We start from the raw sequence: 72,089 nt of genomic DNA on the forward strand, positions 1-72,089 counted from the left end.
CCGATATTTAAAACAGCGCTTAGCCGGATAAGTACTACTTAACCTGCTAAGTGAAGCTGCTGAATATCTGGCTATAGTTAGTGGGTTCCAGTTAGCCAAATAAGTGACTTATCAAGTTAAGATTTTAGCCAGCTAAGTCAGGGGCAGGAAATGGGCAGATCAGAGAGGAAGCAAATTAGTTGGATAAGTTAAGCAGCTAATGATATTTATTGTTAGCCGACATATATGGCTAACTCTGGTCAGGCCACTGGGCTGTCTTAAAGTTAGCCGGATATAGTTATCTAGCTAATTTTAAGATAATTGGATATATTCAGCAACAGCACTAGTTAACCAGATAAGTATATGCAGCTAACTAGCAGAGCTGCATAGCAACTGAATATGGCCCTCCTAATATATGCCTTGTGATATTTTTACCTCAGAAGACTGTATTTTGAATCTATTATAACTGCATAATTTTAAATTGTGTGTAGGGAGGGGGTCGCACAAGGCTGAAAGCTTTGCCTAGTGAACTTCATACCCCTGTAGCAGCCCTGGGATAGCAGTGGCGGGTATAGAAGTGTAATATCAAGTAAAAAAGATGAGCTAGCAAAGATAGCAGGGAGAGGGGGGAGGGCAGAGTTAGTGCTGGGCTGCATGTTTAATAAATAGTTATATGGAAGGACATAGGCAAAAACTTGACCCCACGGGTCCAAATGTTCAGAATTTTCACAGTTGAAAGTTGGCAACACTATCTGAAGGTAGGGATGTCTGTCTCTCCTGAAGGGAATATCCAAATTCTGGCTAAAAGGACAAGCAGCTAAGATGGACTCTCTAACATCAGTAAAAATGACGTTGGCCTCTTTGGCTATCGGTAGCCAAATGCAGAGATGGAGGTGAGAGAGACTTGCATGTACATGAGCAGCTTGTCAGATTTGCAGGCCCTTCTAGCCTAAATGGTGCCAAAAGAGGCCAAAAGAAACAGAAGGACAATTGGTGCCATGTGAATCTGGGTAGTTAGAACACCAGGGGCCTCTTTTTATGGCTCTGAGGCCAATCCGAGAGCAGGGTCAGTACACTGTCACATATGAACAACTGGCAGTCAACAGGCTGACTCTTTGTTGAACCTGGACAAAGAAACAAAAGACCTGGAAAATGGCACAAAAATCAGCCTATCAAAGCCTTAATTATATATTCACTTAACTATGCATGAAGCTGCTGAATTATGCATGGATAAGTTCTTAAAAGCAGCAGGGTGCATGCACTCGGGGTTGTTGTCAGTTGATCTTTACCCACCCAAAAGAAGAAGACAACCCAATCAAGTGCTGCTTCCCCCCTACCTGGTCTTCCTGCATCCTGGACAGAAGCAACTTGCAGAGACTAAGGGCACAGCTGAGCAGGTCCTGCCTGCTACCAGTATCAGAGACTGGAGAGCTGAACAACCCCTGTTATTTCAATGACAGTGACTGTCCTATCAACCTCCGTGTCGAAGACCTGAAAAGGGAGAGACCACCAGATTGAGAACCTTGAGAACGTGTGCACTGCAAGTTCTGAGGTACACTAAAGGTAGGGAAGGAGATCCTAACTCTTCTCCCTACACTCCCACATTGGTGACAAAGCCCTCCAATTGGCTGATGGTGTCATTATGATCTGGAGACAAAAGCAGCACTAGAAGGTATGATTTTGTAGAAGAGCTTGCACTGTGATATGAGCAGAACCTGCGGATATGATGGCCTGATATGTGTGTTGTGTGCTTAAACAGGCAATTACTGTAGATTTGGAAATATAACTGTTGAGCATCTCATACTTATTATAGTCGCTTTTGATATTCTAGTCTCTTGCTTTTCCATGGTTTCAAGGGGGACTCCCTCTACTGCTTAAAGAGCTCCAAGGGGGATCACTCATGATTCCTGGCCCTTGCTGTAGGCAAGAACTTGGAATGTGGCCCCTGCATAAAAAAGATTGCCTACTCCTGCTCTCAAACACAGTTCTATAAGGCTATTCTTTTCCCAGCCCAACTGCTTCTCCAAAGACAGTTCAATCAGGCTGTGCTTCTCTCAGCACAGCAGTTTGTAACAGTAAGGCTTTAAAACTCCGTTCATTAGGGCCTTGCTTTTCCCAGTACAACTGCTCCCCCAAACACAGAACTGTATTTGAAGTATACTGCCACCTACCTCTTGTAGGGAAAAGCACTGGATTTCACACCTGGTTTAACTATCCCAGCCTCATCCTACAGCCCCCCAACAGCAGTCCCTCTTCTCTAACAGTTATACATTCTCAAGCAAAGCATTTTTACCTGCTGGCTGTTTACTTGCTCATCCACAGTTCATCACCCCTTATTCCTTGCTATCTGATTCCAACTGATTTTCTCCCTGTAGCTCTGCCCCTCTCCTGATTTCCTACCTACTTATGGACTTAGGACATCACTACCCTCCCCATTCTCAGGGGCTTCCCTTTCCAGAACCCTTTGCATTTCTGGCAGCTATAGTTTTCTCCTTTCTGCATTCCATAATCTTGCTCTAGACATGTCCCTCACTGGTTTCAGAAAGATATTGCTGCCCTCAACGCAGGAAAATGAGATATATTGTCCATTAAAATATTTAAAATTTAAAGTGAATTGAACTGGGGAAAAGACCTGTATCTCAGTTTTCCATTTTGCATTGCAGATGATAATGTCATTCTGCAAGGAAGTAGAGATAACTGTGACTGAGTGACCCTATTTCCCCCTTTAAACCTGTACAGGACCAGGCATGGGCCTGGTCCACCTTAAATCCCACAGAGAGAGAGAGAGATCTCTGTGGGTGGATCCTTGCTGGTGCAGGAAGAATCCTGAGGCAGGACCAGCTGGGGCCAGAATAAGAGTGTAAGCCCAGCTGAATTCAGGAAGCCCCTGCATCTCCAGGAGAGGCAGTTCCTGTAAATCTATGCTGACCCAAACCCCAGGGACTGGGAAGGTGATTCGCTTGGTCACTCTCACAATAACACACATTAATGTTAGGCATAGGCAGCTATAAAAAGTTAACAAGAGGAGCTCCATCCCAATGTGCTAAGTGTATGAATGAGGGGAGCTCTGGAAATCTACTCACAGATAATGTTCATACAATCAGCTACTTGATAGCCACAATTTCATTTCCATTACATTTTGAGATCTGTGATCTCAGCTCATCCTGCTGCTGCCTCCAAGCTGGTGTCTCATCTCATCTCAGCTCATCCTGCTGCTGCCTCCATACTGGTGTCTTATCTCATCCTGCTGCTGCCCCCAAATTGATGCCCTAGACATAGACTGGGCAAACTGGTGGACTAATACGTCAAACTGGTTGTTTCCTTCACATGCACATGTTCTAAAATGTTCTCACTTGCGCATATAAAAACCAGCAAGTCCTAAGGAAAGATATGCTAATAAGGTTTCCTCATGTAACCACTTAAAATTAGGGGCATAGATATACCTAGGCTTATTTTAAATACTTGTGCGTACTATTTAAAATTCCAGTGAATGTGAGCTTGGACCCACTATGTGCTTATGTGGGCACACGCATGCTTGTTTTTTTTTTTTTTTTTTTTAATCAATCTTTATTAAATTTCTTTGTAATAAAACACAAGAATTTAAACCAAATATAGAAATGTACATGGTACTCACAGAGAATCCATCATTCAAATACAAACTAGTAACAACAAGTCCACAGTCATACGAGGGAGAAATACCAAAGAAATTAAAATAAAAATAAGTAAGACCTGAGAGATAGAGAGGAGTTGATAGTTTTAATTCTAACATCCGACAACTCCCAAGTTAATAAGCCTTCTTTATTCTGCGATTAACCCTTATCTGAAATAAATGTTTCTAAATGAAGTGGGTCATAAAACACAAATTTGTTACTCTAAAAAGAAATTAAACATTTACAAGGGAATTTAAGAAAAAAGATGGCCCCCAACAGCGACCACTTTCTGTTTCAGGGAAGGAACTGTTTTTATCTCATTTGTGTTTCACGACAAACATCAGGAGAGACTTGTATTTTATTCCCACAAAAAAGAAAATCCTTATTCAGACAATACTTCTAGAATACAGCTTCTCTAACTTTTTCTAAGCTGAACGTAGCAATTAGGCTTCCAAAAAAAGAGGAGATATTAGGACTTCTTTGCTCTGGAGCAGCTGATCTTTTTTTGCCTAGACAAATAGAATATTATTGAAACAACAGGGATTTGATCTTCTGAATATTCTACAATATCTATAAAATATTTTTTCAGCATTTTAACAGGGACAATAATCTAGTTATTGGAAAATTTAAAAAATGAAGACTCTTTACACACAAAGAATTTTCTAATGCATCCAGTCTATTATTTATAATCGAACTATCTTTTACAGAAGAGACCCCAGCATTCTGCACTGATGTTATAGTACTGGTAAGGGTCGAGATGGTATTCTCAGTCTCCATAGAATTTAAACTTGCTCCTCAAATTTTACTCTTGTTTCAGCAGAGAATTTAGTAAGTTGAGATACAGCCTGAATCCAAGTTTGATCCAACTTGGCAGCCATTTTTCATATATCTTTCAAAGTTACTACAGATAGCTACTCTATTTCCCTGGCATTCTCCATGGTAAAGGAGAATGTGAAGCTACACCAGAAGAGATAGAGTCCAAGCATTCACAAGCACCTCCAGATTAGTAGAAGCAGCATGCAGTAAGTCAGATAATAAGGAATCAGATTTTAGCAAGGAATAAGTAAATTGTGTTGAGTCTGATGGCAAAGATGATTTTATTGGCTAGAGAGGCGGAGAACAATGCCAGGACAAAGAAACCTCTGAACCAGAGGTTTCAATACCATAGTCCAAACATGGCACTTCACCTATGCACTGAATACGGACATCCATTAGTCCTCGGATGGTCACTGGATCAGGAGAAGATACCAGGATCTTATTCTTGCTCTTTTTCCCCATCGGACATAAGGGATGTGCTTGTGATTGCTCGGGGCTACAGCTGCACCATACCTAGGCCAGCAAAAGATAAACATCATGAGGAGCAGGGGAGGGGGTCCCAGAGCAACATGCTGTCTCCACAACAAATTTCCCAGATCTCTCTCGTCTCCAGTTGAGGACACAACGCTCCCTCCTCTCTCTCCTCATATCTAGCTCTCTCCTCACACATACTTGTTTTAAATTTACAATCCCTGCATGTAAATCATATAAACATAGAAACATAGAAATGACGGCAGAAGAAGACCAACCGGTCCATCCAGTCTGCCCAGCAAGCTTCACACATTTGTTCTCATACTTAACTGTTTCTCTTGGCTCTTAGTAACCTTATGTTCTAATTCCCTTTTCACCCCCACCATTAATGTAGAGAGCAGTGCTGGAGCTGCTTCCAAGTGAAATATTAAGTTTGATTAGTTGGGTAAGCGGCAGCATAGCTCTCTGCCATGAAGCAGAGGGCAATGCTGGAAATGTGTGAAGTATCAGTTTTTCTTTTCCCCTGTCATTGAAGCAAGGAGTCATGCCGGACATGCACCGAAAGTGAAGAATGCCTTGAAAGTCACATTAACTATCATCAAATATTGAAAAGCCTAATAATTGGTAATACCTATAAGCCCATGAACCCATCCCTGTTTTTTTTCTTTTTTTCTTTTCTTTTTTAATTGGGAGATGGATGCCCTTCATCCTTCTACTCTGTGAAGGTGGACACCTACCACCGGCCACTGGCATCCCGCTCCGTTAATGCCTCTGTGGCTACTGCCGCTCCATGCAGTGTTTTACTACCTGCTCTTTATATGCGTCCTCTAGAACTGATGGATCCCATCCCTGGGTTTTTTTATTATTGATTTAATTGGGAGATGACAGCCCTCCATCCTTCCGCTCCGTGAAGGTGGACACCTACCACTGGCCACTGGCATCCCGCTCCGTGAATGCCTCTGTGGCTACTGCCGCTCTGTGCAGTATTTTACTACCTGCTCTTTATATGGACACCTACCACTGGCCACTGGCATCCCGCTCCGTGAATGCCTCTGTGGCTACTGCCGCTCCGTGCAGTATTTTACTACCTGCTCTTTATATGTGTCCTCTAGACCTGATGGATCCCATCCCTGTTTTGTTTTTTGTTTTTGTTTTTTATTTAATTGGGAGATGACAGCCCTACATCCTTCCGCTCCATGAAGGTGGACACCTACCACTGGCCACTGGCATCCTTTTGAAAATTACTCCCAAATTGGGCAGGAGGCAATAGAAGTAAACCTGGTGTACCAGGTTTTCTGGAGGCTTAGCCTCCTCTAGCTTTCTCCTATACTAGGCATCTATGATCACCACTGCAGCTCCAACCTCCAAATGAACAGTCCAGTGAGTGAAGCTGGTAAAGCCTGATGTGGGTCCTCATCTCATGGCACTCCAGGTGACCGCTCAGCTCACCTTACCAAAAGGCTGACCCTGCTGCAGTCAAGCAGTTTAACTGCAGAGAGATCAATATTCATTCAAAGCCTTTGTGCAGATAACTAACACATACAAAAATAAACTTTGAATATTTTCCCCACTTAGAAGAAGATTTTAAAAGCATTGCTTGTGCAAAAATAGCTACAAATACATACTTGTGCGTGCATCAAGAATAAGGAGGCAGAAAAATGGTGGGGCCAATCACATGTAACCCCTGAATTTTCTAAGGTTGATCATGGCAGTACATGCTATGTTACCTGCTTTCTGCTGGTCCTGATGAGGTAGACAGAGACAGAGACTCTTTTAAAGAGCTAGTCTGAAACTCTGTATATCTCCCTCAGTAAGAGGGACACTTTCAACTCAGGGTATTTTTTTCGGGGGGGGGGGGGCAGTATTACATTGGTCTGCCTAGGATGCAAGAGTCTGTAGACCCTTGTAAATACTGCCCCCCCCAACCCACCCTGAGTTGAAAGTGCCCCTCTTTGAGAAGGAGATATATATAGAATGTCAGATTGACTGTTTAGAAAAGTCTCTCTCTCTCTCTCTCTCTCACTCACACATAAGCATGGTAGGATTATTTTAAATGATACACACAACATAAAATTGAGCGTGTTTATGGGCGCACACTCCCTCCTTTTAAAATGTATTTGTTAATGCATAAATTACTAGGGTATGAGGCTTAACTTTTACTGGTGAGCACACACATTTAACGCTGTCCAGGTAAATTTACTTAAACAAATTTTACTTACTGAGAGAAATGTTAGTCTATGAAACAGAACTCAAAATATTTTTTGGCTGCTTTTCTCCTCTTGGGAACAATTAAAATACTTTCCCTATGAAGATGAATCATAAGCAATTGGATGGAGCAGCAGTTAATAAATAGAAGTAAATAAATATATAAGATACATCTTTAGAAAGAGAAAAGGTGAAATGTTGTCCTTCTATAGTTGATTCCATTTGTACTACGCAAATCTATTCCCCAAGGATATTTTAAAATGCTTCTTCGAAGGCTATTGTGTCCATACATCAGCATTCCAAAACCTCTTCAGCCCTAACATTTCATGCATTAGTAATTTCTTGTGAACAAAAGGATTTCTCTGGATCACTTTCTGTGGTGATGATTCTTCTGCTTTCACTATATACTCGGTATCTTTTCTGTCTCTATTGGTGTCAGTGTTAGACAAATTTTATCTTGAATTATTATCATCTGCAGCCAATATAATTATCCACAATGCATATTCATCTGAGAAATTTGCATACATTTGGTCTATAGATCTGGCTAATATATGGTACATATTTTGGTTACCTTGAAAAAACCAGCTTGGATGCAGTTGTCAAAGGACTAAAGTGAATACTACTGCTCTAAATCATTTATTTTAAATAGTTTAGGTAAATCTGCTCTTAACCATATATTTTTATGTTAATGTTAATTATTTTAGACTTTTATATTATCTTTATTGATCAATTGATTATTCTGAGCCATAATGCTAGAACTCAGCTTCAATGTCCAATTATCCAACACAGCTTCTCAAAAATGATAAAATTTGTTTTACTGTAAAGAAAACACAATATTAATACAATTTGACCAAATATTAATGAAGTAGAAGATGATTCTTTAATCTGATAAGAATTGCACATAAGACACACAAGAGCCGATGTAATTAAATCCATGCTAAAATAGGCTTTGATTTGTAGCGTGGGTTTTTCTTAGCGCAGGTAGTAAAACACATTGGTCCCTGCAAATGGGCCTTCATTTTCCTTTTTATTTTTGTTTTTCCTGGGAATTTATCAGGGTTTATTATGACAAGAACAAAAACAGGAGAAAATGTTGTAGCTCTGTTGCTGCAGGAGCATGGGAGACACCACCTTCGGAGTGGCACAGGATGGTTAGAGCTAGACTTGGGTGGTCCAGTGAGGCTGGAGCAAGGCAGGCTGTGCAGATTAGACTAGAAGTCAGCAACAGTGTGCAGGCTGGACTGTAGCTCAGGAATGGACTGGAGCTGCTTGGAGGTAAAAGTTAATTGGAACACCTGGAACAGACTGGAGCTGCGTTGAGGTAAGGGTGAACTGGAACACAGGAACAGAGTGTGGATAAGCTTGGAACTCGAATTCAGACAGGGACTGGAACTAAGACAGGACAAGACAAGGACAACACAGAACATGAAACATAAAGTCCAAAGGCAGCATAGGCAAGAAAGGCCCCTATCTCTTCCCCTCCCTGTTGCAACAGCATTTATCTTTATTAGTGGTGGCTCCAGGCTTCTCCTCTTTTTTTAGGCAGCATGCTTAATGAGGTTCTTGTGCTCTGCACTTCTGCTTTTGTGAAGGGGCCAGGGAGATTGCTGGGAAATGCCTCTGGTGAGCATGGTCCTCTTCAAATGCTGCATTAGCGGCACCAAGTTGCAGGTACTTTGGCTGCCTGGAGGCGAGGGGGAGATGGATCTTGAAATGCCACATCTGCAGCACTGGAGGGCAAGCAGTTTCGCTGGTGGAGGGTGTGGCTTGAAACACTGATGATGCTTTGGCCTGCACTGGCTTCCAGCTGTTGCTGGAGACCTTGAGACATTGTGAGCTGCTCTTTAATTATCCTAAAATTAGGGTGAAAATCAGTTTTAAACTGATAGTGACTTTTAACAAAATCTGGGAATTAATGAGTGAAAATCATTTTTTAAACTGAAACAAAAGACCTTATCCCCGCAGTATGCAGTAAACAACTGGCATGCAAATAACCCAAGTGTAAAAAAAGCAGGTTAGAAGTAAAAAAGTGTGTTTTCTTTTACTCAGAGGCTATTTGTGTGCCAAGTCGTGTTAAAAAAACAAAACAAAAAGTACTCTTCCCTCCCAAGGTTGCAAATCTGTCCCTGAGGTCTTGGCCCAGCAGGCAAAAATTTCCGGTCTGAGAATCCTTCATTTTTCAACCCTTAAAATAATTGTTGTCCAGGGGGTCCTGTGTTCTTCCCTGAGGCCCAGAAAAGAAAAGGGAGAGGTTTTGCCAGCAACCTGGGGAGGGAGGAAGACTTATCAGGCTAGCTACAGGAATTTTAGCCCTTACTTTGATCAGATGCTAAAATCCCCATGGTAGCAGGAGACACGATAGGCAGCTTTCCCACTATTCTGCCTCCTTGCATTACAGGGTAATAGTTAATTAGGCTATTACCCTGCAATTTGCATGTACCTGTGCTAAGCTTGCTGCAGGTTTTTTAGTGCTTTTTTTTGGCGCTAAAGCCCTTTTTACATACCAGGATAATATTAGCACCAAAAAACCTGTGCTAAAACGGGAGTAAAAACCTGCGGTAGGCTTAGCGCTGCTTATCACATTGGCCCCATAAAATTAATGCCTCTACTTCTGAAAATCCTCACAGTAGAAACAGAGAGTAGTGCCAGTTTAGAAAGTTACTGATATTGGCACATTACTTTTAACTATCTTATTTATCAAATGGTTATATATGTGTTTATTGGTTTCCCTGGATTATATGGGAATCTCTGGCCTACAGAGGCACAGCCTTTGATGCCCTTGGCAGGATATCAATCATTGATCCAGAGTTTCTCAGGCTTGTGTGTGAGTCTCTGTCCCTTGGAGGCACTGACTGTGACATCACTTCCAGGCCCTGCATCATTGGCCCAGAGATTTCCAAGAACAGCTCTAAATGTGGAAATATCTGGACCATGGATGCATGGCCTATGATGCCCATTACCCATTTGCCCACCCACCACAAAAAAAATACCCGGCACAAGTAACATTTTAAGATTGTTTATTTCACTTCAAAAGTAATTGCATAGGTAAAAATGTAAGACTGATTTCAAAGTAATTGCATAAAATTCGATGTTGCATATTCAGCAAGAGTCCAGTAACATTTCAAGAGCCACTCTGACAGCCTGGGAAACAGAGCATATTCAAGGTAGCATTTGCAGCGAAAGTCCTTTAAATGCAATCAACAAATACATAAACTGGAGAGAGCCTGGCAAAGTAGACAAAGCATCCAAGGATTGTCGATGACATGTAAACAAACAGCAGCAATGAGTGAACAGGAATGGAACCACTATTTCTGCAGACGGCAGTGATGAGCACTGATGAAGAAGATGCACCCACCTGCAAAAAGAAGGGAAAAGAAAAACAAAGTGAGAAATGCAAATTAGAAGCCTAGAGAGCCTGGGGAACCAGCAAGGACAGTGCACAGGAATATAGTTGTGTAAATACTCATGAGAGGAGAAGAGACAAATATCTTTGGCAGACCCAGAAATGGCACAGATGAGGTATCCAAGTGGGAGAGGCATCCACGTAGCAGCAAGGCATCTGAGTGGGGGAAGCATTTGCATGGAAGGAAGTGCAGGAAAGTTACCACCATTTCTGCATACTTATAGCGATGAGCAAAAATGATACACTCATATGCAAAAGAAAAGAGGAAAAAAAGTGAGAAAAGCAAGTCTGAAGTCATCCAGCACCAACTGGGGAACCAGAAAGACTAGTGCTGTGGACTGTTAGAGTATAAGTACTCATGGGAAGAGAAGAAATGAGTGTCAGTGGTGGGCCCAGTGATGGCAGAGACATTATGGGAAAAGCATTTGCATAAAGATGAGGCTTCCATGTGTAAGAAATGTCTAAACCAAAGGGAAGAGCAGGAGCATAGCCACCAAAAATGATGTACCATAGGAAAATAAAGTCTCTCCCATAATGCAATCCTAAAAAGACAGTGCAGTGGGGCTCAGAGACAGTCTGGTGTGGCAGATAACAGCAATTGAGTTGCTGTTCCTATGGGAGGTGGTTCCTGAGGCTTTCATTAACGGGTCGGCATGGGCCAGGCAGGGTTCAGGAACTGTCTTTGGTGGTCCAGTATGGCAACAGATTGCTAATGATTTCCTGTTCTCAAAGGGGGGGGGGGGGTGCACACCCAGGAAACTTGACAGACAGCAATGTGCCTGCTACAGGTCAAAGAAGAGAACTGTGAGAAAGTCATTGGTGCTCAAACATGGCAGTTGTCATTGGTGCTCCGGCATGGGGTTGGAACAGGTCTAGTTGGAGTCATCGGGAGTCTAGCTTAGGGTCCAGAGACAGTCAGGAACAGTTCACATGGTGGAAATTTGCCTTGAGGATATGGCCTCCATCCATGGTTCCCACTTCCGAGGCTGTGTAGGGAGCTGCTACGTTCTGATGAAAAGCTTGCTTCCTAAGGGAACATAAGCCCAATTGCACAGATAAGGTTTCTGTTCATTTCCCATATGATGAGTCAATCCTTCATAGGATACTAACAATGTAATTGGATGCAGTTTGAATTGTCAGCCAGAAAAATGACTGTAGCAGTGCTCTCCCTCACAGACTGGATTCTCTCCACCTCTGATGTATCTCCTTCCTCATGCATTCCATCTCCTATTGTATGTGGTCCATCCCCTGTAATACATGCCTTGATGAGTTCCTGCCTTGAAGCAGTTCTGCATGACCTGCTCTGCCATTGTGTCACTGCTGGAGAGTAGTGTTTCTATTGGTGGGAGAATATCGTGATGTGAAGTCCCACTGTTGACCACAGTGGAGTTCGTAGAAAAGCCCATGCTGGTGTCAGGTGTGCCTAGTACATCCGGGATGTCTAAAATGGATGTGTTTTGTCATGCCATGTCATGTGTTTTGTCATGTCATATGGGAAATGTTTTGTCATGTTTTGTCATGTCATATGGGAAATGAACAGAAACCTTATCTGTGCAATTGGGCACCACCCAATTGTGCACCCCCCCCCCCCCACAGACACCCCACCTCCCCCTCCTCCCTCCCCCCCAGTCACCCCCCTCCCACTGCAATTCCTGTATGCTCCTATGGATCTCTCACTAACATGCCACCTGAATTAGCTTGACATAAGTTAATTGTATTACACACTGCTGTAAATAATTTATAATGTATAGAATGTATAATGTAAATAAGTGATAATGTATAACCTGCTTTAAATTATCACACCTCTGCAGTCCTTCTGCTGTAAATACCTCCTCCTGTAAATACCTCCACCACAATTATGGTTACTCTCCTCTACTTTCTCAGCTGCTATCCCTTCCTCCTCTATCTATCCCCCCCACTCCCGCCCCCCTTTCTCACATGCTCCCTCACCCGCTCCCTGTTTTTTGTAATTTTCCTCCTTTCTCAAGTTTTATTGTAAACCGGCGTAATGTGCCCGCACGAACGCCGGTATATTAAAAGCTGTTAAATAAATAAATAAATAAATAAATGTGAAATGGACCTTGAAGTTCTATTATCCATTGGAAGAGAAGGTGGTGGATTCAGATATGCTGGCTAGTCTTCTGTGGCAGGCCTCTCTGTGGTCAATGGTCACCTGACAAAATAGAAGAAGAAAAAAACATATCAGTGCCAAAAACTATTACATCTTTCTGACTCCCCACCCCCCAAAGATCATACTTGCTTCCACGGACCTGCCACACCAGAAGTTCCTTCTTTTCCTCCATGATGTACACAATACATTGATGCTGTTTCTCTTCCAGCTACTGGCTACTAGTTCTTGCCTGCTTCTCTATCTCCCTGAGCGTGACTCTCCTGCTCCCCTTCCTCCTTTCTGACCCCTTGTGGGCGTCATGCATGCATTAAGAAAGCGGGTGCTGAAAAGTCAGTACCCGCTTTCCGCGAAGATTATTGCATCGGCCCCACAGTGAGGAAACTAAGGAGTTCCAAGGAAAAACTATAAAGAGAAGGCTGGAGCTAAAATGACTGTGTAATATAAATTCCATCAAAGGATACATGCAGAAGGCCTTGAAAGTAAGCTTTCCCCCTGCACCAGAAACCCTGGAAATCACATATTTTGGCATAATAACACTGTTCCACTCCAAAACAAAATTTGAGATATGATGTCTGAAACTGTTATCTGGGTTCTACCATAACAGGGGTTACATAGTCAGACAAACAGAGAGTCACAGATGCACTCAAAAGATTCACTCAAGAGCACAGACAAGAGACAAAAGGATGGAAAACAGCAAAGGAAAAATAAGCAGCACAAAAGACACCACTCAGCAATCACAAAAAGCACCTAAATCAACCACCACTCCTACACAGAAAAACTCCAGCTCCCAGGTCAAAGCTCACCTAACACCACCCAGCACTGACAAAATTACCCTGGAAGAGATTGCTTTTTATTTCCATGCGAAGAGGCATCTCCAAGAAAACAGATGGACATCCGTGCACCACCAGTCACAGCAGAGTCAGCTTAGGTCACTTCTCTCAACCAAGAGGGAACTCTGCAGCATTTCTCCTACTATCGTCAATTTTACCATCGTTATTACTGCGTTTTTCTGCACGTCAGTTTTAACACCGGTTTTTGTACACTTTTTGATCTTACTGTGGATTTTTTGTTCAGTTTGATTTGCATATCATTAGTTTATGACATTGAGTAGGGTCGCAGGTTTTTAATGTGCATAATACTAAAAATCAGTGCTAAAATATTTTAGAATGAGTTTTATTACTTCAGCCCCTATGTGCTTAAAGGGGTTCTTTTGGTCTCAGCCTCCCCCACCCCTCCATAGCAGTGTAAAAACCCCTGAGGATTTTGTAAGACCCCTTTTCCCATTACTCCTCCCCACTGCCCCTTGAGGCAGACACAAATGTTAAAAGTTTTTTTTCAAAGGTTTAAAAGTTGCAGGCCCACCCTATCCCTATGTGTAGTAAAAATTGTCCCCCAACCCTACCCAGCATTTATTTTAAGTTCCCTGGAGGTTAGTGATTGCTGGAGCACTCCCTAGGCATACAGGTTTGGCTGAATCATTGTCAAAATGGTGCCAGCTGGCTGCAGGCAGACTTTTGCCCCTGTCGTGATGAGGCTAATGATTTGTTGCTTTGGACAAGATAATAAGTTTTCTTTGCTTAGGGAGGGTTGAAACATGACTTTAAAACAAAAATAAGTTTATATTGACAATAAAATAGCAATTAGACAAAGCCAATTTGATATCTATCTATTGTTTTCACATTTAAATGACCACTAAAAACAGAAAAAAAAACATGTTTTCATGTAAACTGTACAGAGTGGAAGCAGAAAGTATCTGATTAAAGAGGATTTCTATGCTGTCTCTATGGAAAACAAACTCAAAACAATTAGGCCGACAGTTTTGGCAGAGTCAACTGTTGTCAATTTGAAAAATCACACAAAACTCTGCATTACCGCACAGCAGTTTCTACAGGTCTACAGGGGACAGGACTGTAGATTAGATATCTTATATGATTGACTCACAGTAGGTTTTGCTTCAGTGCACATTCTGTGTTAATCCTGTCACAGAGCTCCACAGGCTCCATTCTGACAACTGAGCAAAACAAAGCTTCAAGTAATTTTCTAGGTTGTGCCGTTTGTCTCTAAGACCTTTGCAATCACAGGGCCAGATTCATTAAGGCTTTTCTCCCATTTTGTGTCTATGGGAAAAACCCATAGTAAATCAGGTATATAATTTGCTAAGTGAATAATATATGGGGGAGTTAGTAATCCTAAAACCTATGGTACCTCACAGGGTCTGGTGAGAATCAGTGAAATTAATTGCCTCCCAGCTCGAAGATTAAGGGTTTTCTCCCAAATTCCAGTGCTATATTTTACAACATGGGTGGGCAAACTTTTTTGTACTGAGACCACATTATAAGTTCATGTCCACAGTGGCTGCCGGGGGGGGTTCCCTTTTGGAATTCCTCAAGTGGTGGAGGGGGTTCCCCATGGAACCTAGGAGAAGCGAGAGACTGGAAGACCAAAAGCAACTATAATATAAGACAACAGTAATTGCCTGTTGTAGCAGCTAATACACACATTTACTATAGATTTGGAAATACAACTGTTGAGTGTCTTATAATTATTTTTAGTTACTTTTGATACTCCAGTCTCTCGCTTCCGTGGAAACAATGATCATGAGATATTTGCACACAATTAATATGTCTTGAGTTAGAAAGCATTATAGAAACAGAGAATCTAGTCCAAGAAAGCAAAGGACTAGAACCCCTAAAGCAACTATAATATAAGTCATTCAACAGCTGTATTTCCAAAACTACAGTAATTGCCTCTTTTAGCACTCAACAGCCATCAGCCCAGAATATACACATATTCTATTCACAATTGTTGCCAGTCATAGTACACCCTTTCTTATAAGATCATAACTTTCTTATAAGATCATAACCTAGAAAATTACTTGAAGCTTTGTTTTGCTCAGTTGTCAGAATGGAGCCTGTGGAGCTCTGTGACAGGATTAACACAGAATGTGCAGAGTGTTGCTCCTGTCTCCAGATCATAATAATACCATCAGCCAATTGGAGGGCTTTGTCACCAATGTGATAGATTGACAGATATCCTTATCTTCAGAGCCAAGTTGGGCGGGAAGAATTCATTACAAGGAGCAGACTGTTAGGTAGGGCAGGTAACTGCTGCAGTAACATGAGGAAGTTGCAGCTAAGCAGCACAAAGAGGTAGCTGATGCTCTGATTGACTTGCTGGAGGAAAAGGCAGCAATCTTGTCTTCAGCTCAGAAGGCACACCGACACTACCTTACTGCAGTGCCCACCTATGTGCCTGACGTGATCATCATAGCCCTGACCCAATCTCACATTGTGCATTTCAGTATATCATCAAAAGCAACATTTTGGACCTTTGATGATGACATCAGGTGCTCGTGCAGTCTAGTTGTTGCGTCGGCAGGTGTAAAGGCTATAAAAAATTGATGATCATATAGACTCCATTTTGAATCAGCAGGAATGACTCCATTTAATTCCATACAGAATAGCACATAGGCACTGGTGCAAAAAAGTAAACTTGTTGTTGCAGAAGCTGTTTCGCAATGTATTTTGCGTTTTTCAAGTTTTCAGACTAGGTGTTGTCTGTCTACTGCTGAGCCGAGGTCTTATGACCCTGACTCACTCAGGCTGGAAGCTGGCCACTTTCAGCTTAGAGTGAACGGGCAAAATAACACACAGGCTCTGATCGTAAACAGTGGGACTTTCCAGGGGGGGGGGGGGGGGGGGGGTAGAAGCTCGTTACCTACAGTAAGAGGGACGCCTCCCCGTAGTTCATGTTTCCCGTATGAGTATCTCTGCCCACGCTGAAGGAACTTCCCAGCTGATGTTAAATGGACAGATGATGCCTACTCTCCAGTGATGTAAGTTTTTGATCCTTTGTATATTGATAATCACTGCAAAAGAGAAGCTTTGCACCTGCTGGAGGAGTTGTAAATAAAAATAACTTTCTTTAAAGCATAACTCAGACCTGTTTGGCAATACAACATGGTGCTGTGAGCAGGACAGAAAGTGAAAGGAAATTAGTGTAGCGTAATGTGTCAAAAGCAATATAAAATGTCTTTATTTAGAAAGAAGACAAAAAGACAGGGGAAAAAATAGTGAAGTTAGTGGGGTAAAAGACTTCCTTGATATCCCGGGATGGGAGAATCAACCATATAAAATGTTAGCAGAGCAATGGTGTTGTAATATGGGTCTATGTGAAAACTGAGAATCAAAGGTGAAAGGTTTATATGAGCCTTTAATTTGTGTCTGTGTATCTCTTGATCTTTTAGTGTGAAGGGCTGATTTGTTTATGTTGGGACCTCTAGCTAGTGTTGAGAATTTTTCTTGTAATTTGCAGAAAGCAGGATAGAGCATAAGAAAACCTATTCTTATGCTTGAGTACAGAATATTCTGTGTGTGTATTTAACTTTAGCATTATGTGGCAACAGAAGGTGTCATTTGTTAAGAATCAAAAGTATACTAGACTAGAATTAATAGCAAAAACAAAGAGAAAGCACCTTTTGGAGATTACAGCAGCAGTATGTGGGAAGAACCTATGGGATTCTAATGTCACAGCAGATTTAAATTCTTTTGATGATGTAGAAGATAAGATTTCTGAGTATATCCATGCCACAATGCCCAAAAATAAGAGTACAAACCAGCAAACAATCCATAAAATGGGGGTAAATAAACCTAATAGCACTCCATAACCTGCATAAAAAAATGTTTTCTTTTCTTTTTTTATCATTCACATCGTTGGAGAGGATGTGGAGTAGTCATGTGGATTTTGATCATGAGTTGGAGCGCTCGGTAATGGAGGTGCTGAAGGAGGCAGCGGTTCCACCGATGATTCCCTTGATGCCTGTTTTGGGCTTTTAGGACTGGCTGGAGTCTCCACTGGAAAGTCAAAGGAAGATTGTAGTGTTTCAAAAGACCCCGAGAGTGATTGTGATAAAGACAGAAATGCCTCTTTAGCTTGTGGTGGCATTTGTGTTCTGTTTTGTGGTGAAGGAAGTGGAAGTGACTGATAAGGAGTAGATCATGGTGATCTGTATCGCTTCGACTTTCCTGGGGTGGAAGGATGGTTATCATTACCTTCCGCTCCTGAAATAGAGAGATCCTTGCCTATCGATTTGCTTCGAGAGCGTGATGAGGCAGAAGAAGATGGTATGTGTACTATGTCTTGGTCTGACTGGGAGATTGAGTCTGAAGACGATGCTCGCCGGGAAGACATGGACTTGGAAGGCTGGGAATCAAACTTTCTATCCCTGTGTGTTGAATGATGCATGTGTCCATGTTTATAGAAGCGTCTTGAGCAACTATGGCTGTGACGCAAAAGTTTATGAGCTTTGTGACGGGTGTCGCTATGTGATGACACCATCAAGGTGGAACAACTGGAAGAAGAATGTCTTCTCTTGTGTTGGCTACTATGGTGTCTTCTTTTTTGCGCCGATTGCGCCGTGTCTGGCCCCGAATGCGCCGTATGTTGCTTTGATTGCGCCGTCTCCGGCGCTGTCCTTGGGGCCATGTTCGTTGTTCTCGGATCCTTTGAAATCAACGCCGTGTGCGCCATATGCGCATTTTCTGGCGCCGCATGTATGTTCCTCGGCACCGTATGCAGCTCCGGCGCCATGCGTTTCATGATCGGCGCCATGTGTGCATTTCCCGGCGCCGCGTGTATGTCCTTCGGCGCCGTATGCGGCTCTGGCACCGTGCGTTTCATGATCGACGCCGTGTGCAACTTTCCCGGTGCCGCATGTTCTGTCCTCAGTGCCAGTCCGTCCATGTCTGGCGCCCTATCCGGCTTCGGCGTCGAATGCGCCATCTGAGATCACTGACGCGTTGGCATTTGTTTAGAGGTACCTCGCGGATGCCCTTTCTCAGAGGATTGTCCGGGGGCATCCTGGTAGTGCGACCCAGGTCTCTGGGAGTCGCAGACCACCTTACCTCCAATCCTGGAGGCCTGAGGGTCCCACGATGAGGCTCTTCTTTTAGTTGGGCCCATTCGCTTCGATGGGCCAGGACACTAGTGTGCCTCCGAAGGGGATTGAAGGTCCCACATTTTGTATGCCCGATGACGTTGGGCTCAAGGCGACATTCTTTTACAAAAATCACAGTCGGCCTGACTGTGATCTGGTCCCAAGCAGAGGTAACAGCGGTCATGTCTGTCAGTGACGGACATGACCTTACCACAGGGATATGGATTAAAACCCGACAGCTTCTTCGACATTTTTGAAGAGAAAAATAATAAAATCTGAGGAGAAAACAAGCTCCGCATGCACACCCACGCACGGAAAGAACAGACTGAGGAGAATCTGTTACTTTCCGGTGTGGGAACACATGCGCAGCCGCAGAGACTAAAAGTTTGATCTCTGCTTGTTAAAGCTCCGCCCCCCGGGCCCTGATTGGCAGTTCCCATGACAGCATGGCTAATTCATCCTGCTATCAATGGGAAAGTGATGTTTCATAAAGTTCATTCAAGGAACCATCCAGGTTTACATCATTGTTTTTTAATCATAAACACCACCGTCCACCCTATGTAGAATTTATTATTTTTAATGTCCCAAAACCTTTTTTATTTAAAAATATTTGCATTTTATATTTTATGAAACTGTTGTGAAAGTTACATCCTTGACACGAATAGGAACAATCCACCAACTCATCGCTTAGAACTTGAATGACTAGGTAAGCAATACTTAGTTAAACTTAGAGGCTGAGACATCATAAGAACATAACAAATTGCCATGCTGGGTCAGACCAAGGGTCCATCAAGCCCAGCATCCTGTTTCCAAGAGAGGCCAAACCAGGCCATAAGAACCTGGCAATTACCCAAACACTAAGAAGATCCCATGCTACTGATGCAATTAATAGCAGTGGCTATTCCCTAAGTAAACTTAAATAGCCGTTAATGGACTTCTCCTAGAAGAACTTATCCAAACCTTGTTTGAACCCAGCTACACTAACTGTACTAACCAAATCCTCTGGCAACAAATTCCAGAGCTTTATTGTGCATTGAGTGAAAAAGAATTTTCTCCGATTAGTCTTAAAAGTGTTACTTGCTAACTTCATGGAATGCCCTCTAGTCCTTCTATTGTTCGAAAGTGTAAATAACTGAGTCACATCTACTTGTTCAAGACCTCTCATGATCTTAAAGACCTCTATCATATCCCCCCTCAGCCATCTCTTCTCCAAGCTGAACAGCCCAAACCTCTTCAGCTTTTTCTCATAGGGGACCTGTTCCATCCCCTTTATCATTTTGGTTGCCCTTCTCTGTACCTTCTCCATCGCAACTATATCTTTTTTGAGATGCGGCAACCAGAATTGTTCACAGTACTCAATGTGCAGTCTTACCATGGAGCGATATAGAGGCATTATGACATTTTCCGTTTTATTAACCATTCCCTTCCTAATAATTCCTAACATTCTGTTTGCTTTTTTGACTGCTGCAACACCCTGAGCCGACGATTTTAAAGTATTATCCACTATGATGCCTAGATCTTTTTCCTGGGTGGTAGCTCCTAATATGGAACCTAACATCGTGTAACTACAGCAATGGTTATTTTTCCCTATATTCAACACCTTGCACTTGTCCACATTAAATTTCATCTGCCATTTGGACGCCCAACCTTGCAAGGTCCTCCTGTAATGTATCACAGTCCACTTGTGATTTAACTAATCTGAATAATTTTGTATCATTTTATTTATTTATTTATTTATTTATTTTGGATTTTTATATACCGGCATTCGAGACAGCAGTCACATCATGCTGGTTCACATAAAACGAGCGTGCATAATAAACATAAACTAGAACATTGGTGCGGAAAAGGCAGTTACATGTAACAGGGTAGCTAGAACTTGGTGAAGAAGGAAGAGAAAGGACAGTTATTAATTAATAATGGCTAATGCTAGTAGAGATAGCTAACAATAGTGTAAATGACAAAGGGGGTTGAGGTTGGGGTGTTGAATCAGATGGAGTCCGAGAATGCTTGTGTGAACAGCCAGGTCTTTAGTCTTTTCTTGAAGGTTGAGAGGCAGGGTTCCAGTCTAAGATCTGGGGGGATGGAGTTCCATAAGGGTGGACTGGCTGTAGAGAAGGCCTGATCTCTTAACGTGATGTGTCTGGTAGTCTCTTAACATGATGTGTCTGGTATGTGCAAATGTGATAACCTTACTCTTCGTATTCCTTTCCAGATCATTTATATATATATTGTAAAGCAGCGGTCCAAGTACAGATCACTGAGGCACTCAACTGTTTACCCTTTTCCACTGAGAAAATTGTCCATTTAATCCTATTCTCTTTTTCCTGTCTTTTAACCAGTTTGTAATCCACAAAAGGCCATCGCCTCTTATCCCATGACTTTTTAGTTTTCATAGAAGCCTCTCATGAGGAACTTTGTCAAATGCCTTCTGAAAATCCAAATACACTACATCTACCAGTTCACCTTTATCCACATGTTTATTAACCCCTTCAAAAAAATGAAACAGTTTTGTTAGGCAAGAATTCCCTTGAGTTAATTCATGTTGACTGTGTTCCATTAAACCATGTCTTTTTATATGCTCTACGATTTTGATCTTGAGAATAGTTTCCACTATTTTTCCCGGCACTGAAGTGAGGCTTACTGGTCTATAGTTACCCAGATTGCCCCTGGAGCCTTTTTTAAATAATGGGGTTACATTGACAAGCCTCCAGTCTTCAGGTTCAATGGATGAGTTTAATGATAGGTTACAAATTTTAACTAATAGATCAGAAATTTCATTTTTGAGTCCCTTCAGTACCCTAGGATGCATACCAACCAGTCCAGGTGATTTGCTACTCTTTAGTTTGTCAATCTGGCCTACTACTGTTATGAACTCTGCCTGCAGGCTTCCCCGCGAGCAGGCTCATCATCGTGCTTATGCTGCTGACTTCTCCATCGCGGCGCGGAGCCGCTGACATTCTTCGCGGCCGGTGCTGCAGTCAGCCCTGCTTCTTCGCCGCGGCAGGAGCCGCAAACTTTGTCCTGCCTTCCTGGCACGGCGGACCTGCCACCGTGCTTCTTCGCAGCAGGAGGCCGCCGCTGACATCCCGTTTATCTTTGCGGCTGGAGGCCACAAGCCCCGAGCTAGATTGGCGGCTGGAGCCACTCTCGAGGCCTCCTGCAGTGGCAGGAGCCGCTGCCGTCATCGGGGCCTGCTTCTAGGCCCAGCCCTGCTGCTCCGCAACGTCGACATCGGTGCAGGACAGCTGTCCACGGTCCTGCACAGCTCCTGCTTCTTCCTGCTAGGCGTGCGGCCGCGCCTCCCTTCAAGATTTAAAGGGCCCATGGCCGGATATGCCCTGGGCTGTTTCCTGTACCAACCCTATAAAAGGGCTGTTCCTGCAATTCCTGCCTGCCAGCGTTCCGTCAGGTCCTTGGTGTTATTTGTGGAGCTCCTCGTCTCGTCTCGTCTGCTTCGTGCCATGTCTTCATTGCCTGAGGTCCTCATCCAGGTCTCCTGATGTCTCGCTTCCTGGTGTTCCAGCCCTCCTTGGTGTATTGCTTCTGTGCTCTTTAGCCTTCCATTCTGCCAGCCTTGGATCTCCGCGTGACACGTCTCTGTCTATAGAGATGCTGGCAGTGGACTTCTGTCCTGTGCTCCTGAGCCATCCTGTCCTGCCAGCCTTTGTGGTGCTCCGGATGACACTGGCTTCGTCGTCGAAGTTCTGCCTCAGCTGGATTCCTTCCTGCGCTTGTCCCGCTCTCCGTGTGGTCCGTGACCAGCCTCCTCGGGCTGGGTAGGGCGCGCAGTGGGACAGGGTGGTTCGCGACCAGCCCATTGGGTCCGCCTGTGAAGGTGGGCTGAGTAGGGTGCCCTGAGAGACAGTGTCAATGTCTACCTTCTCAGCTTCTCGTCTCGTCTGGACTTCGTCAAGTTCCCCATCTTGTCTGTGATGCCGTCGCATCAAGCCTTGGTGTAATGTCTTCACATCAGCCTTGGTGTCATGTCTTCGCATCAGCCTTCATCTGTGATGTCTTCGCCCTAGTCATAGTCTCATGTCTTCGTGTCAAGGCCTCCATCTGCCCTCATCCTCAGGCCGGCCTGCTGCTCCATGCCGATTCTAAGCGGCAGGTCCAAAAGGGCTTGGAACGGTCGGAGGACTGTTCACCTTCCAACATCATCTTGTTGGCCTTGGGAGTTTGCAGGCCTGGCAGAGGGTAAGACCGTGTCTCTGCCATGCTGGGACACGTTGCCAACCCTCGGTTTGGTCCTGGATTTGTCTGGGGTCGGGCTGAGTCCCAAGGGCACACGAAAACCAACACATAACAACTACATCTTCCAGGTTCACAGTGATTTCATTCAGTTCGTCTGATTCATCACCCTTGAAAACCATCTCTGGAACTGGTATCTCCCCAACATCCTCATTAGTAAACACGGAAGCAAAGAATTCATTTAGTCTTTCTGCAATGGCCTTATCTTCTCTAAGAGCCCCTTTAACCCCTCGGTCATCTAATCATCCAACCGACTCCCTCACAGGTTTCTTGCTTCGGATATATTTTTAAAAGTTTTTATTATGAGTTTTTGCCTCTATGGCCAACTTCATTTCAAATTCTTTCTTCGCCTGTCTTATCAATGTTTTACACTTAACTTGACAATGCTTATGTTTTATCCTATTTTCTTCAGATAGATCCTTTGTCCAATTTTTGAAGGATGTTTTTTTTGCTAAAATATGTTGCGGTCCCGGTCGCTAGACTCGCGACCGGGTCCTTACCTTCCTCTCTCGCGCAAGGGAGACTGTTTTAAAGATTCAACTGCAGGAAGTTCTGGCCCGCCTCCTTGATGATGTCAGATGCCAGCAAGGTATTTAAGCCTGGCGTCTGGCTAAGAATGTTGCCTAGCAATGAGGTTCTCTCCTTGGAGGCACCAGTTGCTGTGTTTCTGATCCTGGTCCTGCTGTGTTTCTGATCCTGATCCTGCTGTGTTCCTGATCCTGATGCTGCTGTTCCTGATCCTGCTCATCTTCCAGATTCTTCTCGGTTTGTCTCCTTGGTTCCTGATCCCGGTTTACCTCTGATACTCTGTGTCTGTCGCCTGTCTCGACTTCTGCTCTGTCCTCGCTTTGATCTCGCTGCTGCTGCCTAAGTCCCAGCGGTCCGGATCCTCAAGGGCTCCTCCCAGGGGGGATCTTGGATCTCCAGGATGAAGATTCCATCTTCCCTTCAGGACTCGCTTCTGCCGCCTAAGTCCCAGTGGTCCAGATCCTCAAGGGCTCCTCCCGGGGGGATCTCGGATCTCCAGGGTGAAGATTCCATCTTCTCTTCAGGATTCACTACTGCCTTCTAAGTCCTAGCGGTCCGGGTCCTTACGGGATCCTCCCGGGGGGATCTCGGAACTCCAGGATAAAGATTCTATTCCTGTGTTCATCTTAGTACCGCCTCCCGGCCTGTCCCATCGCCGCGGAGCTCTCTCTTCCAACCATCTTCCTCCACCAGGTCGGCCCAAGGGTCCACTGTCCAGTCCGCAACAGTTTGCAACAAAAATAGCCTCTTTCACCTCACCTTTTAACCATGACGGTAATTGTTTTACCTTCTTTCCACCTTTCTTAATGTGTGGAATACATATGGACTGCGCTTCTAGGATTGTATTTTTAAACAATGTCCAAGCCTGTTGAACACTTTTAACCTTTACAGCTGCACCTTTCAGTTTATTTCTAACTATTTTCCTCATTTTATCAAAGTTTCCCTTTTGAAAGTTTAGTATTAGAGCTGTAGATTTACATATTGTCCCCCTTCCAGTTATTAGTTTAAATTTGATCATGTTATGATCACTGTTGCCAAGTCGCTCCACCACAGTTACCTCTCTCACTAAATCCTGCATTCCACTAAGAATTAAATCTAAAATAGCTCCCTCTCTTGTTGGTTCCTGAACCAATTGCTCCATGAAGCAGTCATTTATTACATCCAGGAACTTTATATCTGTAGCAAGTCCTGTTGTTACATTTACTCAGTCAATATTGGGGTAATTGAAATCTCCCATTATTATTGCACTGCTAAATTGGTTTGCTTCCCTGATTTCTCTTAGCATTTCATCATCTGTCTGACAATTTTGTCCAGGTGAATAGTAGTATACTATCACTATATTCTTACCCAACACACATGGGATTTCTACCTATATAGACTCTACTGAGCATTTAGTCTCTTGTTTGATCTTTATCCTGTTGGACTCTATACCCTCCTGGACATAAAGTGCCACACCCCCACCAAGTTGATCCTCCCTATCATTGCGATATAATTTGTACCCTGATATGGCACTGTCCCATTGGTTATCCTCCTTCCACCAAGTCTCTGTGATGCCAATTATGTCAATCTCATCATTTGCTGCTATACACTCTAACTCTCCCATCTTACTTCTTAGACTTCTGGCATTGGCATACAGACATTTCAAAGTGTGTTTTTTGTTTGTATTAACAACCTGCTTTTCAGTTGTTTGGGATAATTCGGAAATCATTAGCTTCAGTGATTTTTTACATATAGGCATATGGACTATGTTTGCTTTTAATGGAACCTCAGCATCTAAGCTAAAGCTAAGTATTGCTAAGTATTGCTTACCTAGTCATTCAAGTTCTAAGCGATGAGTTGGTGGATTGTTCCTAAATGTGTCAAGGATGTACTTTTCACAACAGTTTCATAAAATATGAAATGCCAATAGTTTTAAATAAAAAAAAGTTCTTGTGACATTAAAAGTAATAAATTCAACATAGGGTGGATGGTGGTGTTTATGATTAAAAAACAAGGAGGTAAACTTGGATGGTGCCTTGAATGAACTTTATGAAAAATCACTTTCCTCTCTTAATTTTTTTTTTTCGTTGTGAAAAGTGTGTTATAAGTTTGATCAGACAGTGGTGACCGAGTGTTCAGCATGTTTTCAACAATGTGAATGATAAAAAAAAGAAAAAGAAAAAAAGAAAATATTTTTTTTATGTAGGTTATGGAGTGCTATTAAAATAAGAGTAAGCAGACCATAGCCTTAATATGGCTACTGTTAAATTTGGTCACAATGCCTTATGATGTTGACAGATAAGTTGAGACAAGAAAACAGTAATTGGTTAAAACAAGTGAATTTATTTTCTGCCCAGTTGTCAGAAGATAGACAACACTATGAGCAGTATGAGATTAATTTAATTGAAAAGCTAAAAATTGCTAGTACTCAGAATGAAGCTTTAAAGTCTGAAATTACCTGTCTAAATAAACAGTTACTTGATAAAGATGAAGAGTTAGAAATCCTTTGGGAACACCATAAACCCAAATCCTCCTCTGATTATAAGAATGAAAAAGAAGGTAATATAAAGACCACTGCGAACAGGAGAGCAAATGATTCAGAAGAGAGGGGGAGTGAGAATGTCGCCACTGCATGCATCCATGACAGGATGTTAAATGGAAGGCCTGCACTTAGTCAGAAGTTTAGTGGCATTTGTTATCGATGCAGGAGAAAAGGATTTACAGCAAAAAATTGTCACAAACCCCAGATTTTACATTCAGTATTTACCTTCCCTTCCCGGCAGGCCCACAGATTCAGTTCAATGAAGTGGCTGACCCCATTCTTTCTACTCTCTATGTGGCACACCCAATACTTACTTAAACATGGGGTGTCTGGCCTCATCTGATAACTTAATTTAAAGTTTGCAATATTTTAATTGTGCAGCTATAGGTTTAGCAAACGGATTTTGTAGAAGCAGGGAGAGATCTGTCTCGTAAACTTTTTTTTTCTCCTCTCTTCCTTCTATCTCGCATGACCAAGTTTGAAGGAATGTAAACAATTCTGGTTTCTATGATTAAGCAATCAGAATCTTGTAGATGGAAGTTAATCAAAGTAGTGGCTTTCTACTTTAATTGTGTAGCTCAGTTACTTATAGCTAGCTATTTATTACTTTGTAATGTGATTTAAAAGATTAAAATTAACCACTCTTTGTATGTGAGGTTGTTTTTACAGATTTATAAGAATAAACGCTGCTTACAGGACAAAGTGTAAAAACAGTTTTTCTCTCTCCTAGATTTTGTTTTGTTTTGTTTTTTGAACAAATCTGTTTTAAAAATTCTGATTTTTTGCATAATTCTGGATCCAAAGATTTTTGTTTTTTGCTTTTAAATGGCCTACTTTTTGAGCTCTAATGTTTGATAATTGTTTACTGTTTGTGATTCTCTGTCATTATGTGTTCTGTTTGTGTGCCATTATATGTTTTACATGTTACATTGTGTTCAGAGGAAGACAGAGTTTACTGACTATAGGAAGTGCAATGAATAAACAATAGTTTCTGACGTCATTTAAGTGAAGCAGACACTGCTGAAGTTTTATGGACAAAATGTTTTAAATAATATTCTAGAGTATAATATGCTAAGGGATGATAATTGAATTTTTTTCTTCCTTTTTCCCTGTAAAATTTTGTTTAAATTCAGTCACAATCCATGAACTTGCAAGCAAGGAGGTACTGTGGGGTGTTTTTTTTGTTTTCTTTCCCTTTTCCTCCTTCCACTTTTTGGGGTTTATGTCTCAAATTAATGATACAGTCTGAACTGATGCAGTTTTATTGCTCCATAGTTGCTGTTGTCTGTGTTAGTGGTTCGAATAGTAATTTTTTTTGTAGAAAGAACTAGAATAGATATTTGAAATAGGAATTTGTTGTTGTTATTTTTTGCACCACCAGGGGGTGGGAGAGTATTTACTACACCTGAGTTTAACTGTTCCAGATACCTAAAAGATAAGGAGATTAGCAGGCTGAATGCTGCCAGTGGGAGAGGCCGTTGAGCAAAGACCTCAGACAATACTTCATCGAGGGGTGGAGAGGCACCCAATTAACTGCACATGTGGATGCAGGCTATACTGAGCATAGTAGGCCTGATACTGGATAATCAATGAATGTTGGCCTATATATATATATCCTGATGAGCTGGGTGTCCCCCAGATATCAGAGAGGCCAACCACATACAACAAGCAGCATGGAGATCGCAACGGATGACAGAAGATACTGAGACCAATCACTGTGGATATTCCTGGCAGGCCAGAGGCACGCCTTGCTACTGTTTTAAATTGGGCAGATCTCTGTGTCAGTTAAACTCCAGGGCCATGCAGCTTAGATGGGGCTTAGATATCTTGATAAGAGTATTCTGACCAACTGCACAGAGGGAGCAATGAATTAATGGATTTAGCTTTTCTTGCAAATATGGAAGTAGCCCTGGTCTTTTATATTTGCTAGTCCTAAGGGGACCACTGTTTAATGCATGTATATATCCAACAAGTAATACACATTGTTCCTAATCTATATAAATATAGATTAGGAAACAATGCACATTGTTCCTAGTCTATATAAATATAAATATAGATTAGGAAACTTTACATCAAGCAGGTATCGAGTGAAAAGTCTGAATCTAGGGGTGGAATATGTGTGAGATGTCGAATGGATTCAGAGTTTTCACCCACACACAGACTAGTTTGAAGGCTGCACAGCTGTTTCTGAAAACTGAAAGGAACTCAGAGGTAGGGAAGCTGTTGTTTTCAGAAGTGTTTGTAGTGTATAGGGGAGACAGCGAGAAAGAGGGGAGAGAGCAATAGACTAATAGACAGTGATTTTCCTCTTTAGTTAAGATACTTTGTACATTGCAGACAAATATTATTAGATCTATAATGAGAATGCTTCATTTGATAGCTTTAACATGCCATGCAAACATGTAGTAAGTTAGAAATAATTTATTAATATGAGCTACAAATTATACTGTACAAGATCAAGGGTGGATTGTAAGGGCAATAAAAAATTGATGATCATGTAACTCCATTTTGTATCAGCAGGAATGACTCCATTTCATTCCATACAGAAGAGCAAACTACTGCCAAGCCGAGGTCTTATGACCCTGATTCACTTGGGCTGGAAGCTGGCCACTTTCAGCTTAGAGTGAACAGGGAAAATAATATACAGACTCCGATCATAAACAGCGGGACTTTCCAGGGTGGGAAGAAGCTTGTTACCTATGGTAAGATGGATGCCTCTCTGTAGTTGGTGTTTCCCGGATGAGTATCTCTGCCCACGCTGAAGGAGCTTCCCAGCTGATGTTAAATGGCCAGATGATACCTAGTTTTGCCTATGCTCCGGTGATGTAAGTTTTGATCCTTTGTATATTGATAATCACTGCAAAAGAGAAGCTTTGCATCTACTTGAGGAGTTGTAAATAAAAATCACTTTCTTTAAAGCGTAACTCAGACCTGTTCTTTATTTGGCAATACAGCAGGTCACACATAATGCTGTTTTTAGAAAAAGTAAGCAGACTGGAAGGAAGGTGTTAATGGGTCAGATTTGGCCCACAGGCCTTAGATTGCCCATCCCTGGATTATGACCATATTAGGCATGACAAGAAATGAAATGCAAGAAGCTTTTGCATTCTAGATTTGAAAGATCTAAATACAGGGCACCTTTCTTTGCACAAAATGGTGACATGTAAAGAAGTGGGTATACTGAAGGAAATTATTCTTGCTAAGCTACAATGTCTGAAGGATATTATTACTAGTATTACTAGGATATGTTGCAGGCAAACCATGAAACCATTTGGGATGTGAAATCTGATCAGCTGAGCTGATAGCACAATTCATGGTTTTTCAAAATTGAATGGAAGAAGCAAATTGAAGAATTTCTAAAGTAGAAGATTATATAAAGCAAATAAAAAGAAAAAACGGTAGATATTAGAGATGTGAATCGGAACCGGAATCTGTACGGATTCCGGTTCTGATTCACATGTGGTTTTTTTTCATCGGGCCCGATCGCGGTTTTGTTTATCAGCTGCGCCCGAGCCGATAAACAAAAAAACCCACCCCGACCCTTTAAAACTAATACCTTAGCTTCCCCCACCCTCCCGACCCCCCCAAAAACTTTTTACAGGTACCTGGTGGTCCAGTGGGGGTCCCTGGAGTGATCTCCCGCTCCCGGGCCGTCGGCTGCCACTAATCAAAATGGCGCCAATGGCCCTTTGCCCTTACCATGTGACATGGTATCCGTGCCATTGGCCGGACCCTGTCACATAGTAGGAGCACTGGATGGCCGGCACCATCTTGTGCTCCTACCATGTGACAGGAGCTGACCAATGGAACCGGTAGCCCCTGTGACATAGTAAAGGCAAAGGCTATCTGCGCCATATTGATTACTGGCAGCCGATGGCCCGAGTGCAGGAGATCACTCCTGGACCCCCGCTGGACCACCAGGGGCTTTTGGCAAGTCTTGGGGGACCCTCCTGACCCCCACAAGACTTGCCAAAAGTCCAGTGGGGGTCCAGGAGTGACCTCCTGCACTCGGACCGTCGGCTACCAGTATTCAAAATGGCGCCGATAGCCTTTGCCCTTACTATGTCACAGGGGCTACCGGTGCCATTGATCAGCCCCTGTCACATGGTAGGAGCACAAGATGGGGCCGGCCATCCAGTGTTCCTACCATGTGACAGGGTCCTGCCAATGGCATGGATACCCTGTCACATGGTAAGAGCAAAGGGCCATTGGTGCCATTTTGATTAGTGGCAGCCAACGGCCCGGGAGCGGGAGATCGCTCCAGGGACCCCCACTGGACCACCAGGTACCTGTAAAAAGTTTTTGGGGGGGTCGGGAGGGTGGGGGAAGCTAAGGGATTAGTTTTAAAGGGTCGGGGTGGGTTTAGTGGTTATTTTTGTGTTCCGTTTTTCCCGCCCTCCCCCAAAATGATAAGAGAACCCCCACGATCAATATCGTGGGGTTTTCCTATCGTTTTGGGGGAGCCCCCGATTTCTGACGATTTTGAAAATATCATCCGATATTTTCAATCGTCCGAAGCCCGATTCACATTCCTAGTAGATATGTTTGAAAGAAATATGGAGGATCTTGCAATTTCCAAATCTTAATTGCCTTAGAACATTAAAATTCTGTGCCTTTCTGAGGTTTCTAAAGGTGCTAATATGATTTCCTTTCTAGAATTCCTTTTGCTGAAAATACTAATATTAATTTCCCCAAGACTTTGAAATGAGGTGCCCCGGGTCCTCCACTTACCTCGAGGCCGGCCCAGGCCGCCGAGACGCTGACAAGGCCTACCTTGGCCTCGGCCGCAGCGCTCCCTCCTGGAGGGAGATGCCGGCAATCCATCGCGCCTCGCCCCGCCCCTAGGCGCACGCAGGGGCTCAGAACCTAAAGGGTTGTTGCGACCGTCGCTGCTCAACATCTCCACTCCGCCCTCCTTACCTTCTTGGCAACTCCCTCTTTGGTTGATGGAAGTTTGGCTGCCGCGGCGTCATCTTGCTGACCTCCTCCGGCGTCCCCGGACCGACTAGATGCTGCCTTCCGCCATGTTCTCCTGAAGCCTAAGGGCACACGCACGGTGCGGCCCCGACTCAAGTACCAGCAGTGGCGCGAACCTCAGGGGCATCCCCCTGAGATGACATCATCATCTCTGGATATTTAAGGTCTGTTGTTTTGCTAGCTAATCGAGTTAGCAAAGGGTTTCCTAGCTTCCTCCAAGTATCGCTGCGGATGGGATTCTCTCTCCATATACCTTGCTACTCTGCCTCCTCGGACTTTACCAGGGGTACCTGCTCCTCGGGGGCCTCGCTCTCTCTCTTACTTTTCAGGTCGCAGTCTGGAAACCGGTACTCGCTCCTCGAGGGCCCACGTTCCTGGACCTGCTACCGAATACTACTTCTGCCAGGAAGTCACCGCTGCCTACAACAACAGTGAGTTACCATCTCTCTCTCAGAGCTTTCCCTGGAACCAGATACTAGCTCCTCGAGGGCCTACTTCATTCCAGCCTCTGGACTGCCTCAAGAGACTATTGTGAGTGTTACCATCAAGGTTCTGTTCTTGAACTCTGCATACTCTGCCTACTCACTATATTTCAGTTTCTCTACAGCTCAGCCATCCTGGGATCACTGTTCCAGTGCCTGAGGGACTACAGCCCAGCTGGGCTCTTCCAGCTCACTACTGCCACCTCTGGTGGTTCACTATACAGTCTAATAAAAGATTCAGTGTTTGTCTGTCTCCCAACTCTGAGCCTGACCGGTGGCCCCCTCTCGGGATCTTCCCACGGGGGCATGGTCGTCTGCCACCGGCCCAAGGATCCACCCACAAATATCACAAATAATAACAAGGGGCCAGCGCAGGAAACTACAGGACTGCCTCCCGATGACATCAGACGCTGCAGGCCTACATAAGCCCTGCAGCTAGGCTCTTTCCCTGCCTTGCAACGAGGTTCACTCTTGTTAGAGTCTCGAGTTGCTGTTCCTGGTTCCTGACTATCATCTGACTTCTGGCTCTTGACCCTGCTTTGTCCACTGACTCCAGCTTCAGCTTCCGCTCCTGGCTTTGTCTTCGGCATCTGACTTCTGGCTTCCGACCTTGGTTCATCCCTGGACTCCAGCTTCAGCCCTCTTCTCTTCTTCAGGTATCCTAACTTGATCTCATTAACTTGATTTTATTTTATTTTATAGTTTCATTCTTTTCTTTTCATAATTTTTTAATGAAAATTTTATTTACTTTTCTAAGTTTTTATTTGTATTAGTCGATTTATTGTAATTTTTATTCTACACTATGAGATTTTAGTAATTTATTGTTTTTTTTCTTAATATGTTGTAAACCGTAGAGATAGATACATAGTCTCTCAACAGCGGTATAAAAAAGCTGTACAAATAAATAAATAAGTAAGTAAATAAATAAATAAATCCTGCTTTTCACTCGCCTGGAAGTTTCGCCTAAGTCCCAGCGGCTTGGGTCCTCACGAGCTCCTCCCGGGGGGACCGCAGGCTTTCGAGGGTGAAGTCTCTTCAGGTCCTCGGCCGCAGAGGATCACACCCAAGTCCAAGAGGCCCGGATCCCTATGGGCTCCTCCTGGTGGGATCTCGGGCTTTCAGTGGTGAAGCCTTCTCAGGAATACCTCTCCTCCACCACCTCCCGGCTGCGACATCCACTGTGGGCAGCCCGCAGCACAACACCATCTGTCTCAGCCAGCCCAAGGGTCCACCGTCCTAACAGGAACTCATCTGGAGCAGGAAGCCAAACTGTGCCAAATGGGACTTGTTTGGGGGCTCGGAGGATCCTGATGCTGTACCAGAAGAATTTTTCCTTGGGCTGAGCAGGACAGTCTTGTGAGTAACTATTTTTCTAACTGAGGAACTTAAAGAGAAGATCAGGCTAGCTTGTGCAAAAGAGTGAGAAGAAACAAAGTAACCAGAAACCCTATGTTGCTGAAAGAAGAAACTGTTATTTAAGGAGAGAAGCTATAAGGAGGGAGGAGTTAAAGATTTTCTGGAAATGTAATTCTGTTTAATTTCTAGGGATGGGCAGTCATTTTTTACAAAATAGACAATCATGACAAAACTGTCTATTTCATCTCATTTCGGGGGATTTGGAAAAAGAAGAACAAATACCTGAAATTTCATGGAAAGTCCGTATTTTGTGTTACTGCGCGAAAATATTGTAATCGTGCAGTAACTGATGCTTTGAGATATGGGAGTTTCCACGCAGAAACAGTAAAGGTTACAATTTAGGTTAAAAAGTGTCATATTGGGGAGTTTGTTAGCTAGAGATAAGGTTTGGCATGTGCATTGACTGTCTCCTTAGTAACAGGTTTGTGATGCCAAAATGATAAGGTGGTGTTTGTGAGGGGATGTTGAGCCAACTGTCAAATTGCTTGGTTAGTGGTTATAAGGGTAAAGAAACAATTAGGTCAAGAACTCAGCAGCAGCATAAGAAAAAGCAAGTTCAGCAAATGCATTTTTTTAATTCGCCAATCACGGTTTATTTTATGAAAGGGGCCCTGCTATTTTGTACATTGTGACAGTTACTTTAATACTGACTCACGGGGTCACATCTGCACGCATATGCTAGCTTGCATCCAGAGAAGCTTCCATGATATAACATATGCGTGAATGTAGATACCACATCAACAATCAGTTATTTAGTTATTTCAAAATTTTCAATTTTCAAAGCGAGAACCCATTATGTATGCATCGGGTGCGATAGTTTATAGACCTTCATATCATCCCGCGTTTTTTTTGAGCATCTCTGCTCTTTGCTTAAGCCGCTTGAGGGATCATCTTTAATCATAGGTCTTTCCTACACCTGTATCAACATTTTTTTCCTTTTTGTATTTTTCAAGAGATTTGGTATATATAAAATATGCTATTTCAAAGCAAGCTATTAAAGTCCTCTTATCATTTTGCTCTTAAAGAGGTAAGTTCAAGATACTTTCCTTTAGGTGGTAACAGAGTACAGTTCGACGTGATCACGTTTCGCGTCCAAAGCTGCCTCAGGAACTTCCCTGATATCGGGTTTACTCTCCGTGGTTATTAGGATGTTCTTAGTTGCATTTTAAGTCATTAAGCTGCGAGCGTATACATTGCGTTGTCGTGGTGTGGGAGATGCAATGCAATGCATTCATTTTGAAATAATCGTTAACTTGAGAAAAAAGGAGGAGTATTCACTGTGTAACATATGCATGTACATGCATGCATGGTATAAAATATCCTGGCCACGTGTATGTGTGTGCACACACTTTTATATGGATGCGCATAAATACTTACATGCAGATTTCAGGTTAAAATCCAAGATCGCCTATATCCCACCCATGCCCCGCCCATACTTACACACAGATTTCAGGTTAAAATCCAAGATCGCCCATGTCCCACCCATGCCCTGCCCATTCTTGGTGATTAGTGCAAGTGTTTTTGATTCAGCCAATCAACTGGTTGTTTCTTGTTTTACCCCATCTTTTTTGACTCAGTAGCAGTCTGCCTGTCATACTAATGTGGCTCGGGTGATAGTCTACTCCTTTCCTTTGTGAAAATTGAAGAGACAACAGCTCTTTGCTCTTTGGTCATTTGAATGTCTTGGTAAAGACAAAAATTTATTATTATTACTATACCTTTGGCCTTAGTATAAGATTGTTTCACTGTGTATCTCTCTGGCTTGGCCCACTAGCCAATTGATCTCAGTACAATTAATTATAACTGCAGTCCTAATTCAGTTTGCATTGTGCTATAGTGCTACAGGAAATGGATTGGATTTTTAGAGCTGGTTTTTCACTACTGCAGCCAGTGGATTCACAGGGTTGTATAAGGAAGGATTAATAAGTATGTAATTGTGGGAGGACCCCAAGATGGCCGCCGAGTGAGGAACGCTGTTAGAGGGCTCTCAATTCATTTACCTTTTTTCTCTGTTTTCCCCTCTTCAAAATGCCTCATATTAAAAGGAAGGCTTGATTGAGAGGGATTACATCGAGCTCTCCCTCTCTGGAATCATCTCAACCTCATATTGAGGGCTTTCTTACAGCTACTCCGACAGCAACGCTGGGATTATTGGTTGCAGCGGGGCCGGTGGGGGAGCGAACATCGTCCCTTTTGACCAACGACATTTCATTGAGTCCCGGCGCTCTGAACTCGCCTTCTCCACCCTACCATGAACATACTGGTGATCCTGTCACATCCTCTGAAATATGTCGAAGAGATACAGAAGCAGAACAATGGCAGGAAGTTTCAATGGGGACCCAGGTGATACAAGCCGCAGATGGTGCTTTGCCTGGAAGGCGTGGAGGCAGTGCGGGTTAGGGCTTCCTTGGAGCAGCGGGTCCCATGGATGTTTTTTCACCCACAGGAGGAATGGAGACTGGCTTAGGCACAACGTCCGGTGCAGGAGATGCCTATCTAATTGTTCAGGATTCTGGAACTATTTTATAGCGTCCCTCAGTAATAACACTTGATAGAATATGGACTGCTTTAAAATATTTAGAGTCCTCAATTACTACACTGTCCCAAGTTACCGTATTTTTCGGACTATAAGGCGCACCGGATTATAAGGCGCATTATCAAAAAGCGCCTGCTGATGCGTCCTGGTTCATATATAAGCCGCACCGGATTATAAGGCGCAGCAGTGGCGTAGCGAGGGGTGGGCGGCCGCCAAGAAAAAATTGCGTTTAAATGCGCTGATGCTCCTCCTCCTTCCTGTCTGTGCGTCCCCGGAAGTAAACGTTGCCGGAGCCGCGAGGGCAGGAAGGAGGGGAAGCATCAGCGCGTGCAGACGTGGAGCAGCATTTGCTTTTATGGACCGCTGCGAATCTCAAGTCGCAGCGGCCCGAGAAGAAGAAGAGGCCCGTTAGCAGGGCCACTGCAGAGCCCATCCTGCGGCGACCCGCGAAGAGGAGGCCTAGAGGTGAGTGAGAGCCTGTGCTTGAGCAAGACAGCATGTGGGAGTGAGAGACTGAGTGTATGAATGATTGTATGAGACACAGCATGTGACAGTGAGAGCCTGTGTGTGTGTGAGAGAGAGAAATGCATGTGAGAATGAGAACCTGTCTGTTTGAGGGAAGAAGATAGAGAGAAAAGAAACAGAAAAAAAGACAATATAAAAGGAGTGGCAGCAGAAAAATTCATATATAAGGCGCACCGGATTATAAGGCGCACTTCCGATTTCTGAGAAAATCGTAGGTTTTTGTGTGCGCCTTATAGTCCGAAAAATACGGTACTCTTGATTCTAAGAATCAGGTAATGGCAAATGCTAATTTGATTTCCTCCTTTAATCTTAAAGTAGATGCCATGGAGTCACATCTATCTGCTACTGAAAAAATACAACAAAACCTGGTTCAATCTGAGCAGGTAAATAATTTTAAAAAACTGGAAAAAGTAAAAAATACTCTGATATCCCATAACTTAAGAATATTGAACCTTCCAGTGATAAATTTGATTTCCCCGCTGGATCTTTTCAAAACATATGTTTCCCAGTTGTTAAAGATGCCAGATACAGCAATGCCAGTGATAACGAAGGCCTATTATTTACCCCAAGCATCTGAGAGTGGTGTCGATGCGCCAATGCAATTACCTTCACTGGATGTCTCAGGTCATCCTTGAAATGTCTCAAGAAACTGAGATTGTTAGAAGAAGAGCACTTCTGGTCTCTTTCGCTTTTCTCATGGACGAGAATAATATCTTCAGGCTCTTTTTCCACAATAGACTGTTATGGTTTGTGGACCCTTGGGCCGGCCTGTGGATGGTGAAGAAATGCTGAAGATAATTCTGCAGAAGATGTAGTGACCGGGAGGCGGAACAGAGCCAGGAGACCAACCAGGAGCTTTACCACTGGAAGCCCGAGGTCTCCCTGGGAGGAGCCCGTGAGGACCCGAGCCACTTAGATTTAGGTGCGGTCTCCCGGAGAGTAAAGTCCAATGTGGAATCCGGGTGTTGCAGAAGAGACAGAGAAGCAGGATGAGTGGACAGTCCAAAGGTCAGGGCTGGCAGCAGACAGGAACTTCAAAAGACGTACCGAAGTCAGGAACCAGGAAGTCAGGCCGAAGGATCAGGAACAAAGGCTGGAACAGGAACAAAGGCTGGAACTGCAACTAGATGACTCCAGGGAGCGAACCTCGTTGAAAGGCGATGTTCTGAGGCAGGAGCTGGTTTCAAATACCCTGCCAGCGTCTGACGTCATCCCGGGGACCGGCCGAGGTTTCCTGCCAAGGTCCCTTTAAATTTGTCTCTCTTGTGTGCGTGCCTAAGGGGCGGGGCTATCGAGAGGAGCTCGGTGGCGACTACCTCGTGGGGACGCCGCCGAGGAGAAGGCCTGTCAAGGCCTGGAGAGCGTCGGGGAATGCTGTGGTCTGCCGGGTGGCCCAAAGGAGGTAAGGGCTCGGTCGAGGGACCCGAGACCGGGATCGCAACAGTACCCCCCTCTTACGTCCCCTCCTCAGAGGTCCGAGTTTACCAGGATGATCCAGATGAAACTGGTGCAGGAGAGCCTTGTCCAAAATGTTGCTGACCAGTTCCCATGTATTGTCCTCAGGACCACATCCCTCCCAAGATAGTAAATACTCCCACTGGTGGTGATGGACTTGGTAAATAGTCTCTACTGCTGCAGTTATCTCAGGTGATTCAGGTGGCTTTCGATGGAACTTGGAAAGAATCACAGGTTTGAGTAGAGAAATGTGGAATACATTATGAATTCTTAATGTATTGGGAAGCCGTAAGTGATAGGACACTGCACCCACTCTCTAATGGGGTGGGAGGGGGGCACATAATAGGGGGAAGGGAGGGGAGCTCTAGGGCAATTAAGGCATTGGTCCTGGTCACTCTGGATCTTTTGGACCTGGAGCTGAGTTGCAAGGGCATTGGAGATCTACTCTATCACACTTAAAATGTGCAATAGAGTGGTCTTAATACCCTGCATCTTCAGCTTAGGGCTATCTAAACGGGAATTGGCAGGCTGGATCAGCTGCTGGAACAGTTGCAGCAGACCATTTCAGTCCACTGCAGCTGATCCTGCAAGACAATTCAGCACTGCCTGGAGTCTAGGACTAATGCCTAGATTGTCCTGGGGGGTGGGGAGAAGCTGCTGGCAGTCACAGTTTGCTGGGTGCCAGTGTTGGTGGCAGGCCTGCTGCTCATCTTTTCTTCTGTTCAAAAAAAAAAAGAAAGACAAAAAAACAGTAAGACAAAAGACACAGTTAAAATGAAAGATATAACTAATATAACAATATTTCAAAAGCTGCAGCAAAGAAAATAGTATTCATTCAATATTCATATCATTGTGTGTTTGTACTATCTTATCTAGAATCTATTCTACTATCATACTTATATATACTCGTATAGTACTAGTCTATCATAGTACAGAAGTAGTATTAGCAGTAGTACATCATACTAGTAGTCTAGATTCTAATTAAGATAGTATAACCAGGGGTTCAAATATAAAATAGGGTAAAGAATTATTTTTTTTACTGACCTGAGTTCTGGGGCTGTAAGAAAACATTGCTTGGATGTGGCATGTTTTCACTTCCTCACTGGGTATGTGCCTGCCTGTGGGGAAGGAGATATTGTGGCTTAGATTGGAGGAGACTTTGGAGATGTGTGACAAGTCTCTTTACATGCAGGCAGTGACAGGCTCAGAAAAAAACCCCAACAGAATTGTGTTATCAGTGCTGGCAGGAACAAAAAAACTCTGGGGAACTTAGAAGCCTCAGGGAAGGTAAGGAATCATCTATGAGAGGTGTTTTTGTCTTCTTCTCGCCATCCAGTTACAAGTGTAAACCACCCTAGTGAGATGGGATCCCTTCCGCTTTGGGTTAGGTGTCTCTAGCTGAGTGTTACACTTGGGGTTCTCTGATGTTACACACTAGGGGATCACTTCCAGAAGCCCCCCTCTCCAATTAGAGGGAGAGCGGGGATAAAGAAAGGGTAAGGGAATGGATTAAGACAAATACATTTACTATACCAGATATTCTATCCAATGTGTATTATTTTTATTACACTTAAATCACACATGCAATTTCTAATACTTAACTTCTTCTCTTTGTTTTTTTCTAGAACTGGTTATCTATCAACTACTGATGAGAAAACATCAGATAAGTACAATGTTTTCTATTTATCTTTTTCAATAAGCCTTCTATTCTTTAAATATTACCAATATATTAAACTATATAAGAAAATGAGTCTTTGTGCTTTCTGTATATTTTTTTAGGTAAACAGGACCTTTAGAGTTTATCTTAGTAAGTATAGCACATGCGTTTCTTTCTTTACTTTCTTTTCTTTTCTTTCAGTCTTTTCCAATTATGTCCTTTACTATCTCTTTAATATCTATTTGTCTTTATTCTATTCTTTATATTTTTTTTCTTCTTTCTGTATAGTGATGGTGTGTGCACACACTTATCTGGTTGCTGTTTCTTCTTCTTTCCTATCTTCTTCTTTTTCCTTTCAGTCGATGTCTCTTTTGTTGTCTTCTTCTTTAGCTACTATGCTATACTATAAATAACATAAAAAGAGAGACTACCTCCCTGCGACTGAGCATCTTCCGCAAGCTATGAATCAGTGGGTTTTCTAGGTGAATGTGTCCACGACATCTTATTGTTGACTGAGGCTAGCTAAATAAAGAAATAAATGATAATTACAATTGGCCTATCTATGGACAAAGGCAGGTCCCTAATTGTAGTTTCTTGTACTCACTCAACAAGCTTACCATATTCTACTGTCTCTGGTGTTTATTTACTCAATTTGAAGTATTCTCTATTATAACATCTCAGTTCCACAATACTGTCTCTTGCTGCGCTTTTATTTTATTTATGGATGTCTTTTATAAAATATTGTAAACCGTTGTGATGGCATGTCTGAACGACGGTATAGAAAACTTGACAAATAAATAAAATAAAGGTTCCTTTTGTCCACACTGTATAACTCCTTGTCATGTAGAATTCAGCCTTGCTAATAGGATTTCATTTGGGTTAACTTATAAATAAGCTTAACTCCTTAGCAAGCTGTCATATCTTTGTAGTACATTTTTTTTTCTTCAGGCTACTAGGAAACAATAGGCCAGATTTTTAAATGTATGCGCGGGCGTAGATTTGTTCGCGCAACCTGGCACAAACAAATCTATGCCTGATTTTATAACATGCGAGCGCAGCCGCGTGCATGTTTTAAAATCCGGGGTCGGCATGCGCAAGGGGGTGCGCACTTGTACACCTTGCGCGCGCCGAGCCCAAGGGGAGCCCCGATGGTTTTCCCTGTTCCCTCCAAGGCTGCTCCGAAATCGGAGGGAAATTGGAGGGAACTTTTTTGTGATCCCCCCCACCTTCCCCTCCCTTCCCCTATCTAGCTCACCCCCCAGCTAAATCCCCCTAACTAAATCCTAACTAAATCCCCCCTTTTATTTTCGAAGTTACGCCTGCCCAAGGCAGGCGTAAATTGCGTACACTGGCTCGTCATCCCCTGGCACAGGCCACTGTGCCAGAGGACTCGGGACCGCCCCCCGGACTGCCCCCGAACCTCCGCCATGCCCCCAGACCCGCCCCTTCCCGCCCCTTTTTCGAAGCCCAGGGACATACGCGCGTCCTGGGGCTTGTGCGCGCGCCGCCAAGCGTATGCAAGATAGGCTCGGCGCGCACAGGGGCAGCTTTTCGGGGGTTACATGCATATCTTACACGCGTAACCCTTTGAAAATCTGCCCCAATGTGTTTTCTCCTTCTTAGGATATTCTTTTACAAAGTCTCTGCGTTCATACATACAACAGCCTATCTCAGCTGACAAAAATTTCCTGGGTCAGCCACTTATAAACTGTCTCACATTTTTCTTACCTTGACTGGAACTTACATTAAAAATTATATTTCAGACATACATTCACTCATTCTCTTGTTTCCCCACTGCCCTTGTCCATATAATTGTGTTTTTGCAACTTTTTAAGCCCTAGTGACGAGACACAGAGATGTGCTACTGCTCTCATGCAATCTCACAGGCTTCTTTTTTTTTTTTTCTAAATTCTAAACTGGCACAGTTTTGAAGAAAAATGACTGTGTCCCCTCTCTGATGATGTCACTGAGCTCATAGCGCCCAAGCCCTCCTGGTTCCCTAGGCAACAGTTTCATCCTTTCATGTTCCATGCTATTCGGAACACCGAGCAGCGCTGCTAAACTCTTACTGAAAATCACAGTTTAACTTGCGGTTGCTGCCAGAGGGTCCCACAGCAGGAGGCCAGCACAGCTCCCACTCCAAGCCACCGACAAGCTCAGGACTCAGGTAACTTTAAAACTTATTTATTATTAATATTTTTTTAATACCCCTTTACACAAGAGATAGGCAGGACTGAAGTAGAGTGAGCAGAGAAGGAGGAGCAGGGCTGCAGATTTTGATTGTCAGTTTCCTACATCAGTCCTGCTAAAGCTAGGGCTGATGGGAATTCCATGCTGAAGTGTATGCAAATTACCATCCCCCATTATCTGGTGAGAGTTTTAGCACGTGGAGAGAGAGAGAGACCAGACACACAGGAGAACAGGCTTATACTGCCTTTGCTCCTTTCATAGGGCCTGTTTTTGGGTTCAGTATTGTGAAATACAGAAGGAATTGAAGCAAACTTGCGAATGTCTGCATGTTTAAGCGTGAATGAAGTCGTTTTGAGAGTATTAATCCTAGGAACTCTAGGTAAGATCTCAGGGCTGGAACCTGGCCTTGGGCTGGATCCAAATTCTGGGCCTCGACCTTGTCATCAATGCCAGGCTTCAGGGCTGGGGCCCCAGCACTAGAACCAGGTCCCAAGGCTGAGCCCAAGCCTCATGGCTGTACCTAGGACTTGATGCTGCAGCAAGGCCAGGCACCATTGCTGAGCCTAAGCCTTGGCACTGTGACCAGACCTTAGCACCGGGCCCTGGCATTAGGGATCAGGACTGGACCCTGGTGCCAGGCCTGGATGTAGGCCTTGATACCAGGATCAGGTCTCAGGGCTGGGCCTAGGACCCGGGCCAGGACCAGACACAGACCTTGGCACCTGGACCAAACCTCACAGTTGGGCCCAAATGCCAGACTTGGCCACAGGTCTGGGCCTAGCCAGGAGCAGACTGGGCCTGGGCCTCAGTGCCTGAACCAGGCTTTTGGTCTAGACTTCAGTGCCAGATTCATGCCTCAGCACCAAGCTTCAGATCTGGGCCTAGGAGTTGGTGCCAAGACCAGGTTTCAGGCCTCAGAGTGTGTCTGTGTCTGTGAGAGAGAGAGAGGCTGTGATGGGTATAAGAACATGTATTGTGTATGTGACAGTGTATATGTGAGAGAGAATGGACATGAATATGTGTGAGAGAGAAAGGATAGTGTTTGTGAGCTCCTCTAACCTCCTAATCCTCAACAATCTCAGGGTGACTGGAAATCAAGAGCTCCCGGGTATGGATAGCAGGGGCTTTTTAAAATCCTTATTAGTTTCACTTATTGGGTCGTCTTTGATATATGTGCTGTTTTGAAATATTTTATTGATGCTTGGGAAAATTTTAAAAAATGTATATGAATTTTTTTAATAAATTTTATTTACAATTTTCAGATATTACAGCAATAATCAGTTGTTTTAAAATATTTTTTTATTACTATGGTTTTACTATTATAATTTATGCTTTATGTTTCTTGATTTTATTTGTTTTATGAGGAATGGTGGTTCTGTTTTTCCATTGTTACACACAGAATCTGGCTTCTTGGGGTTTCCATTTCAATTTTTGCCTAATTTGTGATTCTTTATTCTGTATTTGGTTAGGGTCTGTCTCTGCTCTATGCATGTGACCATGATGAGAGATTCTGCTAGTATGCAGTATCTGTGTAGGGATCTATAGCAATCTGATTTGTTTAGTTTCCCCAGTAGGTGGTGTATTGGTATTCTGGGACCCAGTGTAATATTTACCCTTGCTTTTTCACAGGTAGGGTTCTTGTTGTTTGAGTCCTTGGTGTTACTACTGTTACGTTACAATAGGTTTTCTGTATAGATTTTGAGTGGTTTTTTTGCGGGGTTTTGTGTTAGTTCACTACATATCTGGCAGTGGAAGGTATTTGTGCTGCTATTACTGTGAAGTGAACACATTTGTAGCCCCTGATGCAGCCGAAAAGGTGAAACTCGGCCGGAGCCAGGCATTACTGTGTTCAATAAATTTACTTTCCAAGGCATGGGTCTTGTTTTTGTTTTTTCACATCCATTACTGTGAAGTGACACCAGAATTTGAAAATATATTTTTGTATGATGAGCTGTAAGGGAAACATCCAAGCTCCATTGTTGGGTGAATTTCTGTGGATGCACAGGATGTTAGAGAACTGGAAGAGTGGATTTATATTGACATTGTTTTCCTTCCTATATATTTTCCAGACTTCACTCTCATAGCCATATAGAATTAGTTGAATGAAGCTATCAGATAATTTTAATAGTAGTTTTACTAGAAGAGTGAAACTGGCCAGCTTTTTAAAATTACGCAGAAGACCCTTTGGACTTTCTTATTTAGACTTTATTTTATAGCCAGTTTTAAAGCAGGGGGACATGCTATGGAGGTGGGTGTGATGTGGAAATGTCATGTTGGCTCCCCCTCCCCCCCAATTCTTCTATCTAGAGACGCCACTGATTTTCTGTGACCTTAAGCATTAGCACAAGAAAGATTGTATGTGGGAGGGGCGCTAGAGAGCACACAAATGCATTGGTTCCGGGCACCGGAGACCTTTGCTACGCCACTGGATAAATTGGCTCATAAGAAACCCACTGGACCACACTTTAAATTAGAAACCCAGTGATTTTGAGATTAATTAGGGATAGACAATGCCTCTACACCCATTCTGTACCAGCTTAGGGTGCCCAGTAGTTATCCCTGGATGGACCTATGGTATTGCCCAAGTAAAAAAGAGATGGAGCAGCTTTTAAACTAGAACAAAGGGGAAAGCCGACAGTCACTCAGCAGCGCATGGTTCGGAGAGGTATCTTTAAAGGATACTAATGATGCATTAGAATTAAGGCAGTGAGGTCCCAATAATTAGAAAAGTAATCCAAGTGCCTGTAACTAAAAACTCACCTGAGCTAAAAAAATTCTAACTTATCCCTATCAATTAAAAAGCAGAATGAAAATACAAACAAAAAACAAACTTTGAAATGTTTGTATGCTAATGCCAGAAGTCTAAGAAATAAGATGGGAGAATTAGAATGTATAGCAGTAAATGATGACATAGACTTAATTGGCATTTATTTATTTATTTAACGGATTTATATACCGGAGGTTCCTGTATAATATACATATCACCCCGGTTTACAATGAACAGTAAATATCGCTTCAAGTTAGAGGCTTACAATGAACATGGTTAATCCAAATAACAGGGAAATATAAATAATAATGTTAACAATTAAGAAGTGATAATAAATAGATAACAAAAAAATACATAAATAAAATAGAAATAAATAGAAATAAATAAGTAACTAACAGTAAACATCCATGAAAAATAACAGTAAATAAGATAACAAGTTATGTGAAATATGCTGGTGGAAATATGCTGGTGAAATATGCTGGTGGAAATATGCTTTCCACCATCTCAGAGACATGGTGGAAAGAGGATAACCAATGGGACAGTGCTATACCGGGGTACAAATTATATCGCAATGACAGAGAGGAGCACTCGGGAGGAGGTGTGGCGCTTTATGTCCGGGATGGCATAGAGTCCAACAAAATAAACATCCTGCATGAGACTAAATACAAAATTGAATCTTTATGGGTAGAAATCCCTTGTGTGTCAGGGAAGACTATAGTGATAGGGGTATACTACCGTCCACCTGGTCAAGATGGTGAGATGGACAGTGAAATGCTAAGAGAAATTAGGGAAGCTAACCAAATTGGTAGTGCGGTAATAATGGGAGACTTCAATTACCCCAATATAGACTGGGTAAATGTATCATTGGGTCACGCTAGAGAGATAACGTTCCTGGATGGAATAAATGATAGCTTTATGGAGCAATTGGTTCAGGAACCGAAGAGAGAGGGAGCAATTTTAGATCTAATTCTCAGTGGAGCACAGGACTTGGTGAGAGAGGTAACGCTGGTGGGGCCGCTTGGCAATAGTGATCATAATATGATCAAATTTGATTTAATGACTGGAAAAGGAACAGTGTGCAAATTCAAGGCTCTCGTGCTAAACTTTCAAAAGGGAAACTTTGATAAAATGAGAAAAATTGTTAGAAAAAAACTGAAAGGAGCAGCTACAAAAGTAAAAAATGTCCAAGAGGCGTGGTCATTGTTAAAAAATACCATTCTAGAAGCACAGTCCAGATGTATTCCACACATTAAGAAAAGTGGAAAGAAGGCAAAACGATTACCGGCATGGTTAAAAGGGGAGGTGAAAGAAGCTATTTTAGCCAAAAGATCTTCATTCAAAAATTGGAAGAAGGATCCAACAGAAGAAAATAGGATAAAGCATAAACATTGGCAAGTTAAATGTAAGACATTGATAAGACAGGCTAAGAGAGAATTTGAAAAGAAGTTGGCTGTAGAGGCAAAAACTCACAGTAAAAACTTTTTAAAAAATATCCGAAGCAGAAAGCCTGTGAGGGAGTCAGTTGGACCGTTAGATGATCGAGGGGTTAAAGGGGCACTTAGAGAAGATAAGGCCATCGCGGAAAGATTAAATGATTTCTTTGCTTCGGTGTTTACTGAAGAGGATGTTGGGGAGGTACCCGTAATGGAGAAGGTTTTCATGGGTAATGATTCAGATGGACTGAATCAAATCACGGTGAACCTAGAAGATGTGGTAGGCCTGATTGACAAACTGAAGAGTAGTAAATCACCTGGACCGGATGGTACACACCCCAGAGTTCTGAAGGAACTAAAAAATGAAATTTCAGACCTATTAGTAAAAATTTGTAACTTATCATTAAAATCATCCATTGTACCTGAAGACTGGAGGATAGCAAATATAACCCCAATATTTAAAAAGGGCTCCAGGGGCGATCCGGGAAACTACAGACAGGTTAGCCTGACTTCAGTGCCAGGAAAAATAGTGGAAAGTGTTCTAAACATCAAAATCACAGAACATATAGAAAGACATGGTTTAATGGAACAAAGTCAGCATGGCTTTACCCAGGGCAAGTCTTGCCTCACAAATCTGCTTCACTTTTTTGAAGGAGTTAATAAACATGTGGATAAAGGTGAACCGGTAGATGTAGTGTACTTGGATTTTCAGAAGGCGTTTGACAAAGTTCCTCATGAGAGGCTTCTAGGAAAAGTAAAAAGTCATGGGATAGGTGGCGATGTCCTTTCGTGGATTGCAAACTGGCTAAAAGACAGGAAACAGAGAGTAGGATTAAATGGGCAATTTTCTCAGTGGAAGGGAGTGGACAGTGGAGTGCCTCAGGGATCTGTATTGGGACCCTTACTTTTCAATATATTTATAAATGATCTGGAAAGAAATACCACGAGTGAGATAATCAAATTTGCAGATGACACAAAATTGTTCAGAGTAGTTAAATCACAAGCAGATTGTGATAAATTGCAGGAAGACCTTGTGAGACTGGAAAATTGGGCATCCAAATGGCAGATGAAATTTAATGTGGATAAGTGCAAGGTGATGTATATAGGGAAAAATAACCCATGCTATAATTACACAATGTTGGGTTCCATATTAGGTGCTACAACCCAAGAAAGAGATCTAGGTGTCATAGTGGATAACACATTGAAATTGTCAGTACAGTGTGCTGCGGCAGTCAAAAAAGCAAACAGAATGTTGAGAATTATTAGAAAGGGAATGGTGAATAAAACGGAAAATGTCATAATCCCTCTGTATCACTCCATGGTTAGACCGCACCTTGAATACTGTGTACAATTCTGGTCACCGCATCTCAAAAAAGATATAAATGCGATGGAGAAGGTACAGAGAAGGGCTACCAAAATGATAAGGGGAATGGAACAACTCCCCTATGAGGAAAGACTAAACAGGTTAGGACTTTTCAGCTTGGAGAAGAGACGACTGAGGGGGGATATGATAGAGGTCTTTAAAATCATGAGAGGTCTAGAACGGGTAGATGTGAATCAGTTATTTACTCTTTCGGATAGTAGAAATACTAGGGGGCACTCCATGAAGTTAGCATGTAGCACATTTAAAACTAATCGGAGAAAGTTCTTTTTTACTCAACGCACAATTAAACTCTGGAATTTGTTGCCAGAGGATGTGGTTAGTGCAGTTAATATAGCTGTGTTTAAAAAAGGATTGGATAAGTTCTTGGAGGAGAAGTCCATTACCTGCTATTAAGTTCACTTAGAGAATAGCCACTGCCATTAGCAATGGTAACATGGAATAGACTTAGTGTTTGGGTACTTGCCAGGTTCTTATGGCCTGGATTGGCCACTGTTGGAAACAGGATGCTGGGCTTGATGGACCCTTGGTCTGACCCAGTATGGCATTTTCTTATGTTCTTATGTTCTTAACATTGGAGTCAGAAAAATACGTTTGGATATAACAATAAACTTTAACTTAATGAAATATTAGGAAAAATAAAAGCAAGACATAAACATAACTCATAAGAACAATTTGGGAATTGGTCTCAATAATAAAGTAAGAAAAAATTAACTAGGAGGAAAAAAAACAATAATTGGGCACTTCTAATAAAACACAGAAAAGATACACCCAAAAGACTGTGCTTAATAATCTTTGCTATCTAGGACTGTAATCCAGTTATGAACTTAGTACCATGTCAAACTTTAAGCATTGATGTTGGGGCTTTCCCAGGATTCAGAACAATTCTTGCTGTGCTGAACAAATTAAAATTGTTTGGATGCTTCTAAAGCTGAATTGTCAAGACCATTTCTCTTGCTTGTGTCCACTAAATTTTCCTGAAATCTCCAGTATTTCAAGGTTACGCAGCATTTCTGTCTGCCATAGGCTACCAGTCTGGGATGATGCAAATAGGAATCGGTCTCCTAAAGAGCTGGGAGCAATTCCATCCTTTCCCGTTACCTCCAATTCACAGCAGTCAGTTTACTATTTTTATCTTTGAGCTGTGTCCCCTAAAAGCTCAGACCACCCTCTGGTAGGATCCAGCAGGATTTCCATCTGGGGAAAACCAGCTGCAAAGATTTTCCTCCCTGGGAGCTGACTCACTGGAACTCCTTTCCACTGTGACTTTGAACAATCCAGGTTAAACATTGACTCCCTTCCTCTTTCTATCTCTTTCACGGTCCAGCTCTCCAGCTCCACACCAGTCCCCCATTGCTCTACTCCTGGCTTTGCTTTCCCCAATCAACTTGCTTCTGTTCTGTGGCCTGCTTCTTCTGCAGCTCTCAGTGGAATCCTGGGCCAAATAGTCAGACTTCTTAACAGAAATTAAATTATACAAAGAGCTGGTCCTGCTTAGCCCACAATTCTCTTTTGCTCATTTTGAAGGCAGAAGGGAAAGTACATTTCCTGCACAGACTCTATTATTTTCATTCAGGGAAAATCTAGACTCACTGATTTTTCATCATGCCAACAGATTGTAAAGCTGGAAGACAGCATCTTTGGTCTCATAAGGAAACAGTTATCACTGCAGTCAAACAGTTGCCAATTGCTTTCCTCCTGATAACAATCTGTGGGGGTTGCTTTACATCTTGAGACCTGTGGGCAGATCTACTCACCACATCCCAAACAAGATATAGCAGAATTTAAAAAAAGGTACAGAGAAGGGTGACCAAAATGATAAAGGAGATAGAACAATTCCTCTATGAGGAAAGGCAACGAGGTTAGGACTCTTCAGCTTGGAGAAGAGACAGCAGAGGGGAGATATGATCAAGGTTTATTAAATAATGACTGGAATGGAACCAGTAAATATCCATCAGTTGTCTATTCTTTCAAAAAGTACAAAGACCAGGGGACACACAATGAAGTTACTGGGTAATACATTTAAAACTAATAAGAGAAAATATCTTTTTACTCAACGCATAATTAAGCTCTGGAATTCGTAGTCAGAGAATGTGGTGAAATCTATTAGTGTAGCTGTGTTTAAAAAGAGTTTGGACAAGTTCCTGGAGGAAATGTCCATTAACCATTATTAAGGTGGAGTTGGGAGCAGCTTAGAATCTCCTTACCCCTTGGGATCCTGCCAGGTACTTGTGACCTGGCTTGGCCACTGTTGGAAACAGGATACTGAGCTTGAAGGACCCTTGGTCTGTCCCAGTGTGGCAAGCCTTATGTTCTTATGTAATCCACTAGTGCCTGGCAAAAGTCACTGTCTGCAGGCACTGATTCCTTTCTTGACTTTAGCTTTGTCCTTGAAGCCAGTGCACAATGCAGTATTGTAGCATAAGCTTGTGGCGAAGGGGACCAACTTTTTTTGCTTTTCTTTCTAAGGCTCCTCACAAACTTTTTGCCATCTCTTTCATATGTCCTTTTTCCACTTCATTCCCATGGAATTGGATAGAGTAAAAGAAAATAGTGCAGCATAGAAAAAAAATGGAAGCTATATGGGTAAAAGAGATTCTTCTTGCATTTACATATGCTTAAATATATTTCAGGTAGAGGCTCAGGAAAATGAATAAAATATATGCTTCTAAATAGGTAAATAACCCTTTTGCAGTGGAAGTGGAGTGAAACCCAGTTATGGAAAAAATATAATTAGACACATATCTTTTACATGCCCTTCCAAATAAGCTTTTGAGTATTTCAAAACAAAATGAACAGCAGTTGAATATCCCCTTTTACAGCAATATATATTCAGAGATACCCAATAGTTGGCTGATAGTGCAGGCCCAAACTTCTAGGGATTAATCAAGTCCATAGTAACTTGTCCAGAGTCACACAGTGCTGGGTGGAGACTAAGATTTTCGTCATAAGAATTCCAAAATAGTTCAATAGTCTAACCATTAGGTTAGCCATTGTCCACTCAATTCACACGATTGGGCCTTCTTAGTCTGTCCTATATAATAAATCCCAGTTTTTGTCTTATCTGTCACAGTACCAGCAAAGGAGCATCTTTGGTTGGGGGGGAATTACACTCACAGGATGCAGATGCTTTGCCGCCCTGTCATCCAGAGGTAGCTATGGAAGAAGTTATGGAGGTCCCCTGGTAGGCAGTACTGGAGAAAGTAACTTGGCAGGGGAGAGAGAAGGGGCAGTGTCTTGACTGGGGCAGGAGAAAAGGAAGAATATGATAGTGTCCATTTTGTAGCAAATGGAAGAGAGAACGTTTGGTGACAGAGTCCTGTTTGATAACAGAGAGAGAAAGAGTATGAGTGGTCCTGTCCATGCTAAACTGTGAGGTCCTTTCATTTTTGATGGGCGTTTTGTCTAGTTATAAATAAAATGTTGCTAGATTGAAAATATTTGTAAACTAATATAAAACTATATTGTTTATATTCATTCTGTCTTTTCTGAATGGAGATCACTAAGGAGGCTGTAATATTTAGTATAGTATGTTCTAATAGCTGCTCAGTGGCTGCTGTAAATTGATTGTAATACAATATTTCCAGGATCTGCTTCATGAAGTGCACCCAACTGGGGAATATATTCCTTGCTCACCATATTGTTTAGTATGCTTCTGATAAGTGCAGCTTGACACTTTAGTTTATAACTCTCAGACCCCATCTATGTAAATATTTCCACAAAGTAACCATACACTGCATTGAACTCTTTCATTAAGACTTTTTCTATAGGAATTTTACAGAAGGATACACTGTTGCAGCACCATTATTGAAAATATGATTTATAGATCAAAATGTGGTGAACAGCTTTTATATTTTTAATTACATTTTTTACAATAAGCTAGAGAGCATGATTCATATCTCATAAGCCTTTCAGTGACACCAAGCAGAGTAATTACATCTTCTGCACCAATTTTCTAACTCAACAGAGCAGGTTTCCTTAGAAGAAATCAAATTGCTGCAAAGAAATAGTGAAAACATTTTTTCTCTTCTGATGGTGCATATTTGTTTTTTTCTTGCATGGATTACTGGAAGACATAAGGTCAGATGTGTCTTTAAAATGTTATTAATAAAAAAATATCAGTGGATATATTTTGCAACTGTTTTTTTCACAGACACACACAGGGTTAAATTTGTTAATGAGAGTATCCCTGGTATCTAGAGAGGGGCCAAAGCTCGCCAATACCCCAGGTATTCACAAATCCCTTGCATATAGGATGTTTTTTCTCATAAGAACATAAGAAATTGCCATGCTGGGTCAGACCAAGGGTCCATCAAGCCCAGCATCCTGTTTCCAACAGAGGCCAAAACCAGGCCACAAGAACCTGGCAATTACCCAAACACTAAGAAGAACCCATGCTACTGATGCAATTAATAGCAGTGGCTATTCCCTAAGTATAATTGATTAATAACCATTAATGGACTTCTCCTCCAAGAACTTATCCAAACCTTTTTTGAACCCAGCTACACTAATTGCACTAACCACCTCCTCTGGCAACAAATTCCAGAGCTTTATTGTGCGTTGAGTGAAAAAGAATTTTCTTCGATTAGTCTTAAATGTGTTACTTGCTAACTTCATGGAATGCCCCCTAGTCCTTCTATTATTCGATCACCAAAAGAATTCCTCCCCAAGACACTTGAGGAAGGGTCCGATAAGGTTCTCAAAGCTAATAAAGCCCCATGTTCCATCAGCTGCTAGAACTTTGGCCCACATTTGGGATCGGTGGGTTAAATAGACACCCCAGGCTCTTATGGTTTCTTTCCTGATGAGGGAAAGTTATTTATTTATTTATTTATTTAACATTTTTCTATACCGACCTTCATGGTTAAATACCATATCAGGACGGTTTACATCGAACAGGGATAAAAATAATTAGGTAAAGGAAGAGACAAAGTTACATTAAACGAGGACCGTGAACTTGGAAGCTTAGGTAGCTGGAAGAAAAGAGATAAAGTTAAGTTAAAGAAAAGAGAAATAACAAATTCCGGACTAGAGATAGTTCAGAATAGAATTAGTCCACATGTTAGAGTTGGTATCCATGCTGTCCAGGAATCAGATGAGGGGAGGTATAATTGTTCGTATAATTGTTCGTGAGTAGATAAAGTCTAATGTATATCCCAGGGTTCTGGGAAGGCTAGGCGGAACAACCACGTTTTGAGTTTTTTTTAAAAGTTAGCAGGCAAGGTTCCAACCTGAGTTCAGCAGGGAGGTTGTTCCAGATAGCTGGGGCTGCTGTTGAAAATGCTCGGTCCCTGGATGCAATGAGTCGCGTGGCTTTGGTTGGAGGGGCTTGTAGTGTTCCTTTGGATATTTCTCTCATTGGCCTATTAGAAGTATGGAGTTTTAATGGAATTTCAAGGTCGAGATAAAGGAGATCGTAGATGGATTTATGTATTAATGATAAAGATTTGTGAAGGACTCTGTGGTTGATTGGTAACCAGTTACAGTCTTTCAAGACTTTTAGATTGTTTGGAGATCATCTAACACCTTCCAGCAAGAATAACACACTGCCACACGATCTAGTGTTCTTCAAAAACAAATCCCTTTCTGGAATAAATGATGCATTTGAATCAAATCAGTAATGCAGATTGGAGACTATTGCAATCCATACAGCAAATATAGATAGTAGTAGTAAAAGCCCATCCAAGGATGGTAAAATAATGTGAATTGCAGGAAGAGCATATCTGAGATGTACAGTAGTAGAGAATGCAGGCTGAACTCAGGTGTACTGTGTAGTAGTAGAGGAGACCAGGCTATTCAGAGATAAAAAGAGGCAGAGCTGGAGAGTACAGCCTGTCAGCCAGAGAGAAGGGTGGAGCTCAATTTCTATATGTGGTAGTAGAAAGTGGTTTGGGCAATATAGGGAGAGAGGGGGTGGAGCTCAGTTGCCAGAAAGTGAGAGATGGAGCTGATATTTGATTTTTATTTTTTTTTTATTACAAAGATAATTTAACACTTTGTAGTGAAATACAATAGCAGACATAACACATTGATGTTATTCAATAAAATTACAGACATAAATTACAAGAAATATTATCTCATCTTTGTGCTTGTCATTACTAAAACATCAAAGAGGTAATACTTGCAAGAGGCTTCTGTGCAACATTAGATAGGGATTTCCAAAAATATTCTAACAATAACAATTGTATAAGATTCAGCCATTATTCTTTATTGACCTCATTACCATTTCCTTCATACAGAACCTGTTGTTTTGCTTTCAAAAACTCTTTTAACTGATTTATTTCAAAGAAAATATATGTTATATGAATTTAACCAGCTAACTGTAGTCGGGCTGTAGAGCTGTCCTAAAGTTAGCCAGTTAGACATAACCAGCTAACTCTAAGATAGCCAGGTATATTCAGCAGTGCGACAGACTATATTCAGCAGGGTGACTGCACTGCTGAATATACTCTGCTAATTAGCCAGAACTCTTTTGAGTTCCATTTTCAAAAGCCAATTAGACAGATAGGGGTAGATCTTAAAAAAATACGTGCGCGCTTACTTTTGTTTGCACAACCGGCGCGAACAAAAGTAAGCCAGATTTTAAAAGATACGCGCGTTGCCACGCGTATCTTTTAAAATCCAGGGTCGGCGCGCGCAAGGCTGCGCAAAATTGGCAGCCTGCGCGCGCCGAGCCGCGCAGCCTGCCTCCGTTCCCTCCGAGGCCGCTCCGAAATCAGAGCGGCCTCGGAGGGAACTTTCCTTCCTCATCCCCCACCTTCCCCTCCCTTCCCCTATCTAACCCACCCCCCAGCCCTACCTAAATGCCCCCCCTACCTTTGTTGTACAAGTTACGCCTGCTTGAAGCAGGCGTAACTTGTGCGCGCCGCCTCGTCAGCCCCGGCACAGGCTGCAGTGCCGGGGGACTTGGGACAGCCCTCCCGGCCCGCCCCCGAAGCCTTGCCATGCCCCCGGACCCGCCTCGGATAGCCCCCTGATCCCTGGCACGCCCCAGGACACGCCCCCATCTTCGGACACGCCCTGGACACACCCTCTCCCGCCCCTTTTACGAAGCCCCGGGACTTACGTGCGTCCCGGGGCTTTACGCGCGCCGGCGGCCTATGCAAAATAGGTGCGCTGGCGCGCGAGTGCCCTGCGCGCGTAAATCCGGAAGGATTTACGCGCTCAGGGCTTTTAAAATCTACCCCATAATCTAACATTTATCTGTCTAAATGGCATATCTGGCTATATTCAGCCCTTATCTCACTAAATTCTAACTAGTTACCCGGCTAGAATTTAGCTGGATAAAAAAGGGACATTTTGAGGGTGTTCTAAAGAAGAGGCTGAGATATCCAGCTATCCTAGTCGATTATCGAGTATATCCAGCTAGGTTAGCTGGATAACTTTAGACCTGGTTCTGAGCAGGTCTAAAGTTGGCTGGCTTCATGTGACTAGATAACCTCAAAGATATCCGGCTAAGCGTCTCTAAGAAGGAAAAAAAAGTTGCAGGCCTCCCTGCCAATTTCCCCACCCACTACCACATGTATGTACCCCTTCCCCCCACAAGCTGGCCCAAAGCTTTAAAATTGGAAAAGTTTCAGCCAGCAATCACTGCCAGCTTGGGCGTCCCCCTTCCTCCACATATGTTATAAAATGGCCGCATCCCTGGGTGCCAGCTAAAGAACGCCAACCAAAGTGCAACTGCGTGCTGGTTTGAAAGTTACCATTTTTGTGTTTGAAGATTATGGTAAAACCTTCAAGGATTTTAGTTCTTTACAATTATTTATGTACTATTTTAAGAATCTCTTTTTAAGTTGATGGTCTTATATGTTGTGCTTTGAGCAAAAACCATTGCAGTTGTTGTGGTGAAAGGCAAATGATAGATTGGTGGTGGTGTCTGAACTCCAGCTTTTAAAAATTAAAGGCAAAGCCACAAAAAATATTTCAACAAAGTTTCAATATGAAATGGTATGACTCCTGTTTCTGCACTGCTAATAAAATTGTGTAACTACAGTGTGCCCTATTTCTTAAAACGTCATATTGCATACTGAGAAGTGGACAGGTTTAGATTAAATCCAAGTGCCATCTAAACCAAGGGGATCAGATAATCAATGTTGAATCAGATCAGCCCAAAAAGGGCGTTATCTTTAGCGGGACCCATACTATGGAACTCCATGCCCTTGGAATTAAGCTACAAAGAGAAAACAAAACAAGCCTTTCAAAAAGAGAAGGGAGAATAGAAACCAGGAAATGCAAGGTTCAAACCAGGGAAGTACAAGGTACAAACAATAAACACCCACACAAACAGTAATCACTAGGGTATAGTTTTTAATAGAATTCATCACTAAAGGATAAGTTACATTTATAGAATGAGTCCTAGACTCAAAACTGCTATAGAATTGACCTGGACATGATAGTGTTCACCCTCATTTAACAACTAACATTGATTAAAAACTAAGTTACCGAACCTTATGGCACCTGTGTAAACTGATAGATTTTAATAGCATTACTTTTTGTGCCTTACTGTAAACCGTTGTGACGGGACCCACCTTAACGACGGTATAGAAAAAGATTTAAATAAATAAAAATAAATAAATCAGTTTGGAAAAATCCAAGTGATTTGTGATTTAACCAGGTAATTATGGGTCATTCATGGCTCAGTTCAAATCTCAATATATTTCCTGTTTGGGTCTTTACAACGTCATCCAGAGGTAAATAGATGCAGATTTATTCTTATATGTGAGATATTCAAAGAGTTGCGCAATCTTCAAATACTTTGGAAATATCCAGTTAAAGCCACACTAATCAAACTAATTCAGGATCTATAGAAAAAAAACTGAGGAAAATTTAAACGAGGAGATGTGTGAACATTTCATGATGCCTAGTTTCCTTCCATATTACAGAAATTTGCATGTGGTTATGGCAAAGCTCATTATTTAGTGGGTGAACCTCACTCCATTTCATTTCATTTATTAAAATTTATTAATTGCTTAACACAAAATGGTCTAAGCGATTTACAGTAAAATGACACTCATAAAAACAAAAATACAAATAAAAGCAATAAAAGAAACGATAATTATAAAAGGAAGTCAAGGTCGGAAAGTCTAATGAAAACATCAAGGAAAAGCCTGCTTCAGCAAAAAGCTTTTTAAAAGAAGTCTACATTTCTTAATATAATATTCATGCCGAAGCTCCATGGGTAAGGAGTTCCAAAGGGTTGGTGCAGCAACTGAAAAGGTTGATTCCCTTGTAATGCTAAGGTGAGCTTGGCATATAGATGGAACGTCAAGAGGTCCACGTTGAGATGATCTAAGTTCTTGGGAAGGTTTGTAGATTTTTAACAAAGTATTTGACCATGGGCAAGAATTAATATTTAACAACTTAAATATAGTCATATAAATTTTGTAGTGAATTTTTTATTCAATTGGCAACCACTTCAGCCTTTCAAGAATAGGAGAAATATGTTCAAAATGTTCAAAAACCAACGTTCTCGGTGTATACCTCTGCTGTAACTTTATTCAACCTCATGTCATTATATGAAATTATATGATATATATATATATATATATATATATATTTATTTATTTATTTAGAGTTTTTTATATACCGGCAATCATGAAAACATATCTTGCTGGTTTACATAGAATGGGGGTGTAATAAAATACTTAGAACTTAAGAACATAGAACTAGAACTGTGGAGACAGAAGGTACAGTTACATTTAACAAAGGTGGCCAAACTTGGAGTAGGAAAAATAGAAAAGAGGATAGAAATGGTTAAACAATATACAATTTAAATGTAGTATACAAACTAAATGTTATAAACAAACGGCAAGGTGATTTAGGAGTTATTGGATTGTGTCATTGAGTTGTGTCCGGAAAGGCTTGCTTGAATAACCAAGTCTTAAGTTTTTTCCTAAAATTTGGGAGGCAGGGCTCCTGTCTGAGGTCTGTAGGAATGGAATTCCACAGTAGAGGGCCAGCTGTGGAGGTGGCACGATCTCTTACGGTGATGTGTTTGGTCGTTTTCGCTGGGGGAACCAGGAGGGAACCTCTATATGCATCTCTGGTAGGTCTAGTGGAATTATGTACTTGGAGAGGGAATTGGAGATCGAGAGTGGTGAGTTGATGTATCGTTTTATAGGTGATAGTTAAGGCTTTATACATGATGCGGAAGTATACGGGTAACCAATGAAGCTCTTTCAGGATGGGTGAAATGTGGTCTCTTTTCCTTGCGCCTGTCAGAATACGGGCAGCTGAATTTTGAACCATCTGTAGTGGTTTGGAGTATGATGATATATATATATATATATATATCATAAGATATGCAAGATTTAATGGCCTTTTTTAGGACAAATAAAACAAACAGAAATGTGAAGAACTTTGTTGATTTTAACAAGAGTTCTATTATGTTTTATGTACGGATACATTTTATTGTTGTAACATTTTGTAAATATCATTATGTTCTGTCCGTCGGTTGCAGACAGCTGCGACCGCTCTGCCTTACCTCTTTTTCTCGCCTTTCTCTGTCTTTGGGCAAGATGGCTGCCTCTGGTCCCGAGGGTCTCGGCGTTGCCAAACCAGCATGAACTTCGGTTTAAGCTACTCTGACCACTCTAAGCTGCATGCTTAGATGCTGCTTCACTCCAAGGGCCTCGCTCCAGTAGAAGCTCAAGATACCCACTCCTCGGAGGTCTCTTGCTTCCAACTACCCTTCGGGGTCCTCTCTAACTAGACAACCACACCTCGGGGGTCTTTCTCTCTCTTCTTCATTTCAGGATATCGGACCATCAGGTACTCACTCCTCGAGGGCCTACCAGCCATTATATCCTGCACCACGGACCTTCGGTCCCAACTTTCCACCATCAGGAAGACGCCATCATTCCTGTGAGTACCTCTACGATCCGGTGCTCCAGTTCCACCCACCTGCTGCGACGTTACCCGCACTGCGGGCCTCCGCCTATCGTGAAACATCTAGGTGAGACTTCACATCTGAGCCTGTTGAACGTACTGGCACTTCTGGGATCAGTGCCTTACCTTCCTGCTTTACCATCTATCTACAAGCAGTACAATAAAGCCTCTATCCATACTGTGTCTGCTATCTGAGTTCAGCCTATCGCGGTGGTTCCTCACGGGGTCCCTCCCCGTGGGCGGAGTCATCTCCATTGCGACTAAGGGTCCACAATGCCACAAACACAACAGATTGCTAACTCCATGGACTCGGCTTAGCTCACAGCCCTGCAGGCCATCCCTGGCCTAGATCAACAGATCACGGATCAACAATAGTTTTTGGAGAGCCTAGCTACTGCCTTCAATCAGTTACACGCTCAACTGAACTCTTCAGCTCCTCCTGTGAAGGAATTGCTGTCACCAGTGGTAACCCTTAAGACCACTGTACCTTTATCCACACCTACCCGCTTTACGGGTGAAGCCAAGATGTGCAGAGGGTTTGTTAATCAATGCAGCATGCATTTTTCATTACAGCCTACCCTCTTTCCCACTGAAGCTTCAAAGACCACCTACATCTTGTCGTTCCTAGAAGGTCGAGCCCTGGCCTGGGCTTCACCGTTATGGGAACATGAAGATCCTATCCTGAATGACCTACCAGGATTTCTAAAACTTTTTAAGTCTGTGTTTGATTACCGAGCTCACCAGAACATCGCTGGATTCGACTTGCTCAAACTTCAGCAAGGTAACAAGCCACTTACAGACTTTGCTATTGAATTTAAGACTCTAGCATCCGAACTGCATTGGGACACTGGATGCTTACATGCCATATTCATGGAGGGTCTCAACTTCTGCGTAAAGAATGAATTAGTGGCTCGTGACTTGCCTGATACCCTTGAGTCCCTGATGGAACTAGCGGGGAGAATTGACTGCCATATCCGCAATTGTACTCAAGAGTCTAAGAGTCCACGAAAGTCTACAGTGGGGGCTAACCATCCTAAACCTGTGCCTATTGCTTCCAGCTTACCGTCTACACCCCTAGAGGAGGAAGAGCCTATGCAACTAGGCCGAAGCCATTTGACCTCTAAGGAGAGATGTTATCACAAGCGCATGGAGTTGCACATGTACTATGGCCAATTGGGTCATGCAGTCCAAACCTGTCCCATTTGTCCGGGAAACTGATGGGCCTGGGATCTGCAGGAGGACTTCTCCTGGGCCACACCTCTCCTGCTCCTCCATTATCATTACCCATATCTCTGCTCTGCGGAGGTCTCGAATTTCAGACTCTCGTCCTCATTGACTCCGGTGCCGGAGGTAATTTTATTCTGAAGCGCTTGGTTGAACATCTACGGATTCCTACAATACCAATAGCTAAGCCTCTGCTATTGTCATCCATCCATTGAGAACCACTTCCTGGAGAAGTTTCACTGACCACCCAGGCCATTGGCCTGCACACTGGAGCTCTACACTCTGAATCAATTTATTTTCTAGTGTTAGAAAAAGCCATGCATCCGGTGGTATTGGGGCTGCTGTGGCTTCAAGACCATATGCCACAATGTAATTGAGCTACCTTGGAACTGTCCTGGTGGGGACCAGACTGTCATGGTCGGTGTCTTGCTGAAGTTCCACTGCTCATCTGCATGCCCACTACCCCATCATTACCTGGCTTACCTCCACAATATGCCTCCTTCCAGGATGTTTTCTCAAAGCAAGCAGCTGATGTTCTTCCACCACATAGAGAGTTTGATTGTGCCATAAATCTGAAGCCAAATTCAGAACATTCCAAAGGATGAGTTTACCCTCTTTCAGTAGCTGAGACTAAAGCTATGTCTACCTACATACAGGAAAATCTGCAAAAGGGATTTATCAGACCTTCCAAATCACCTGCTGGTGCCGGCTTCTTTTTTTGTGGGGGAAAAAGGATGGCACCTTATGCCCCTGCATCGACTACAGGGGTCTGAATGAGCTTACCATCAAGGACAGGTACCCCCTGCCCTTTATATCTGAACTTTTTGATAGGCTCCAAGGGGCAAAAATATTCTCCAAATTAGACCTAAAAGGAGCTTACAACTTGGTGCGTATTCGAGAAGGAAACGAATGGAAGACTGCTTTTATCACCCGTGATGGACACTTTGAATACCTCGTCATGCCCTTTGGTTTAAGTAACACACCCGCAGTCTTTCAAAATATGATGAATGACATCTTACGGGACTTACTGTATCAATGCAAAGTAGTATATCTCGATGATATACTGATCTTTTCTCAAGATCTGCAAAGTCATCAGGAGGATGTTAAGAAAGTCCTAAGACACCTGCGTGAGTACCACCTTTACACAAAGCTTGAGAAGTACGAACTCCACAAAGAGGCTGTACCCTTCCTGGGGTACATTGTTTCTAAGAATGGTTTTCAAATGGACCCCAAGAAACTTGAGAGTATCCGGGACTGGCCTCAACCCACAGGCCTGAAGGCATTGAATTGCTTCTTGGGATTCACCAATTACTACCGATCTTTTTATTAAAAACTACTAATCATTGACAGTCCCTCTAACTGCTATGACCAAGAACGGAGCCAACCTAGCCAATTGGTCTCCTGAAGCCATCTCAGCCTTCCTGATGCTCCAAGAGGCTTTTCAAAAGAAGCCGTGTCTCTGTCACCCTGACCCACACCGTCCTTTCATCGTGGAGGTCAATGCATCCGATGTTGGTGTGGGGGCGGTTCTAAGTCAGTACAGTGAATCCAATGTGCTCTATCCTTGCGCCTTCTTTTCTAGGCGATTCTCGCCTGCTGAGAGAAACTATGGGATAGGAAACAAGGAGCTTCTCGCAATCAAGCTGGGTTTTGAAGAGTGGCGTCCCTGGCTAGAAGGTGCACAACACCAAATAGTAGTATACACCGATGACAAGAATTTAGAGTACCTTCGACATGCTCAACGACTCAACCACCGTCAATCAAGATGGTCTCTGTTTTTCAACAGATTCGACTTCCTTCTGAAGTACCATCCGGGAGAGAAGAACACTCAGGCTAATGCCTTCTCATGATCCTTCTCACCTCAGGATGTGCCAGATGAACCCCATCATATCATCGATCCCGAAAGAGTGGTCCTTGCAGCCACCCACACAGTACATGCAGGGAAGATGGTGGTGGCCAGAAGCTTAAGAAAAAAACTATTGAAATGGGCACACGATTCCCATCTGGCAGGTCATCCAGGATAGATTCGTTCTCTAGCTATGTTGCAAAGGTATTATTGGTGGCCAACCATGAAGAAGGACGTTCAAGTGTACGTGGGTTCCTGCACTGTCTGTGCCAAGCAAAAGCCACCACCCTGGCATCCTTGGGGCCTATTATAGCCTCTACCATCACCGGATGAACCATGGACCCATATTGCTACCGATTTCGTAGTGGACCTGCCATCATCTAACTGCAATAACACCATATGGGTTACAGTCGACCATTTCTCTAAAATGGCACACTTTGTAGCATTACCAGGATTACCCTCTGCTACTGAGTTAGCAAAACTCTTCATTAAACACAACTTCTGTCTTCATGGGATGCCTAAACATATCCTATCTGACAGGGGAGTGCAATTTACTGCAAAGCTCTGGAGAGCATTATGTCAAAAATTTGACATTACCTTGGACTTAACCTCTGCCTACCATCCTCAGTCTAACAGTCAGACTGAGAGAATGAATAGGACGCTGAAACAATTTCTGTGATCTTATGTTAACTCTAGACAGAATGACTGGGCTGAATTACTGCCTTTGGCAGAATTTGCCATCAATTCACATCCTGCTTCCTCAATGAGGTCTTCCCCTTTCCAGCTTGTCTATGGGAGATAACCATTACCTCCGCTGCCAATTCCATTGTCAGTAGCCTCTCCTGCTGCCCAGGCTACCGCAGCAGAATTATCCCAACTTTGGAGACAGACAAAGGAGCTTCTCCTCAAAGCAGGATAAAAGGCAAAGAGAACCTATGATGCTCATCATCAAAAGGTACCCCAGTTTAAGCCTGGAGACAAGATTTGGTTAAGCACCAAGTACCTTCGGCTGAAGCTTCCTTCTGCAAGATTTGCACCTCGCTTTGTGGGACCTTTCGCCATCCTTAGGCAATTAGGAAATCTAACATACAGTCTAAAACTGCCTCCATCAATGAAGATACACAATGCATTTCATGTATCTCTACTAAAGCCAGTGATACTCTCCAAGTTCTCCAGGAAAGACCCAGAGCCTACCAGCCTGGATACAGAAGATGACATTGAATATGCCGTAGATGACATCCTTGATGTACGTAAAAGAGGCAAGACGTGGAGTATCTCATCTCATGGGAGAACTATGGCTCAGAGGAAAACCCCTGGGAACCACTGGCTAATATAACAGAAAAGGAGATGGTACGTCAATTCCACCTGGCACACCCACGCAAGCCCAGACCACCTGGAAGAGGTCTTGGAGGGGAACCTTTGAAGGGGGGTACTGTTGCATCCATTGGTCGCAAATGGCTGCGACCGCTCTGCCTTACATCTTGTTCTCCCCTTTCTCTCTCTTTGGGCAAGATGGCTGCCTCTAGTGCCGAGGGTCTCGGCATTGCCAAACCAGCATGGACTTCGGTTTAAGCTACTCTGACCACTCTAAGCTGCACGCTTAGACGCTGCTTCACTCCAAGGGCCTCGCTCCAGTAGAAGCTCAAGATACCCGCTCCTCGGGGGTCTCTCGCTTCCAACTACCCTTCGGGGTCCTCTCTAACTAGACAACCACTCCTCGGGGGTCTTTCTCTCTCTTCTACATTTCAGGATATCGGACCATCGGGTACTCGCTCCTCGAGGGCCTACCAGCCATTATATCCTGCACCACGGACCTTCGGTCCCAACTTTCCACCATCAGGAATACACCATCATTCCTGTGAGTACCTCTACGATCCGGTGCTCCAGTTCCACCCACCAGCTGCAATGTTACCCGCACTGCGGGCTTCTGCCTATCGTGAAACATCTGGGTGAGACTTCACATCTGAGCCTGTTGAACGTACTGGCACTTCTGGGATCAGTGCCTTACCTTCCTGCTTTACCATCTATCTACAAGCAGTACAATAAAGCCTCTATCCATACAGTGTCTGCTATCTGAGTTCATCCTATTGCAGTGGTTCCCAATGGGGCCCCTCCCCATGGGTGGAGTCATCTCCTTTGCGACCAAGGGTCCACAATGCCACAAACACAACACATTAAGATTATAAACAGGAGTTGTATTATGTTTATGTATAGATTTGTTTTATTTATTTTAGTTTTCTCAACATTACTAAGATTGTAAACCACTTTGAATCCCCCCATCTAAGTAGTATAGAAATCTTTTAAAATAAACATTAGATATGTTTTTCTTTTTAGGAAACTAGAAAAAAAAAGAGTAGCCAGCTGGTGATGACAAGCATTAAAAATAGCAAGACAGCTTTAAAACTGTTCAATATCAACCAATAGAAGGGCAGCTTTAAAAATGCTTGATAACATCACAATGTGGCCGATGCTTTACAGTGTGCTCAGCCGAGCACGTTGTTTAACCCATAGTTGGATGCAGGTTATGGACGCACATCCACAACCCCTTATGATGTAAAGGAATTAGCAAGTCCAAAACACGCGTCCAACCCCCCACAAAACTAATAGCTTAAACTTCTTTCAGGAACTTATCCAATCCTCTTTTGAACCCCACAATGTTAGTTGCCTTGACCATGTCCTCCAGCAGTAGATTCCATAGCTTGATATACACTAAAGGGTAGATTTTAAAAGGAGCGCACGCGTGTCCATGTGTGCATGGTTCCCTGCACGTGCACATAGACAAGCGGATATTATATACATATTTATTTTATTTATTTAAAATCTTTTCTATATCATTGCTAAGTTATATACCATCGCAACGGTTTACATATAGGCACATAATAATGTAGGAAAAAACGTACTATAGTACATTCTAACAGGTGCCACCAGAGGTCCAGTTACAATAAATCATTAAAGACAATGAATTGTTTAGTGAAGTAGGTCATGACCGAGTGTACCAGGAGAGGTACTGTTCACGGGTAAAATTCATTATACACAGTATTACAATTATGTTTATATTGATGTAGAGTTCATAGACTACTCTACTGCACATTCCTAGGTGCTGTGCGTCGGTGCTCTTCTGCCTATTCCTATTTTCTATTCTCCCGTCTCTTTATAAAATGCTTGTTTAAAAAGCCATGTTTTTAAACTTTTCTTAAATGTTTTGAGATCTCTTTGTAATCTGATCTCTAGTGGCATTGTGTTCCAGATTGTGGGGCCTGCTAGTGATAAGGCCCTTTCTCTCACTTGGGTTCATCTTGCTGTTTTTACTAAAGGAATGGTTAAGAGTGCTTTATTTGCTAATAGAAGGTTTCTGTGTGGGATGTGTACCCATAATACTGTGTTTAGTCAGTTCAATTTCTCATCATGTATAAGTTTGTGTATGGTACATAGGGTTTTGTATTTAATTCTGTGTTCAATAGGTAACCAATGTAGTTCCGCCCTCCTCCTTTTTCCGGTTAGTATTCTAGCTGCTGTGTTTTGAAATATTTGAAGTGGTCTTAATGTTGAATTCGGGAGTCCTAGTAGAAGGGCACTGCAGTAGTCCGTGCTGGAGAAAGCTAGTGCCTGTAGAACTGTTCGGAAATCAGTTAATGTTAGTAATCGCCGTGCACATGTTATAAAATGCAAAATGTGTGTGCACATGCATGCCGGATTATAACATCCACACACACATGTGCAGGCGACCTGCGACTCATGTGCGTAGGGGGAGGTATTTTATTAAGTAGGTGTGACAATGGGATCGGGCCTAGACCAGTTCCCTAGCTATAACCCTACCATTCCTGCCTTTTCCCCTCTCCTCTCCTCCCCGATCCCTAACCTAAACCTAACTATTCCCTATATTTTTGTTTTCATATTTACTAGAGATGTGCTTCGGGTAAAAATTTCATGTCGGCTTTGTTTCTGGTCCCCCCCCCCAACAGGAATTTTGTTTTTCCCGTGGTTCAGGGGGGAGGGGGTTTCGGGGGCCCCGATTTTCAGGTTAATGCGCACTAACCTGGCAGAGTTAGTGTTCACTATCGGGAGTTAGCGCACACGAACTCAAAAATGAATTATTTCCGAAATTCGTTGCCATTGCCTAATTTGGGAAAAACGATTGCACATCCCTAATATTTACTGCTCTTCTGGAGCAGAAGTATCTTCCGCACGTCAGCCAGCTGCCAGCGCATGCTTTCCCTGTTGCACATGAAGTGGATCTTTGGCCTGCAGCAGGGTTGGTCTGGCCAGGCTGCAAGGACCCCCGGCATCGACAGCTCCTGCCATGGGCAGGAGAAGGCAGACTGCGGCCTTACCGGGCCACGGGACGGCAGCGATGTCAGCGGGCCCACCGTGGAGGTAAGAGGTGGCTTGTGGCTCAAGCCACGGGCCGCATCGCAACAGTACACCCCCCTCAAAGGGGGTCCCCCCCTTTCAGGAGGTTGGAGATCCAGGAACAAACATCTTCAACTGGGAGCAAGGTGCAGGCACCTCCTGCAGGTCATGAGAAGAATGTGGAAAAAAGAGGGACAAGGAAACAAACAAAGGCACAAGAAACCAAGAGAACAAGAGAACAACACAAGGAAACACGGAATGGAACAAGAAACAGCAGAGCATGGAACAAGACAGCGGAGCAAAGGGAACAAGAGAACAGTGGAGCAAGAAACAAGACAAGAAACAGTGGAGCAAGAAACAATACAAGAAAAGCAGCGGAGCAGAGAGCAAGACAGGAAACAGAGAACAGCAGAGGGAACAGCGGAGCAGAAGAACAGCGGAGCACAAGAAAAGAAGAACAGCGGAGCACAAGAACAGAAGAGAGAACAGAGCAAAGCAGAGCAGACAAGAACAGAACAAGCAAGAAATGGAGAAACAAGACAAGGAACAAGACAAGAAACAAGACAAGGAACAAGACACAATAAGAGAAGGAACAACAAGAGAACAACAAACAACAAGAGATGGAACAAAGAATAGACAAGGAAGACAGGGGGGGGGGGGTTCAGGGTGGGATTAGCCGGTAGCAGAATCACCAGATGGGGTGCAGGCGCCTCCTGCAGGTCATGGGACCCCAACCTGGGAGCGCTGGAGATGCTCCAGAGAAGCTGGCGCAGAGTGACCGGAACTCCACCGAGTCCATGGCCTTGGAATTCTGTTGCGCATGAAATGGACCCTTAGCCTGGGGCAGGGTTTTTCCAGCCCTCCGGTTGGACCCGGAGGGCGCCTGCCACCAGGAGGCAGAGTACAGTAGGGGATGGCTTCAGGTGGGCCTCGTAGGATCTCAGAAGAGACAGTTCAGGGTAGGCCCACTACCACAAGGGTGAGCGGTCGTTGTCCATGGAGGAAAGCCGGAGGTCACGGGAGGCCAGCAAGAAGAGAGCATAAACAAGCCCCGATGGCGGCGGCAGCGGCATCCAGCCAGAAAGAGGAGGTCCGGGGACGGCTTGGCCATAGGAGAGGTCCCGGCTTTAGTGGCCTCCGGACCGCGAAGCCACCATAGTCACCGGCGGCTTCAGCCGCGTGAGGGAGGGCCCGGCAAGATGGCAGCCAGGCCACAAGGATCCCTGGTGTCGGCGGCTTTTGCCATGGGCAGGAGAAGGCAGACTGCAGCCTTACCAGGCCATGGGACATCAGCGACATCAGCGGCCCCGCTGCGGAGGTAAGAGGCGGCTTGTGGCTCCAGCCATGAGCCACATCGCAACGTTCCCGGGACAGTGTCTAATGGCACTGTCCCAGCCTGCCCCCCAACATGCCGCTCCCTGCCCAGACCATGCTCCCCTGGCCTGCCCCTTTCTTTAGGCCTGGCACTTCATTGTGTATCAGTGGTTATGCACGTGGCCGGGCCCTTTAGAAAATGTGAACAGCATGCGCAGGGCTCGGCTACGCACGTAACCCCCGAAATTTATGCATGCAGGGCCTTTAAAATCTGGGCTTAAGTGAAAAAATACTTTTGATTTGTTTTAAATCTGACGGTTGCTAGTCTCATGGAGTGTCTCCTAATCCTAATGTTATTTGATAGGGTAAATAACCGTTCCCTTTATCCATTCCATCTCACTCATTATTTTATAAATTTCAATAATATTCACTCTGAAATCTCTTTTCCAAGCTAAAGAGCCCTAATCTGTTTAGCCTTTCTCCATAAGGGAGCTTTTTCTTTCTCTTTATTTTGTCACCTTTCTCTATACATTTTCCATGTCTGCTATGTCTTTTTTGAGATGGGGAGACCAGAACTGTACACATTATTCAAGCTGCAGTTGTATCATGGATCTATACAAAGGCATTATAATATTCTCAGTTTTATTTTCTATTCCTTTCCAAATAATTCCTAAGATTCTATTTCCCATTGTGATTGCCAGTTCACACTAAGCTGAAGATTTCAACTTATTGTCCACAAGGACTCTGAAGTCTTTTTCCTGGGTGGTGACTCCTAACACAAGAGCACTTGTAATTGGAATTATTTTTCCCTACATGCATTACTTTGTACTAGACATTAAATTGCTTCTGCTATTTAGAAGCCCTGTCACCTAGTCTCACAATTTATGGATAAATCCTAGTGTGTGCGTATTTGCATAGCATAATACGTCAGATGCATTAAAGCCTTAACAAATTGGAACCAGCACTTTTTCAGAGATGCTGAAGGTGATACACCAGGCACAAGTCTTTGCAGTGATGCAAAATATACTGTGACTATATAAGGAATAGTTAACTAACAATGGGGGCATGGCAGAGTAGATCCCCCTTCTCCCCCAGTCAGTGTCTAAAGAGGTAGGAAGCTTTGAAGCATAAACACCTATGATAGAGAAACAACCCACTCCTGAAAATGAACCCCTTGTGCATCTCCCAGCATCCCCTCCACAACTGTGAAATTGTAAGCTTTGTCCCTCTGGTTCACAAACCTGTCCATACAATACAAAAAATCATCTTTCCCACACTGCCAGCCATCCCAAGACCCCTTCAATGTCTCAATTGGATGGTAATGGGGTAGGAATAATTCCCAGTTATTCAAGACTTGTGGCATCAGAATCCAAATTGGTGCCAGCTGACCTAAGGCTCCCTTTGCATATGAGAGGGGAAAAGGGTGCTTTGGGTCAACTGGTGCCATTTTGAATTCTAGTGCTGGTGGGGCAGGATCAACCAGAAATTGTTTCTGCCCCATTTGGGGCAGAAACAATGGGAGATATGGAAGGAGTGGTCTTTGTGCTCACAGACACCGGGGGGGGGGGTTGATATTTTGCATTGTGGGTGGGGCTTACAATTTTATATTTGTAGAGGTGATGCTGAAAATCAGAAGGAGGTTTATTTTCAGAAGCTGGGAGATTCATGGTGGGGGGGGGGGGGGGGGGGGTTTGGAACTCGTGGCTTTATGCAATTTTAAATATTACTAGGGAGAGCCCAGAATGCATATTCCCCTGGGCAGTAATACATGAATGTTACCCACTAATAATACCCACACATTCCTGGTCATGGAAGGCATCCCTACCATAGCATTTTATTGAATGCTGCCAGAACTAAGTTATTTTAAAATTGGGCATTGCTACCCAGTAGTTATGTGGTTTAGTTAATAGTTCTCATAGATAGGTAAAGGAGCATTAATCATGTCACCCTTGTGCCATGCAAGGTTAGACCAATGGTCCATTGGGCCCAGCATCCTGTCCCTGAGAGTGGGCAATCCAGTCATTTGGAAATACTAGGTAGATTTTAACAGGAGGATCCCTTCCTTGTTACTAGTTACTCTATCATATCCCCTCTCAGTTGTCTCTTTCCAAGCTGAAAACCCTAACTTGTTTAGTTGTTCTAAATAAGAGAACCATTTAATTCCTTTTATCATTTTTGTTGTCCTTCCCTGTACCTTTTTCAGTTCTGCTATTCTTAATGTTTCAATAGGAACATAATAGTTAAAGTTAAGGATGCAGATCAGAGTAGAAAATATAGTGAACAGATAAAAGGAAATAAAAAATGAGGGAAATAGAGAACATCAGTCTTATTCAGATTGAATGTTAAATTGTACTTAGTGATGCATGAAGAAACAATGAAGGATGAGAAAATTGGAGTGATGCTATCAGGAGAGCAACTGAGAAAGATCTATTTGTCAATGTCAATATGGTAAAAGAGTTGAATAACACGTTTAGAGAACATTTGAAACAAATGTAGATGGAGAAATAGCAGAGCACCTAAGACCAGTAATGGGTAGGAAAAGAAGTTGGACATAGAGAGAAAAACTCATAATAAAAACTTTTTAATATATATCTGAAATAGAAAGCCTGTGAGGGAGTCAGTATGACCAATAGATGATAGATGGGTTAAAGGAGCACTTAGGAAAAATAAGGCCAGTGCAGAAAGACTAAACAAATTCTTTGTTTCAGTGTTTACTGAAGTGGATGTTGGTGAGATACCTGTTACGGAGACTGTTATAAAGGGTGACAATTCAGATGAACTGAACCAAATCTAAAGAATTATAAATCACCTGGTCCGGATGGTATACACCCCAGGGTACTGAAATAACTCAAAAATGAAATTTCCAGACCTATTACAATTAATTTGTAACTGATCATTAAAATCAGCTGTTATACCTAAAGAATGGAAGGTGGCCAATGTAACCACAATATTTAAAAAGGGCTCCAGGGATGAAATGGTAAACTATAGATCGGTGCCCCTGACTTCAGTGCCAGGAAAAATCATGGAAACTGTTATAACGAATAAAATCACAGAACAATTAGATAGACAGCCAGCATGGAATTACTCAAGGGAAGTCTTGCCTCACTAATAATGTACATTTTTTTGAAGGGGTAAATAAACATTTGGACAAAAGTGAACCGAGAGATGTGGTGTATTTGGATTTTCAGAAGGCATTCAACAAAGTCCCTAATGAGAGGCTTCTAAGAAAACTAAAAAGTCATGGGATAAGGGGTGTTGTCCTTTTGTGGATTGCAAACTGGTTAAAAGACAGGAAACAGAGAGTAGAATTAAATGGTCTGAATTCACAGTGCAAAAAGTGCCTCAGGGATCTGTACTTTTTAATATATTTATAAATGATCTGCAAAGGGGTACAATGAGTGAGATGATTAGATTTGTGGATGACACAAAATTATGCAGCGTAATTAAATCTCAAGCGGATTGTGATAAACTACAGGAGGATCTTCTGATGCTGGAAGTTTGGATGTCCTAATGGCAGATGAAATTTAATGTGGACACGTGCAAGGTGATGTAGATAAGGAAAATAACCATTGCAATAGTTACATGATGTTAGGCTCTATATTAGGAGTTACCACCCAAGAAAGAGATCTAGGCATCATAGTGAATAATACATTGAAATCGCTGGCTCAGTGTGCTGTGGTGGTCAAAAAATCAAACAGAATGTTAGGAATTATTAGGAAGGGAATGGCAAATAAAATGGTGGATATCATAATGCCTCTGAATCGCTCCATGGAGAGACTGCACTTTAAATACTGTGTGCTATTCTGGTTGCTGCATCTCAAAAAAGATATAGTTGCACTGGAGAAAGTACAGAGAAGGGTGACCAAAATGATAAAGGGCATGGAACGGCTCTCCTATGAGGAGAGGCTAAACAGGTTAGGGCTATTCAGATTGGAGAAGAGACGGCTGAGGAAGGATATGATATGATAGAGGTCTACAAAATCATGAAAGGGCTTGAACGAGTAATTGTAAATCAGTTGTTTACTCTCTCAGACAATAAAAGGACTAGGTGGCACTCCATGACGTTAGCAAGTAGTTCATTTAAAACATATCTGAGAAAATTATTTTTCACTCAATGCATAATTAAGCTCTGGAATTCATTACAAGAGGACATGGTTATGTCAGTTAGTGTAATGGGTTCAAAAAAAGGTTTGGATATGTTCCTAGAGGAGAAGTCCATAAGTTGCTATTAATAAATAAGGAATAGTATCTTGGGATCTATCTAATGTTTGGGTAATTTCCAGGTCCTTGTGACTTGAATTGACCACTGTTGGAAACAGGATTCTGGGCTTGATGGACCCTTGGTCTGACCCAGTATGGCATGTTTTATGGTCTTATGTTATAAGAAAAGACATTGGAGGAGCCATTAGAAGAATAGGTCGTGAACTAGAAGACTTAGAAATAAGACCAAAACTGGAAGCACAATTAATGAAGTCAAAACATAGAAACAGCAACATTATGAAGATTTAGTTAGACTATTGCTTTGACAAACAGGTTCTGTAGTTTTCTCTTACTTAGTACTAGTGAAAATCTAAACTACATTTCTAACTACCTTTATTGATAAAATGTAATCATCACATAATAACAATGTTACTTTGAAATCACCAACTAGTTTAAATACTAATGTATACAAAACCATGTGAGGTCAATTTTCAAAGGGTTTAGGCTCCTGATTTTAAGAGTTAGGCTCCTCTTTAAAAATTTAATAGGGCTGAGTGCCTACATTAGGCTCCTGTTTATTAGACCCCTAAATTTAGAACCCTAAAAAGTAGGCGGCTACATAGGTGGAGTTAGGGGGGGGGGGGGGAGGGGGAAAACAAAGGAACTTAGCATTAATTTTCAGAATTAAGTACCTAATTTAGGACCTAAGTCTAGGAAAACAAATATCAGGCCTAAATTTAGGAACCTAACTTTTAGGCTTCTAAATCTATGTGAATTTTCAGCTGAAAATGTAGGCACCTAGGTTCAGCTAAAAATAGGTCCCTAACTAACTTAGGCCCCTAATTTAGAGGCCTAAATTTAGGAGCTCAGCTTTTTCTGAATATCTGCCTATTCATTGTTTCCGTGTTAACATGGTACACTTTATATTATGTGAACACTATAATCAGGTAAATCTCAATCTTAGAATCATCAAGGCACCCATAGTTGTGATGAATTGCTATCTCATTAATATTTCTTACCACTCAATATATCTAACACCTCCAGAAATTAAACTTTAATTTTGCTAATCCCAATCTCCTCTTGATACTTCCTGAAAACTTCTACTGTCTAAATTATCACCTCGCAGTATGCTCTCTAGCCTTGAAAGCTTCCTTCCATCCATCTTGCAGTCACATCTAAAGAAGGCACAGATATGTTCTCGGAAGCTAATTTACTATATCATTTTGCTGTGTTGGTCAAATAAAAGGTATCATAGCATACAAAAATTCCAGGACATTTACCAAAATATTATGTTAGCCAGTCAACACTTTGCAAAGGATGGAAGGAAATGTTGCTAAAGGTTACTGAACACTGCAGAAAAATCCAGAAGTTTAAATTCTCAGTAAATCTTAAATTCTATTACTAGAAGAATAACAGTGGATGATAGTTATGATCTTTTATTGACCTCCTCATTCTTTGATTTCCACCATATTATTTGCTCATAAAACAGAATTAAAATTATTCATAAATGTTCTGTTGGCAGACAGCCAGTTACATATGCTAGAGATATAATCAGTTTA

General features: G+C 42.8%; 1 long non-coding RNA gene across 2 annotated transcripts; it reads right to left on the reverse strand.

Moving 5' to 3' along the window:
- Positions 1-10,153: 10,153 nt before the first annotated feature.
- LOC115098486 lies at positions 10,154-40,816 on the reverse strand. Of its 2 annotated transcripts, none has more exons than XR_003858531.1 (5): positions 40,683-40,816; positions 39,246-39,460; positions 38,326-38,399; positions 12,605-12,697; positions 10,154-10,476 (listed from the first exon to the last, which is right to left on the reverse strand). It is a non-coding gene; the product is annotated as an uncharacterized LOC115098486 (long non-coding RNA). The 2 variants fall into 2 exon arrangements; XR_003858532.1 differs by having other exon boundaries at positions 40,667-40,816.
- Positions 40,817-72,089: the final 31,273 nt, after the last annotated feature.

Source organism: Rhinatrema bivittatum, chromosome 9 (genome assembly GCF_901001135.1).
Source record: "Rhinatrema bivittatum chromosome 9, aRhiBiv1.1, whole genome shotgun sequence".
In the NCBI taxonomy this organism is placed as follows: Eukaryota; Metazoa; Chordata; class Amphibia; order Gymnophiona; family Rhinatrematidae; genus Rhinatrema; species Rhinatrema bivittatum.